Genomic DNA, 72,089 nt, shown 5'->3' with positions numbered 1-72,089 from the left:
ATCCCGTTTAGAACGCTTCCTCGAATGCCATCATATTGTGTGAAGGTAGAAACATGCATCTGGCGTAGAAGCCATAGAGGACTTCTTCGGAAGGTTGGCCACTGAGATCATAGCACAAACCTTTATTACCCTCGAGGAATGACATCCAAGGGGTGCCTGCTTTCTCTGGCTCACTGAACACTTTGATGCATGTGAGCAGCATTCGACAGATCTTATATAGCATAGCACATGAAAAATCGGGTAGACTTTTAAAGAATGAAATGGTTACCCTTTAAGGTTTTCACCATGTATTCTTCGCTGGTCCCTTTTCTGGAGCAGGTAGTCTGGGGTAGTTTAGCCAAGTTGGCCGCTTCTTGAGTAGTGCCTCATGTGCTATCCAGGTCCTTACTCTTGGTACAGAACATAAAGTCAGATCTTTTTGCAAGGCCGCAGGTGCTCTCTTGAACAAAATCAAGTATCTTGGGTTTTTGTTCAACCAGCTCAACCTCCACTTTGGGTGGTTTTTATCTGCGCCCTCGACTTGCATGTTTGTGTAAAGCCTTTCTTTAACCTGTAGCAACTCAAATTTTATCAGAGGGTAGGGTAGGGACTGTTGGTGCCATTGCACATTTATTTGATTGGGAGTGAGTTGTGTGACATTGACGGAGTGAAGTACTCTCAGCTCCCAATCCATTGCTGCCTTCCACTGCTCATCTACCTCTTGTGTAACTTTTTCTTTGAGTGCATCTTCTTCAGCCTTTGAAAGTTGGATCATGGGCACTGTGTCTTCTTCTGTAATTGGTACCTGAAAATCTTCCTTCCCACTCAGCTCTACTATGGATTGTGTCTCCATCCGAGAAAATGATACTGAGGGGATCTCTATCTGAGGCTGCTGCGAAGTGCCTGCCTCTTCTTGTGTTTCCGTCCTTCCCTCTCTCAGTAGCTGGTTGGATCTTTTGAGTTTAGCTATCTCCTTCAGCAGTTCATCTTCTCTTTTGACCCACATCAAGGCCAGGTCTCTGTGATGAGATTGCTCTAACTTTAGCTCTAGCTCGAGGTCTTTATTTTTATTTTCTAGTGCCTTGTAGACCTTGTCTGTTCCTTTGATCAAGGTGACAACTGGATTTTCTTGTATTTTCCGCAAGACTATCGCCTAATCATTGATTCTTTGTTCTGAGTACCATAGAGAGGCATTAGCTACATCTAGTTGTACCTATATTTTTTGAGCTGAGAGGGTGGTGGTGAGAAGTTCATTTGTAACTTCCGTCAGCTGATCATCCTTGGCCTTGCACGCATCTGACAATTTGGTAAGCAGCTCACCCAGCTCTTCCATTTCTTTTTGTTGCTTATCTCTAGAGAGCTGATGTTGTTCAGCTTCTGCTTCCAGTTCTTGCACTTGCTTTTGAAGATCGGTGATGACATTATGTCTGTCGTCTTACTCCCCTTGGAGTGCGTCGATCACTATCTCTAACTCTTTGGCTCTTGTGCTATGGCCAAGTGTTGCTGAGCAAAGTCTTTCAGTCATCTTTGACATTTGCTTAGCATATTCGTTAACCTACAGGATGACTTTGTCATTTGATTTCCAGTCTTCATGTTGTGCCAACTGGGTTGATGTTTTTGAAGCCTCTTGTGTGTCTTTTGGCTATGTCAGGATGGCTGGTTGCTGTTGTTTTTGTAGCTATGGCTGTTCTTATTTTGTGGAGGTAGAGGGTGGTGCCTCAGCCTTCTCTTGCTGTGCTGCGGTAGAGGGTGGTTCCTCTACCTTTTCCTCCTTTGGTTGCTCAAACTATGTGGTGTTGTCTTTTGTTGCACGACTTGCTGCCTTTTTGGTCTCTGGCTCCTTCTCTATTGGCTGCTCTTGAGCAGATCCAGTTGCTTGTTGTGTAGATTCATCTACCTTTTGCTGTTTAGGCTCTTGTGTAGCCTCAGTTGCCTTCTCTTGTTCAGGCTCAGCTTCTTTAGTTGGTTCATTTGTCGTGTCTTTAACTACCGGTGATGGCGGTGGGCTCGGCATGGGTTGATCTTGGTGTTCAAAGACAGGAGAAGAGATGCGGGGAGACACATCACCTTGTGCAGTGGTCTCCTCTCGCTTTTGTTCTTCTTCCTTTAGCTTTAAAGCTTCTGATTCTTGGTACATACGTTCCAGTGCTTCAGTGGGTTCTTCAGTCTCTTTCCTGGTGTGATGCTTGGTCCTTGGTTCCTTAAGTCCACTAGGCACCCATTTTTCGAGGTCCTTTCCTTGTGCTGGTCGGCTGTGCTGGTATGCATGTTTCTCTCTTTGAAACCGGGCTTGCTCTTCTTGGTCTGCTGGCATGGCTTTTCTCTTCATTTCCTCTCTTCGTGCTCTCTTTTCTTCATTATGTGAGCTTTCACTGTTGGGCCTTTCTGGCGAGCTTTCAACCAACTCTTCATCAATTTTGTAGGATCTCTTGGCTGATCTTGTAGCTCGAGGAGATGGTTTGAGATGACAGTATCCAAGTGTTTTGGTCTGGGGTAGATGGTAGGTTGTCGACCATGTCGATGGCATGGTATGCAATCCTTGTCAATACCTCTGGTGCACACAGGTAAGTAATCTTTCCTTCTTTCTTTGTGACTTTCAAAGTGGTCAAGACATATTGTGCGTGATCCACCGGTTGCCTGGTTGTTGACTTGAGGACTTGCGTGAAAGTGATGGCAACCGCATGATTTGGCGTGGTATACCTTGGTGGCCTTTTAGCCAGGAAGTGGAAGTGTTGGTGGTTTAACCTGGCTGGCTCTTCCACCTGCTTGTGAATTAGGTCTACGAAGGTGCTTGCGACGGTTTCTTTGGTGAAAGTATCTGCCGTTTTCCTGTCCCTTGCCCTCATCATCATTTCTTTTGTGGGAAGTTTAAGTTCTTCTGCCACTATTTCCTTGGTTATCACCACTTCAACTTTAATCCCCTGAGGGTCAGAAATTTGGGCAGTTCTATCTTCTTTAATCATGGCTAAAAGCTCGTAAGCTTTTTGGAAATGCACACCGCACGGCTCCTGTTCATAAAAATCTCTGAGTCCTAGCTTGCGGTTATCTTTTTTCATCTCAGGCTTCGCGGAAACATCATATACTTCTTTTGGTAGAAGTTGCAACTCTACCTGATGTACAGCCTCACTCTTGAATCTACCGCGGTGAACACTGTTGTGTGATGCTCCTCGAGCTGTTCTTTTGAAAGATAGGCTACCTTGGTGGCTTTGACTGAATCTGGATCCAATTGGTATGCGGGTAGCTTCTGCAACTTTTCTTTCTGGTTGAGCTTCTTCTTGGCCCTCTCTGCTGCTTGCATGGCTCCTGTGCAGTGAATGGAGTGTCAAAGCTAGCAGATTTGATGGATTTTTCTTTGAAATGTCCTTTAGTATGAAATGCTGACAATTTTGGTACAATTTACTTCAAATCAATTTTTGAACAAGCATAGATGCGTAAAAACATGCAAGGAACAAAATTTTAAAGTCCAAACAAAATTTTGCAACCAAAGTAAATAATCGCAATTATTTACAGCTGAGGATTTTTTTCAACATTTTGCAAACTTGGCATCACACGCTTGAAGTATATACTAAATACATGGTCTGACTGAAATATGGGCTCATGTGGATGCATAGGGTGAAAATGGTACTAGATTTTGGCTTTAGGTCTCTGAAACAGTAGATATAATGGAAATTTTATATTTTCAGCTCCAAATTGGTTTAAACTTGGCTAGTGGGCTTAACACATCATTTACTTTGGATGTATGATGGAAAAATATCAAAATTCCCCCACTTTGGCTATAAAGTAAATAATCGCGATTATTAACATTTCTACCAAAATCAACATTTTTTGGTACAAATTGGTTCTATGCATTGTATAGACCCTGTGTATGTGATATGAGGTGATTTCGATCAAGAAATGTGGTCCATAACTCAAAAATTGGCTTGCAAAGACTTTGCGTTTTCTAGCAATTTTCCAAGTTATAGGTGCTCATTTTGGCTCATACTTGATTTTTGGCATGTAATAGGTGTGTACACATGATAGGTGAGGTGATGATACAATTTCCAAGCAAAAATAGTGCAAAAGTAAATAATCTCGATAATTCACAATAGTCACAAATTTTTTGCAAAACTTAAAATTTTTGACGTAAACACATTCTATACACCTAAAAAAGTCCTAAATTGAATTTGGTCAATTGCCGGCATCACTTTGTGCTTTGTCGACTCTGAAATCACCGATTTTTGTGACTACACTGCCTGTTGAGTTGGCCAGTCAATTTTGAGGCATTGGACTTGTCTGCAACATAGTTGTGAAGCAACTCATCCAATCCTGGCTCATTTGGAGTCAGTTTGACTCCATAGTTGAATTTGATGCTTTGTAGCCTTCGAGCCGTTTTCTGCTTTTCGAGGGCTTTGCTTGATTGATTTCACTAATCATATACATTGTATATGAACCTCGTAGGCAAGATGTCCGTGGAGTAAGATCGGAATTCTGGCCAGCTATCAAAAACCTAACTTTTCTACTTGGGACCCCCTCGACCCTTGCCGAATGGTCAACTGATGATATAGAAAGGTTCTATTATGTTAGGGCATGCTACAGTTCAAATCGCATGTGATTTGGTCGAGCTGACAGGCCGCTATGGTCAGTTTTTGGTCGTAGGTCTTCGTGCACTGCTCGATTTCTAGGGGTTTTTCTAGGAGTTTAGACTAGCTACCGGCCGTACAAAATGGATCATTGATGAGTAAAGAACTTACCCCTCATGTCTTGTGTGAGATGGCACTGAAAACAGGCAACTGTAGACTCAGAAAAAGACGCACGAAAGAGGTTGATCTCTCTGCAAAGGCCACGAGTGGACATTAGGTGGTTTTAGCCTACCTTGGATATCTATACCCGGACTTCCCGAACCAATTTTCCTGAGATTCCCTCGTTAGTCCTACTAGGCCGTGAAATCTATGTTTGACTCAAAAATTTCCTTAATCGGATTTCTGTAGCTCATTCTGCAAGAATTTTGCAAAAGTAGGTTTGGCCGCCTAATTTAGGCTTCCCGCTTCCATCTTCTGATTTCATTAAAATTTTTTGTGCTTGTCCGCCTTGTCTTTCTGATCACCATCATGTCTTCAATTTTTTCATATGAGCTTCCTTGCTATTTATTATTAATTTTGGACCTGTATAAAAAAGTAAAGTGAAAATCCAATAATTAAGAAAATCCATTGAAAAACACAACTTTATTGTTTTTTGTTGGATTTTTGTATTTTTAAGTCTCATTATCAATAAAAATGATGAAAAATAACCCAAAAGGACTATTTTTTGATAGTATATACACTATTTACACTCATTGAGAAGATATTATCAGTAAATTTTTCCTTGATGATGAATTATAAGAGCATTATTTGGTAATTTTGCAAAAAATTCACAAGTTAACATCAAACTTTTTCCTCCCTCTTCATACATTGCCCTTAATTACTTATTACTTAGTGCCCTTCCACCCCTCCTAGATGGCCTACTCCGGGACAACTGTGTGCATGGGTTGAACAATCGTGTCTATGCATAGCCGTGGTTGGCACTACCATGCTTTGAAGATCAATGCAATTCAAATCACTATGCTGTGCAAGAGCTGGGTCTTGAGTAATTAACTCAAGGGTTTCAGATGTTGAGGCTTTCTGATGTTGAGGCTTTCTGATGTTGAGGCTTTCTGATGCTGTCTTCCAAAGAGTAAATCTTGTAGCTTATGTGCTCTCTGTTTGATTGTACCATCAAGATGCTTCAGCACGCTAATTGCTGGAGCTGTTGGTAGCACTTTTGATTGTTGTCAAGATTTTTCTCGTGATTGGTAGCTTGGTTTCCTTGTTGCTGTATGGTGTGGTGGAGTCTTTTGAGACTTAACTCGCAATTGCTTGATTGATCTTACTGTATGTGGAGAAGATAAGTGCTCTTTTTTCTTCCAAAACAATTTCATGTTAGGTTCCTTGCTTGGAGATGCTCGTCTCTGTGTTTTTACCCTTGGAACCTTCTTTTGTTTTGTCAGTGAAGTTTTGGGCACCTAGATTTGAAGCGGCTTATCCTTAAGCAGTGCTTTTGGTACCCAAATTTGCCTGACTCCTTGCATGCTACTTGTAGCATTTGCTTGTTGAGGGAATGGAGAAGATTGATTACTTTGTGGTTTGGTCTACTGATTGCTTCCTTTCCATTCCTCCTTGCTTGGTGCAATTGGAACAATGAGTTGCCTGCCTTTAGGTGATAGCTTAAGCTGATTTGTATCCTAATCTGGTACTACTTTGTATGCCCACATCTAGGAAATTCCAAGAATCATCGTGTCATTCACGTGTTCATCTTGTAAGCATACAAACTGATGAGGACATAAACATCCATGTACTATCACGTTCAAATTGACTACTCCCAATGTTGGGGTTGGGTTCTTGTTACATCCCTTGATTGTCACTATTCCTGCTGTCAATGCTTGACTTGTTGCCTTCTTGTACGTGGAATAACTGACTGCATTTAATCTAGCTCTTGTGCCGATTAAAGCATTGGTGCTATGATTGTTGAGCTATACTTTGATTCGCAGATCCATTCCGTCTAACCAGTCATCATCTATTGATACTTCATCTTTAGGTAATTCCCATTGTCGATCATCTATTTCCAGAGTGTTGATGGGAATTGGTATCTGTTGATTCTTGAGAGCAGCTTTTTGTTTGAGTACCCAAAGCCGAGATTCCTGTTGGGCTTCATCAATAACTTGATGTCGTATAATCCTCCTTTGCGTGGCTGCATGTTGGGGTATAAAGCCCGATATGGTCGCCGAGATAAGTGGGCGGGCCGCCAAGTATGTACACATATTCTTTTGTTAAAACCTAATAAGAACTCACTATGCTCTACACATTACAGTAGAGTGAGTTCACCATATCGTCGTGCTCTTCTTCTCGCACTCTCTCTGGCGTCACACTTCCGCTCGTACTCCTTCAACTGGTATCAGAGCTCAGATCGAGGCTCCGGGCAGCATTGCAGGAAGCTAGAGTCACCTGCTCAGATTGGAGTGAGATTTGACAAGCGAAGACATGGCCCCAAATCTTGTGGGTGAACCCGATGGGCTCGGTGCTCTCAGAATTTCATTCTGAGGTCATCTCGGCCACCGTTCGGCTTGACAAAGTTCTGCGCAGGCTATTTTCGACTACGTGGTCTCGGCGGGTGCAGATCCGACTCTGCAAATTTGGGGTTTCGGCCTATGACTGCAAGTGCTGAGGATATCTGCACTTCCAAAAAGCTGATTTGTGGCTGTCTACACAACGAAGGACGGCTCACAGTTCTTGGAGGCGTGTCACATATGACACGGGCGCACCTACACACAGACTGTAGGCGACATCCACTAGTTGATCAGGTAGCTTGTGTTTGCTGCTTGATATTCCAGATTTCATCTTGACATTGCAGGTACTTCCACATGGGATGTATTGTCAGAGATGATGTATGTCTATTGAGGGTTTGCTGGCTGTGAGTCACGCAGCAAACAACCGTCGCAACGGTTACAACATACAGTGGGAAATTTGTGGATGTATGACTTTGTGGGAAGTCTATGTACTGTCAGATTTACTGCAGCCTTTGTTGAGGGTCGAGTGAGGTTTTATTGAGCTGGGGGATTCTCGAATGTTGAGATCCTTTCGGTGATACAGGTCTTGGAGCGATCCCTCGAGCACCCTTAGATTGGCAGCTAGGATGTATTGACTGTGAGTTAGACAGTTGGGATTGCATCTTTGCTTTACTGCCATTGAGGCATTGTCGCAGTCTATGCTTACAGGACAGTGACAGGACTGTGAGAGACAATACAAGTGCAGGACAGGTTTACCCAAAGCTTAAAGTGTTAGAGAGACAGTGGTTTTTTGATCTATTTTTGGTCTGTTTTTGAGTACACCAGAACCATTTTACAAAGGAGACTCTGCCGAAATTTCTGCAGAATCTGAAGCTTTCTTGGTTCATTTGACAGGTTGATATTGGTTCAGAGGTCAGTTTACAGGGGAAACTCTGCCGTATTTTTCCCAGGAAAGTAAACTACTGTGAAGCGTAGTTATGGCTGGATCACAGGACACTGCTCTTTACAATATCAAGAAGCTGGATGGAACCAATTTCCCATTGTGGAAGAAGCAAATTTGGCACGTGTTGGTACAAAAGAAGCAGATAAAACCTATAAAGCTCAAGGGGATAAAATCAGAAGATATGGACGAAGATGAATGGAGCGAAATGGATGAATTGGCACTTTCTACCATTATGCTGACTTTGGCAGAAAGCGTTTACTTCAATGTAGCAGACGAGATGTCGGCTTATGAAGCATGGACAAAGCTGAGTGATCTTTACGAGAAGCAAAGTGCAGCTTCACAGGTATACTGGCTTAAGAAGCTTGTTGACTTGAAGATGAAAGAAGGGACACCTATGTCCAATCATCTGAATGAATTCAACACCATCTACAGTGAGTTGTCAGCTCAAGGTGTCAAGTTTGATAAACCTGTTAGAGCTATGTTCCTATTGATCACATTACCAGAAAGTTGGGACACTTTTTGCATAGCTTTGAGTAATTCTGCACCTCCAGATGGTTTGACCATAGCAGGTGTAGAAGGCAGTTTGCTTATTAAAGAAACCAACAGAAAGACAATGGACAAAGGCAAAGGAACAGCCTTAGTTGTCAGGGGAAGGACCAAAGAAAAGGACAAAGGTGGAAAGAGGAATCAGTCTCGTAGCAAGTCTCGCAGTGCTAAAGGCAAGAGTGACATAGAATGCTACCATTGTGGTAAGAAGGGTCACATGAAAAGAGACTGCAGAGAATGGAAAGCAGAAAAAGGAAAAGAGAAAGCTGAAGACCATGGTGAGAAGAACAAGTCCTCAGTGAAGATTCAAGAAATAAATGTGACAAACACTGTTGCAGAGGATGACAGTCTAGTGTCAGGAGACATCTACTTCTTGAAGAATACAATGGACTCAGCTCTTCTTACAGCATCTGATGGAAATGCACTGAGTGACTGGATTGACTCAGGGGCATCACTTCATGTGTCTCCAAACATGGAGTGGTTTACCTCTTATGTGACCACTAAAGATCATGTTCGGCTAGGCAATGGGCAGACATGTGAGATCTTAGGTGTTGGAGATGTTCAATTGAAGTTTCAGAATGGCTCTTCTTTCACGTTGAAGAATGTGAGACATGTTCCCGCAATTACAAAGAGCTTGATCAGCACAAGTTTACTTGATTATGCTGGCTACGTCACCACTTTTGGATAGAACATGTGGAAGATATCCAAGGGTTCTATGACAGTAGCACATGGAGTAAAGTCTGGAGGACTTTACATGATTTATGTATCAAATGTCTCTAAAAATGTAATCAATGTAACCGAGCAGCCGAAGGTTTCTTTGTGGCATAGCCAGCTAGGACATATGTCCAAGAAGGGAATGGAAATCTTGTCTCGTTCTGGTTATTTTCCTGGATTGTCATTTAATGATTTTGAATTCTGTGAACATTGTCTGTATGGTAAGCAAACACAGCAGCCACATAAGCATAGAAGCAGTAGAAGAGATACACAATTGGCACTTGTTCATAGTGATTTGTGTGGACCTATGCCTAACCTATCTCTAGGGGGAGCTTCTTACTTTATGACATTTATAGATGATTACTCAAGGAAAGTATGGGTTTACTTTCTCAAACACAAGGATGGAGCGTTTAGTGTTTTCAAAACGTTTGTGACACTTGTGGAGAATCAGACTGGCAAGAAGCTTAAATGCTTACGCACTAACAATGGTGGAGAGTATGTTTCAAAGGCCTTTCAGGACTTTTGTGAGTCAAAAGGTATAAAACGTGAACTTTCTGCTCCTTACAATCCTCCTCAAAATGGTGTTGCTGAGAGGATGAATAGAACCATACAAGAGAAGGTCAGAAGTATGTTGTCTAATGCACAACTGCCAAATGGGTTTTGGGCTGAAGCTGTATCAACAGCTGTTCATCTTATAAATAGATCTCCTAGCAAGGTTTTGCAGAAGGATTCAGTGGGAGAGATGGTATGGTCAGGCAAAATGCCCTCATACAAGTATCTCAGAGTCTTTGGCTGTGAGGCATATACTCATGTTCCAAAGGAATTTAGGAACAAACTTGAGCCAAAGAGTAGAAAGTGCATCTTTCTAGGCTATGGTAATTTTGGTGAGATGGGGTACAGACTTTGGGATCCCGAATCCAGAAAGGTTATCCGTAGCAATGATGTTCACTTTAATGAAGCCAAATATCATTCTAAACCAGAGAGGGTTGAGGAGATTAGAAGAGTTGTCTTTCAAGAAGATGGACCTGCACGTGAAAGACAAAATGTCAAGGCTCAAGAGGAGCAAGGACATGATAGAATGGAACCACAGGTTGTGGCTGAGCCTCAGCCACCTATTTTGCATAAATTGGGATGGATCTCACGACCTCCTGATCGTTTTGTTCCATCTATGAACTATGTCATGTTGACTGATTGCAATGAGCCTCCATGTTACAAGGAAGCAGTGCAAATGAAGGACTCCGGGAATTGGCAATTGGCAATTGGCCATGCAATCAGAGATGACAGCTCTGCATAAAAACCAGACATGGAAGCTAGTTAAATTACCACAGGGCAAAAAGGCTCTACCTTGTAAATGGGTTTACAGGTATAAGATCACCGCTCATGATAGTTAGCCAAAGTACAAATCAAGGCTTGTTGCCAAGGGCTTTAAGCAAGAACAAGGCATTGACTTTGATGAAGTCTTCTCTCCGGTGGTCAAGATGACTACATTGAGATGCTTTCTTGCATTGGTTGCCATATTAGATTTGGTGTTGTACCAAATGGATGTCAAGACAACGTTCTTGCATGGTGATTTAGATGTGGAAATCTACATGTAGCAGCCAGAAGGGTTTGTTGAGAAAGGCAAGGAAAATTTGGTATGCTAGTTGTTAAAGAGTCTTTATGGCTTAAAACAATCACCGAGGGCATGGTACCATAAGTTTCACAAGTTTATGCTTTCTCAAGGCTACAAACGTAGTGAGTTCGATCACTGTCTATATACAAAGAAGGCTAAGGATGGCAGTTGGCTGATCCTTATTTTGTATGTGGATGACATGTTGATTGCTAGGCAAGCACCTGGAAGAAATTTCAGCTTTGAAGTCAAAGATGGCAAAATCGTTTGACATGAAAGACATGGGTGAGGCAAGTCATATACTTGGTATGCGCATTGAGAGAGACAGATCAAAGAAATTGATTTGGTTATCTCAAACAGAGTATATTGACAAGGTTTTGCAACGTTTCAATATGGAGAAGGGAAAGGCATTGAGTGTTCCATTGCCACCATATGTGAAACTTAGCAAACAAGATTGTCCCGTGTTTGAGGAAGAACAGGCTGAAATGGATAAGATTCCATATGCGTCTGCAGTGGGTAGTTTGATGTATGCAATGACTGCTACTCGCCCAGACATTGCATTTGCAGTGGGAGTAGTAAGTCGATACATGTCAAACCAAGGCAAGAAACATTGGGAGGCAGTGAAAGGAATATTGAGATACCTGAAAGCTACAAAGAGTATGCGTATATGCTATGGGAGTCAGGAGCTAAGTGTAAAGGGTTTTACAGACTCAAATTATGAAGGTGACTTAGAGAACCGAAGGTCTACGTCAAGGTATGTCTTTACATTGGCTGGTGGAGCAGTATCATGGCGTTCTAGATTACAAGATTGTGTTACTCAATCTACTACAGAGGCTGAATATGTTGCAACATCAGAGGCATTCAAAGAATCAATTTGGCTTAATCGACTAGTAACAGATTTGGGAATCAAATAAGAGATGCCTGTGTTATATTGTGATAGTCAAAGTGCTATACAATTTGCTCGCAATCCAGTTTATCACTCAAAGAAAAAGCATGTGGATGTGAAGTATCATTTCATCAGGGAAATGCTCGAGGATAAGCAACTTCAGCTTGTCAAAGTTCACACCACAGAAAATCCTGCTGATCTACTTACAAAAGGACTTCCCTCAGAGAGCTTTGCGCATTTTCGCAAGTAGTTAGGTGTAGGGTAGTACATCACTTCTCTACATCTCTTGTATATTAGCTTGTATAGTAGCTTCTCTCTGGACTTTAAGTGGGAGTTTGTTGGGGTATAAAGCCCAATGTGGTCGCCCAGGTAAGTGGGCGGGCCGCTAGGCATGTACACATATTCTTTTGTTAAAACCTAATAAGAACTCAATATGCTCTACACATTACAGTAGAGCGAGTTCACCATATCGTCGTGCTCTTCTTCTCGCACTCTCTCTCGCGTGGCACTTCTGCTCGTACTCCTTCACTGCATGCATTCTTTCTAGAAATTCATTGGTTAGTGGCAAGTTGTATTTCTTTAAACAATATCCACTAATCCAATTAGACATTGGTTCACCATCTAGGGTGGACAATTTTATGGCTCCGCTTGGAGATACATCTTCAATGATAAACGGTCCGTTTTCCTTTTTCTTAAAATTGGGAATATGTTGCTTAAGGGAATAGACTAAAACTAAGTCCCCTTTCTTGAATATTTTTGTGATTAAGTGGGAATCAAAAAACTGTTTTTGTTTCTGCTTTTGTGCATAGATGTAAGCTACAACAGTTAGTCTTTGCTCATCTAGCTTTTCCAAACCTTCAAGTCTTTTTGACAATTCATGTCCAGTCCACTCAAGATTCCGTGCTACCCTTAATGTCGGCAATAGAAATTCTATTGGTAGTATGGCATCAAGACCATAAACAAGGTTAAAGGGTGTAGCATTTAAAGTTGTTTTGAATGAAACTCGATAAGCCCATAGAGTAGCATGGAGATTCATTTCCCAGTCTATCCTTCCTGAACTAACCACTTTAGTCAGCACCGAGCTAAGAAGTTTGTCTGTATGCTCGGCTTGTCCGTTTGCTTGTGGGTGATAGGGATGACCATAAACTCATTAAGCAAATACTCGATTACCTCATTGAGGAAATGAGTTCCGCGATCACCGAAAATTTCTATTGGCAGTCCAAATTTGGTTAATACATACTCATATAAGAATGCAGCAGTGGTTCTGGCATCATTATTTTGAGTTGCTTTAGCCTCGACCCACTTGGTCAAATAGTCCATAGCTACAAAAGTATATATTGAGCTTGGGTTATATAAGCAGGTGGATGTATTGGCCCAACAAAATCTATACCCCATTTTGCGAAAGCTCTAGCCCCCATCATTGGTCTTAAAGGCATGCTATCTAAACGTGTTGGCATTTTTGCTCGTTGATGACAAGCATCACACCTTTGAACATATTCTTTGGCATCTACAAAAAGTGTTGGCCACCATATGCCTGCCATCAAGATTGCTCTTGCGGTGGTCTCACTAGAAAAGTGACCTCTAGCTAATCCAGCATGTGCTTGTTCTATAATCGGAATATACTCGTCTTCATTTGCACAAAGACGCAAATGTTGATCTTTACCTCTCCGATACAATTGGTTCCCGATAAGAGCATAGTCTCTTGCTTTAGTTTCAATTGCTCTTTGACGGCGTTTACTCATATCCTCAGGAAATGTTTGGCTTGATAATCAAGTAAACAGATAGTTACTCCACTTAGGAACAGGTGACATTTGAAACAATGTTACATGAGGTATGGGTGTTTGCTTTTGACATTGAGGACAATCCTTTACAAAAGATTGAACGTCACTCCTCATAGTTGGCCAAAACACTCCAAGTCTCAAAATTCATTGCATAGTTTGGTCTTCCGCAAAGTGAAGTCCTACTATGGTAACATATGCTTGACTTAGGTAATGTTCTTTTTCTTCATAATTAATGCATAAGAGCAATATTCCATCTTGATTTCTTTTGTATAGCCTACCAGCTAGTTAATTGATACATACTCGATTGCTCCATTAATCCGATTTTAATAGGAAGTGGTATTTGTGAATCCACTTGAGCTATTATCATCAATGGCACCATGTTTTCCGACCATCGAGGTATCATTTCCACGGAGAACAAATAGGCATCTACTAGATCATCATCTACCCCTTTAGGTGATTCTCCTGTAAAAGTCCTTGACAAATGATTTGCTCGTTGATGTGTAGTGCCCTTTTTTACAATCACAGTGAAATCAAATTCCAAAAGAATGATGAACCATCTCACTATTCTTCCTGTGCTGCATGGCTTGTTGACCAAGTACAACAAATCTTGGTTGTCCACAAAGAACACAAACTTGTTGGCTAGTAGGTAATGTCTATACTTTTTAACGGCATAGATCATTCCTAATCCTTCCCTTTCGATGGTGGTGTAATTATTTTCTACCATGTTCAACTGTCTTTAGCATAAGAAATAGGAAAGTCAATTTTTCCGTCTCCTGGTTGAGTTAGTATACAACCAATAGCAAAATTGGAAGCATCTACATGTATGTGGAATATCTTATTCCAATCTGGTGCTTTCAATATTGGAGCTGAGGTGAGAGCTTGCTTAAGCTTCATGAAGGATTCTTCACATGCCTCGGTCCACTCAAAGTGTGTAATCAAGCTATACAGGGGTTTTGCAATTATAGTGTACATGTAGATGAACCATTGATAATATCCACAATGCCCCATGAAGGCTTGTACCCCCTTGACTGTTGTTGATCTAGGAAAATCAGCAATGATATGAATTTTTTCAATATCAGTAGCTATGCCAGTTTTAGACACTATATGTCCAAGAATTTTTCCTTGTTTACCCATGAATGTGCACTTTTCAGGATTTAAGAAAATCCTATAAAATCTATATTTTTTGAATACCTTCTTGAGGTGTTCAAAATGATCAGCCCGGATTGATGAATGTACGCACAGATCATCCATATATACTTCTAAGAATTTCCTAAGATATTCTTTAAAATCATGGCTCATCAACCTTTGAAATGTGGCTGGATTATTAGTTAACCCAAACGGCATAACTTGATAGGCAAAAATAACCCATTCTATTGCAAAAGCAGTTTTATGCTGGTCTTTTGGGTCAACCAAAAGTTGATTGTATCCTAAAAAGCCATCTAAGAACCTGTAAGCTTCTTTTCCTACAACTCATTTTAAAACATGCTCAGTGATTGGAAGAGGAAAGTTGTCTCTAATGGTAGCTGCATTCATATTTTTGAGATTAACACACACTCTCGGCTTTCTTTAGTTTTTCAATCTTTTCTTTTATCTTCCTGGAAAATGTTTCATTCTACGTGTATGGAGTTTGTCTACTTGGTTTTTCATCATCTCTCATGGGTATGGTATGTTGACAGATTTCTGGATCAACACCCTTGAGATCCTTGTAAGACCAAGCGAAGATATTTTGGTATTCCTTTAGCAAGCTTAGAAAAAGCTCTTCTTCCTCTTCTGTTAGGTCATTTGCAATGTAAGCAGGTCTAGGCTCTTCTCCTGGTTCAACCAAGTCTATCTTTTTAGCGTTTTGAGGCCCTTCGTAGTTCCCTAACAGGTTGTTTGACTATGACTTTTTTATCTTGGAGAGTATACTTTTTGTAATGGGATGGAACACTCATTACATCCTTACCATCCTCTTTTGTGGTTTCCATTTCTATCGTATATATCTCCTTTAGAGATTTTCTTGATATTTCTTTTTCCGCTCAACTCGGGTCATGAGTGGTTTCTTATCCTGTGGGTTTGCTTGAGTATCCCTTCCTTGTTTTTCTCGATGTTTTAGACATTTCTAAATTTTTATTTGAAGGATATCTGTCACAGTGATTTTGTCCTTGACACAATCATTTGCATCTATCTGCATCAGGAATTGTGTTCTACTGGAGACTGATGGCATAGGTTGTGTTTTCACGTTTCTGGTGTCTCTTTTTCGTCTATACCATTTTTGTCTTCTTGATTTCTGGTTTGGAAAGTCAAAAAAATTTTCCTCTCCTCGTTTCAAGAGTAGCTTAGCTCTCACATGTTCTTTTTCTGAACCCGAATCTTTTGAAGTAGCTGAGTGTTCATCTAACTCATGTGTTGCATGGTAGTAGAGGTCTGGAAAGATTTGTTGAGCTTTCATCAAGTCCTTGGGTTCCTCATCTTCATCATCAATGTTGAGGGTTGAAATCATTTGAATGGGAATTATGTCGTAGCCATCCTCATTGCAAAATTGAGTAGGCATAGACGTATTCACACATACATCCATGGTCGCTAAAATTTGAGTCCACTCGAATGGCTCAAACAAATGCTCTGAAAAGGGTTCAAGTACATAGGCTTCGTCTGTGCAGTCCCTTTCTAGAGTACATTCTTCTCGTTTTAAACTCCCATTTTTTGAAGCTTCACACATCCAAATAGGAGTGTCTTTGTTTAACCAAGATGGAAGCTTAGTTTCAGCTGAAGAGACTGAATCAAACTCTTGTATGGGTGTTTTCAAGACATCTCTATAAGTGTGATCTTTTAGATTTACCCTTGTTATAGCTCCCGCTTGATTCAAGTACAGACAATTGTTTTCCCAATCTTGGATAAGCTGTACCTGTCGCATGAAAGGTCTTCCCAATATGATTGCATAATTGGGTTTTTTCCCAAAGTCTACTATGGCAAAAGTGTGTTGGTATTCAATTCCACAGGAATTGACTATCACTTTTTCAAGCAGCCCTAATGGTTTCTCAATGTGTCTGTCAGCTAATTGCAATCTCATTTGAGTTTGTCTAATGGATGGTTTTCCCCAGGCGTCCCATACTGCTTTCATGGCTATGGCTATGCCTGCCTCACTATCCAGTATTGCCATGGTTTCAATGTCATTATATTTCACCGGAAGGGTGGTGTTTCCTTCTTCCCCTTCGTAATATTCTCCATCTTTGCTCATTGGAACAGATCGAATCTCTAGGTTGTCCATTGCGTTCTTTAATTTTCTCAAATTTTTTGAGATTAGCCCCGTTATCCCCACCTTCTCTAGGGTTTTTTGTAGATCATTCCATAAGTATGGTCTGAGTTTTAACAGTTCTCCCAAGGTAAGAGTGCATTGGATGGGTGTAGACATGATTGAATGAATGTTGTCTACTTCTAGAGCTCTTTTTACTTGAGTGGTATTACACACTATGCATTCATCTTCGTTATCTCGCAAGTAAGAAGGTAATGTTTTCAAGGTCAATGGTTTCGACATTCCTGAAGCTTCAGATCCGCAATCCCCATACAAGGATTGTATATTCATATTCATATCAGAAGGTAGGTTATCCAACCAAACTTCCTCTATAGGAGCTGACTTTAGAGTTAGGCACCCATCATTGATCTCTCTAACTTTTTTCCATAAGTGTCCTGGCCAGTCTTCCTCTACGAATGGAATTCCATCTAAGGCATCTTTGCTGTCCAGCACTATAAGTTTTGGTTCTTTTGTTTCAAGGTGGGGTTCTGCCACCACATTGGGTTTTTCTTTAGTGTCTCTTACCACAAGCTCCTCAGGTTTTGCGATACTTTCAAGCTTGGGTTTTTGTTTTTCTAGCATTTCTTGCGTGATTTTTACTAAATTTTGATAAGCTTCCAACTTAGCTACTTCCATGTCTGGAGAAGGATAGTTTTTCCATTTGTTTTCCATGTTTTGGCCTGCTTTAAATCCTTCTTGGTAGTCTTCCAAGGCAGTGTTAATAGGATAAATTTTTTTGAATGGATCCTCTAGATTTCATGGTTGTTTCCTTGATTTCACTTTCAGTTTCTTTCACCTTTTCTTGGAATAGCTTTTTTGCTTTCTCCTCAATTTCAACCCGTTGTTTGTGTTTTCTCATCTCATATCTTTTGCTTCTACTTCTTTTGATCCTTTGAGAGGAAAATTTTGTATTTTGCGAATCATCAGAGGAGTTGTGTTTCTTTTTCTTGGCCTGGGCTCTAGTGATTACCTTGATTGTAACAATCAGTTCACTCTCTGATGAGCTACTAGGCATCACTTGGACTACATTTACTACTGTTTTACCCTTGTTTAAAGAATTTCTAGGACAATCTTCCGGAAAGTGTCCTCCCTTTTTGCAACATTGTATGCAATAGGCTTCAACTGGCTTGAGGTTTTTGTCAGGCTCTGGACATTCATTTTTCCAATGATCATCTGCACCACAATTGTGACAGTTTTCCATTCTTGGCTCAATCATGGGTCTTACCATGGGAGGTATGACCCCTTGATTAGCTACATAATACATTGGTGCAAGCTCTGGTGGAGCATAAGTCACGGTTTTTTCCATCGGTGGTGGATGTGAATTATACCAATCTCGTTCTACCATCACTGTAGATGGACTAGGCTCCGCATAGGGTGTAACAGACATTGATGCTTGTTCATCTATGACTCCTTTGGAGTGCATGTAATTTAGAGGCACTACATTATGTCCTGGGTACGGAGGTTGTTGACCGAACACAGGTTGAGGTCTTTCCATACCCATTGGTGGCCTTTGAGCTTGGGCCATATTAGGCTGATATCTGTACATGGGTTGTCCTTGTGGCCTCATAGGCACGTACTGAACATTCCCATAATAATTTGGTCTGAAGTAGCACTCGTGGGTCTCATGGTTGGTCCATTTATCCTCAATTGCACACCATTTTTGTGGCCTGATTGGTTGTCCCTGTTGAGGTATCCCTTGTCCTGGTCCCCTCATATGTACTTTTTGCATGTCGTTCATCATGTCGTTCATCGTTTTGAGTATATCTTCTATGGTTGAAAGTGGTGCTATAGCAGTTGTTCCCACTTGTGCTGGTTTTGTGGTGGATGCTGTTTTCTTGCTTTGGTTATCCTTAGGGACATCTTCTTCGTTAAAAATATCACAATTGTCTCCTAAGTCAATAGAATCTAACACACACTCTTCTAGGGTTGTATGCTTTTTACTATAGAGTATAGCATGAAATTCTTTGTTTAGCAGTCCCTCTAGAAACAAGGATACGAGTCGTTCTTCTGCAGGTATCTCTAGCCCTGGGAATCTAGCAATGTATTGTTTCATTCGAGTTACACAATCCCTAACAGACTCACCATGTTTCTGTTTAAAGCTGTAAATTTGAGCTACCGTATTATGTTTGATCCCCATTTTAGAACAAGCAGCTACAAATCCTTGAGCTAATGTGTTCGAGTCCATGATTGACCTTGGTGGAATGTTTTGGAACCATGTCAATTATTTTTTCATCTAATGTCATTCCAAACCCCTCGAGTTGAGTATGGAAATCGAATATAAGTTCTTCTCTTAGCACTTGCTCAAAGCTTGCTAAGTGGTCGTACGGATCCCATGATCCACTGTATTTTTTGACCCATTTATGAAAATCAGCTGGTCTGATGCGTCTGTTTGGCTCAACTCCCTGTCTCCTGGTAGTTGGTCCTGTTCCGAGTCCTTCAAACCAGTCTGTTGGGAAATAGTGACTCATGTAGCCCTAGACTGGCCTTAGTGTCACCGGATTTTCTACATGATGAGTGGTTTATGGTTTCTTAACATTACTCTCAGGTGATCTCTCATGGTGTTCATCTCTTGGAATTGTTTCTGGTCCTTATCCCAATATCCAATCCCTTATGGAATACCCTTGGTATTTGGTTTGTTCTACCTCCTCAAGAGTCATCATAACAAATTTTTTGTTATAACAATCCCTAAACAGGTAGGTTGGTAGGTCTGTTGATCCCTTATCTTTGATCTTGAAGATATAGATGATCTTCATGGCCGTTAGTTGTCCTGATTTGGCATGCAAAGTACACAGAAGATCTTTTATGTTTCTATCCTCCCAACAATAGACTTCGATCCTAGGATTATTTGTACTAATCCGTTTCAAAGGCTTCAAATCTACTTGATCGTATCCCTTGAATTCTAAAGTTGGTGGTCCTTCTTTTACTGACATATCTGGGATTATGGTGTTTACTTATAACCCCCATTTGTCTATCACATCAGGGTTTTCAACTTGTACATACTGAGTTCCGTTTCTATCCATGTACATTTTTCCTTGTTTGTCTGTCCTAATCTCTTCTTCAAACTCAATACCATGGTCATCAATGCGAATAGCACACTCCTCGTTAGGGTCCAGGTATACCTGAGTAGGTTTACCATGGCGGTTAGTATTATCAAAAGAGAGTATATGCTTATAGCGCATTGTCGTTTTGGTTTTTGAGTGAGTCGAGTAAGAAGACATTTCAAATGTTGAATCTGAAAAAGTGTCTGAGACTTCTTCAAGGATTGTGTGCAAGGAATTGACTTGATTCACGCTTTCTTCGGTGGATACTCTACTGGAGGTTTCTCCGAGTATGCCTTGATTTCTTAGTACATGACCAGATCTAAGGTACATATAGACTTATGAAGCCTTGGATAGAGTACTTACCTTTGGATTGACTTGTTGTCAATTTCCACTTGATTCAATTGCAACTTTCTGTCCAGCTACTGATTCCTCGTCTGCAACCTGATTCCTGTACCAATTTGATCAAGTTAGCTATTCTTTCTATAAAGAAAGTAGAGTTTTTGCTAACTCTCATGATTGGTCTATGTGTATCACTTCAAATTGAGCTATGGGAGTCACTGACTTTCAGATTCTATTTTAGCAAAAAATCAAAGGTTTAATCTGCACCTTGGAAACTGAGTGAATTCGGATCCGATTGAACCCAAAATTTCCCGGTGTTTTGTATTATGCTAGTCTAATACTTTACAAGTTCAAAAGTCAAAGTTGGTGTCCCTGGGTAGCAGTAGTAAATAATCGTGATTATTTATTTTTGCTTGTTTTTTGCACTTTTTGGCTTGGTTTGGCAAGTATACAACCTGTTAAAGTCCCTGGACAAGTTTCAACAAGTTTGGACAAAATCTGATCAAGTTTATCAACTGTTTTGTGTCTGAAGACTCTGATTTTTCAAGAACTCTAGCTTAAGTCTCCGTTTTGTGATCCAAATTTCACCAAAATTGATTTGTGGGGTCTTCTTGATATGCTTGACCTTGGGGTATACTCAAATTTGCAAAATTTTCAAGTTTTGAAGCAGATGTAAATAATCACGATTATTTACTCCAACTAAATTTTTGCAAATTTTTATCCCAACTTTGACACAGATCTGTTAAGAACCTCAAGTTAAGGTCACTAGCCAAGTTGCATCAAGTTTGGACAATTTTTGATCAAATGGTTATCAATTTCTTGTTCGCAGACTAACTTTGCAAATTTGGTCACAATTTTCAATCCAGTGATCCAAATCTTACCAAATTTGGTTTGTGGGCTTATTACAACATGGTAAAACTAGTGGTATGCTGACTTGGTCAAAAAAGTTGAAAAATGAGGCAGATGTAAATAATCACAATTATTTACAACAACTGGCAACTTTTTGCATCGTTTTGGTCAATTGAGCATGTACACATGCTTATCACATCAATATAAGCCTATGAATCAAATTTCAACAAGTTTGGACAATGTTTTCCCAAATTTATACTCAACGTAGAAACTTTAGTTTCTACGCAATTTTTGGCCAGTTTGGTGATCCAAATCTTTTGTGCCTTTACAAGAAGTTCTTTGTACACATGCAATGAGTCAATGGTATGAACCTTGGTCAAATCTGAGCTAAAAGTTAATAATCGTGATTATTAAGTTTAGGCATGAAATGAACACTTTTTCTGGTGCCTTGTATCCTTGTTGAGAAACTAGAAAAATGAACTCATGTAGCTTAAACCTCACCTTCTAATGCTATCAAAGCACTAGCATATGCCTCTCTAGTCTAGCCTCATGAGCTTATTGTAGATATTTTAGCATGATAGAGTTGCCTCATGCAAGTGCTTGAGAATTAACCAAGGCCAGAGAATAATAGCTCTAGGATCAAATTTAAGTTTGAGCCTCAACTACATGTGCCAATGTAGAACGAGGGTTCAAAGCTAGCCTTATCTTTTCCTTGGCTACCAATGGCAACAGGCTCAAACTTAAGTTTTTCATGTCTATGCTAGTGTAGCACTATTGTGAAATTCTACCCGCATGACATTGTTGAGGCTACTACCAAGGGCATAGAATAACACCTTTAGGCTCAAACTTAAGCTCGCGCCTCAAATTTCTATGCTAGTATAACATAGCACTACTATACAAGGCTATCCTCCTGGATTCCTTGTAGCTACCAATGGCAAGAGCCTTGAATGCATGTGCTAGTGTAGCCCTACTATGCAAGGCCATAGCCTCATGACATCCTTGTGGCTATCAAGGACATGGAGATGAGCCTCATCGATATATGGTAGTTTAGCACTAGGGTGCAAGGCTAGCCTCGTGACATCCTTGTAGCTACCAAGGGAATAGAATAACACCTTTAGGCTCAAACTCAGTTTTGATCCTTGTTTGCATTTTCTATTGTAGCACTAGGGTGTAAGACTAGCCTCATGACATCCTTGTGGAAAACAATGGGAAGAGGCTTGAACTTAAGTACATACCTTGCCTCCATATATAAGCATAGCACTATTCTGCAAGTCTAGCTTCATGACATCCTTGTGGATACCAAAGGAAAAGAAAAACAATTTAAGGCTCGAACTTAACTTTGAGCCTCAACTGCATAAAATATTATAGGGAGTAAGGCTAACATCGTCCTTTTGAGATACTAATTCAAAGAGGCTCGAAATCAGAGTTCAATCCTCACTTGCATAGGCTAGTGTAGCACTAGAATGCAAGGCTAGCATGATGACACATTGTGGCTTCTATGGGCATAGAATAGCACCTTAGGCTTGAGCCTAATTTCAAGACCCATTTGCATATGCTAGTGTAGCACTAGGATGCAAGGCTCGCCTCATGACATCCTTGTGGCTACTAAGGGCAAAAAGCTCAAACTTAAGTTTAAGCCTTGCCTACATATGCCAGTATAGCACTACCATGAAAGTCTAGCATCATGAAATCCTTCTAGATACCAAGGGAATAGAACAACAACTTTAGGTTCAAACTTAAGTTTGAGCCTCAATTGCATAGGCTATTGTAGCACTAGTGTGTAACGCTAGCCTCATGACATCCTTGTGGCTACTTAGGGAAAGAGGCTTGAACCTAAGTTTGAACCTTGCCTACATATGCTAGTATAGCAAGTCTAGCTTAATGACATCCTTGTGTCTACTTAGGGAAAGAGGCTTGAACTTAAGTTAAAACCTTGCCTACATATGATAGTATAGAAATTCTAGCTTAATGACATCCTTGTGGATACCAAGTGAATAGAAAAAAACTTATAGCTTGACCTTTAATTTTGAGCCTCAACTACATATGCTATTGTAGCACTAGGATGTAAGGCTAGCCTCATGACATCTTTGTGGCTACCAATGCCAAGAGGCTGTAACTTAAGTTCGGTCCTCACTTGCATATACTAGAGTAGCACCAGCATGCAGGGATAGCTTGATGACATCTTTGTAGCTACCAAGGGTATAGAATAATACCTTTAGGCTTGATATTAAGTTCAAGCCTCAGTTGCATATTTTTTAGCACTAGGATGCAAGGCTTGCCTCATAACATCCTTGTGGCTACTAAGGGCAAGGCTTGCACTTAAGTTTGAGCCTCCCCTACGTATGCTAGCCTTATTCGCATATGCTATCGTAGCACTAGGGTGTAAGACTAGACTCATGAAATCCTTGTGGCCACTAAAGGCAAGAGGCTTGACCTTAAGTTTGAGCCTCGCCTAGATAGTGTCGCACTATCATGCAAGTCTAGCTTCATGAAGTCCTTTTAGGAGTCATGCAAGAATAGAAAAACACTTAGGCTTGAATTTAAGTCTAGCCTCATGACATCCTTCTGGTTACCAATGCCAAGAGGCTCAAACTTAAGTTTGATCCTCACTTGCATATTCGAGTGTATTCTAGCTTGCAAGGCTAGCTTGATGACATAATTTTGGCTACCAAGGGCATAGAATAACACCTTTAGGCTCAAGCTTAAGTTTGGGCCTCAAGTGCATGTGCTGAAAGATTAGCCTCATGACATCCTTGTGGCTACCAAGGGAGTAATATATCACTTTTAGGCTCAAACTTAAGTTTTAGCTTCCTCTCCATATGCTAATGTAGCTTTAGGGTGCACGCCTAGCCTCATGACATTCTTCTAGCTAGAAAAATAATAGAGCTTCACTTTTAGGCTCAAATTTAGTGTAGCACTAACTTGAAAGGCTACCCTCATGACATCCTTGTGGCTAGAAAGGGCACCGAACAACACCTTTTGTCTCAAACGTAAGTTCGAGCCTCACCTACACATGCTAGTGTATCTTTTAAAATGTACTACTTAACTTAAACCTGTGGTCCTTGTTTAGGTTCTAAAACTGTTTTTTTCCCCAAGAATGGAGGCTTCCAAGGTACCAATTATACCAGAGTAGGGTGCACAATTTTTCAAACATGATGTTCTTGGAATGTCCACTCAAGCCAAAACTACTGCTCCAAGAGTAAAGGTTGACAAGACTTTTGGATTAACAAAAGAAGGAGTGAAGTGGTTTATATGCAAACTACAAAGGTGACATCCATCTATATTTGTCACAAGATGATATGAAATATGAAGACATGGGGATTGTTGTAGGTGTCAAAGATAATGTGGGTGCAACAACAATGCCATGCTTTGCATGCAATGTGCTACCTATTAATGAGACCACAAAGGCAAACAAGTTTTTCTTATCAGTGGGAAATTTTCATGTAGCAAACATGAATGGTAGCCAACTAGGAAAAGAAAATTCTATTGTAAAATTAGGAATGAAGATATCTAGCTTTACTAATCAAGAAGACTCAGGTGTGGATTGTGTGGAAGACCTAAAGAAGGCAATGAAACATGCAAAGCGAGCCTTGAGCTTACCAAAGAAGCTTGTACCTACAAATCAACCAATAGGGGCACTATCTAAGAAAGTTGTGGAGAAGACATGGAAAGCCATAGCTAGGAGTGCACTTGCAGCATCAAGATGTGCTCGTGCAAGCTCTTCAACGCATGAATAAAATATCACTACCAACATTAATTTAGAGGAGCAAGAAGGTTCACAAGAGAAAGATGCAAAAGGACTCACAAGAAAAAGGAAGGCAAAGGATGATTCTACTCTTGAAGAAGATCGATAAAAACTAGCAAAGAGGAAGATGAAAAAGAGTGCAGAATAAGCATGTTAACCTGTCGCGCTGTCGTGCTGTGGAACGTTTATAGTGGGAACGGACATTAAACGATTTATCTTGTGACTTTTTGACGCATAAGTATACTTCATATAATACTCATATGCATAAATAAAAGCTTTCTACCATACCTTAGTATTTACCTTTGAAGTAATATAAATGTACATTACTATTAGAAAGTACTGCAAGAGAAGTATCAATGATTGTGCCTCTTTTTATCTGGGGGAAAAGCATTTGTATAATTATTCTAATATCTCAGCTATACCCTACCATATATAAATTATTTTCTTCTTTTCACATTTATCTAATAATATAACCCTTCAATAATGCATACCTTCTTGGATACATACAAGAGGGAAGGGCCTACTAGAGGACTTTATAAAAAGGAAGATCCAAAGCTTCTTGGACCATCCCAATTTGAAAATTACTACCTAAGGACGTGGAGAAAAGGCCAAAATTCATATTTATCTAATAATATAACCCTTCAATAATGCATACCTTCTTGGATACATACAAGAGGGAAGGGCCTACTAGAGGACTTTATAAAAAGGAAGATCCAAAGCTTCTTGGACCATCCCAATTTGAAAATTATGACCTAAGGACGTGGAGAAAAGGCCAAAACCAAGTCAAGCTCTTTTAGTAGGCCAATTTTGCCTTTTGAATCATGTCAATCCGAGTTACAGGTCAAAAGTTACAGGGAAACCAGTGAAAAACCCTCTCACAACTACATTGCAAGAAGAGATGGTAAACAAGTGAATCAAGTGAAAAGAGGTAATCTTGGTCTTTTTCCATAAAATAAGATATTTGGAGGATAAAAGACATAAGCATGTGAATGTGACACCTCAAAGATGCCTTGAAGGACAAGACACACAAGTTGGGACCCCCTGCTGGAGCCACACAGAAGATGCCTAGGTGGGGCCCACATACATCATGCACCCACATGGAGCCTCAATGACCAAAAATGCTGATTTTCATGATATTCTGAGTCCAAATATTTCCCATTTTGAGAAATATCCAAAGAACATTTGATTTGGGCTAACTCTTTAGCCTAATCAAGTGATTATGTAAAACATGGCTCCCTCACCTATAAAAGGGGCAACCTTCTCTTCATTGGGGTAAGTTATGAGTGAGTGAGAATAGCTCAATTCCATAGTGACACTCTCATATTAGTGCCAGAATTTCTCTTGAAGAAAGGCTGAAGTCTTGCCCCATCTTCTCTCTCCCCATTAAGGTGGTGGCAATTGCTCTCATGTAAGATATATGTTGCTAGTTTTACTTTCATTTGCATATCTAGTCCAATACTTGTCTCTAACTCTATCTCTATCTCTCATTATCTATCTTTAATACCACCACCACACTTAGATCTATCTCTAATTCTATCTTACTCCTCCTTTGATCTCTCTTGTTGTGTCCTAATTGTTTCATTGGAAGGTATTCAAGCAGCAACCTTGTCAATGTAATGAGTACAACCTTCTTGCGGGAAACAATTATGAGCACAAGGTTAGTAACCATATCTTCATCTTACACAAGCATCTCTCTCTCTCTCTCTCTCTCTCTCTCTCTCTCTTAAGGTTCTCATTCTCTTCCACAAACTCTAGAATCTCCTTGCTACAGGTACTTCTCTCCCCGTAGTATCCTTATTGCCTAAGGGCAACAATAGAGCTTGGGAGAGAAACTCTCCTCTTCTTCTCCTTTCACTTCTTTCACACCTTTATCTTTGAACATACTAAGTATATCATTGATGAATAACCATAATCCACATAGAGGTAATTTCTTTCAATTCCATTCAGTGCAATCTATTAGGGTCAAAATTTGGATTAGTCGAAAGATTCACTTTCAGCAACGCATAGTGTTTCTATTTGGTCCTGAAAGGCTCAACGAAATACTTCTCTCACGAGATCCCATCATACCACCTATTATTGACTATGAGTTCTCTTTTGATGTGAATGTGGTTATTTTATTATGAATCAAGAGGATTTGTACTCACAACTAATCCCAATCGCTAGACAAAACATATACATTATAACTTAAGCACAAAGCTACAGTTCCAAAGAGCAATCCGCAGCTTATTTGGACAACAAAGATTAAATATCATTAACTCATCCATTAACCCTTTTATCCTACCCATGATACGATATGATCGTAATCTCGATGTTTTCATTTTTGTTTTGTTCTGACTATCTTTCATGAGTTCTCTCCATCACGTGTGTGTTTGTAAGGAAAAGTGAGCGGCTTCTTTGGCTACATTTATTCTTTAGCTCTAGAAGCTATGTTATTTACATCTAAGCTCTTTCTCATAACCCTTGAGCTTCCTCACAAACTCTCACAGCAAGAGGCCCGGTGCCTTCCTGGCAAGACCGCCTACTTTTTAACATATTTTTGGTGAACCCGACGTGAACCTGCCAGGGTGAGAATTTGTGGGTAGCCATGGGTGATCATGTTGAGCAACAGGGTATGCATTTTGACCCATCAACAATGCTAATGTTTCAAGCATTTGCAATGTTCATGCAACAACAACATGCCACTGAAAGAAGGGAGATTTCAACAAAACGAAGGCCATACAAACGGTCGTCAATAGAATGGATCAATTCAATGGCAAAGATGTAACCAAGTACTTACGCGAGTATGTGAAGGAGATGGAGCTGCATCGCGTGTCAGAAGGTGAGATGATTCAAAGCTTTGAGCTAGTTGTTGCTCCAAAAATTAGGGAGCATGTTAGGGCAATTAAAGATGGGCATGGGAGAAATTGGGAAGAACTCAAAGTAGCTTTAAAGGAGGAATATTTCATGGAGGACTCGGAGAGAGTGACCAAAAGGACATTCTTAGAATGGGTAGTCAAGCCAAAGCAAGGACTATCAATAATAGAGCTACTTAGGGAATTTGAGCGGCGCTATGCACAACTCACAAGGATAGAAAGGGCCACACTAGATGCAGAGAAGACAGATCTTTTCTTACAAGCTGCAGGTAAAGAGTTTCAAGAAAATTTAGAGCTTCTTCTTGAAGATAAAGATGCTGAGCAAGGACTAAAGATCGACTGGAATGAGGTTGAAGGTGCTGTCTCACTGCTTGCCAAACGACAAAGAAGAAGGGACAAGATGGTTGTAAACACTACAAGTCCTTCCACCTCAACTTCTGACAAAATGGTAAAGCCTACTTTTATCGCTCCTAAGTTTGATGAGTCCATGCTAGATGAGCTTGTGAAGGGAATGCGTGACTTGAAGGTAAAGCTTGCAAAGCTTGAAGAAAAAGGCCAACCATCAGGGCCACTTCCTAGGCAAATACAACATCCCAAAGAAGGGTTTGTTAATAGATGTATTTGGTGTGATAGTACAGACCATGTAAGAAGGGATTGTGATGATTTTAGTGATGCTTTGTCAAAAGATGTTGTCTTTTTTAAGGATGGTAAAATCCACTTAAGAGAGACAGGTCTACCCTTGAGAACTAAATTTGGGAAGGGGGGAATGCAAACCTTAGTTGAAGATATGGCAACTAACTGTGCCAGCTCTTCAGTTGAGGCAGCTACTTATGGAGTAAAAATTGAGCACCTTAATGATGAAGAGGCAAGTGACCATCATGGTTAAATTTGGCCAAATGTCATGCAATTAGCTAAAAAGGGAAAGCTTACAAAAGAGATTCTACATGAAGCAGGTGATTGCATACGTCTAGAAACACGATGGAATGATCCAGTGGACTCATTGTCAGTGCATGCCTACATTACAAAATGCCAACAAAATGAGGCGATTGTAGAAGAGAAGCGCAGACGTGAGAATGCTGATGAAGTACCATCAAAAAGAGCTTCCAGAAGTGGGGGAAGAAGTGACTCAATGCCTTCCCAAACACCCTCAACACAAGGAGCGTCTCCACCTGAAGTACTCATGGAGGATCTACAACAGGAAAGAAGAAAGAGCCAACAAAAGGTAAGACAAAAGGCCCAACTTATAAACTACAATCTGATATTGAGGTTGCTACAGATTTAAAGAAAGTCTTGGAGGAAAGGATCTTGAATAGCACGATTGAGTTTACTCTGGGAGAAGTTCTTGGCATTGCAAAGCGAGAGGATGACTGCCTTCGTGGCAAGACCGCCTATTTTTTGACAGCGCTTTTTGTGCTAGTAAGCAGTTTCAAGTTAGCACATCTTCAAAAAGTTGGGCGTCCGGTAAAATTTTTACAAATAATATCAGAATTTGTCGGAGGTTGTACATTTGGATTCATTTTTTCAAGTGCTTTCTATTGATATATCATATGTCATAGATCTTGGAGATGTAGCTCAAGTTATTGTACTAGTTAGCATATGTCAAAATTGTGCTAGTTAGCATTGTCCGGGACATGAAAAAGCATGACAGGTTAACATGCTTTCAGTCTTGACAAAGAGCTGGTTTTTGAAGAGGAGTTGATGGAAATGGAAACTCCATCAGAAGATAACAAGAAGGCACCGACCTCCTTAGAAATCAAGAAGGGATTCTATCCCTTTGGGATTAATGAAGTCTTTAGCACGTAACAAGGTGTTTTAACTGCTCCATCAAACTATGTGTATAGAAGATTGAATAAAGATTGAGTCAATATTTTGACTTTAGACATCATTCAAGAACCAAAGCAAGAGGAGCTATTGCCAATTTTGATGCCTTGTGATCCTTCCAAAAAAAATCCTCTTGACAAACTTGCCAAAGAGGATGTTCACAATGTTGACTATCAATCAACACTCCATTAGTGCTGCAAAATGTTTGTAGGGTGAAAAAGTTGCAAAGGTTACCCCTCAATTGCATCAACAATTCAAATATAGACAATCAAAGATTCTTCTCAATTGCCCACCGAAGATCTCTCGCAAAATCTCCAAAGATGTGAATCTATCTGTTGAAAATTCAATACAAAAGGAGCCATTTCTTGACCAACTTATGCAAGCACGAGTGCAATGGCATGCGAATGGTTGTCCTATTAAGCCACTCAACCAAACCAAGAAGGACTTTGAGTCTTGGAAGGTACTTGTTTTATTCTTTGAGAACATGAATATAAGACTTTTATCAATATTTATTTGTAAATTAGAGTCTATCATAGGCTGAAGCATGCCCTTCATGTGCTCATTTAGAACTTAAAGTGAGATTTGAACTTAAGCTTCAGTGTCACTTGCATATGAGGATCTAGCACTAATAAGGAAGGCTCGAACTTAAGTTTGAGGCCCACTTACATATGCCCATGTATTTTGGACTTTGCATAGATGCATGTGAGCATATCAAGAAACAATTCAATCTAGCATGCCAGGTATGCATCTCAACCCCACAAGTAAGTGCCTTGTCAATTTTGATGTTGGAATTTTCAATTTTGTAGACCTTTGTTGAGACCACATAGCACACACTTCAAAAGGGATTTGTCAAGACTGACTTGCATTTGCCTCTATATGATGAGGAGATATGCAAGAATTGGGTCAAGGTTATAAAAACATATGATGGAGCCTTGACACCAAATACAAAGGGAGAAACAATTAACGAGGGTTCCAATGAAAATCCTAAATTTCTAACTATGAAGGGTGGTCAGATTTGACAAGCACCTGACACAAAAACGTTAGGATCTACATTGTTCAGGTGCATTATAGGCCTCGAGAGTAGAGAAGTTCTCGAACTAGAAAATGCAATCCTGGAAAAAACCATCTTGCTTAAGAAGGGCAAGCATACCCCTCATAGAATGGACATGAATGTAAGGTCTTTGTCACCCTTGGAGAGGGGATTCCCATGTAAAGGAATACATATCAGGAAATTCTAGCCATATACAAAAAGTTATTATTTTTGGTAGTTTTTCCACCTTTGATGAGTTAATGATAAATATATTGTTGTAAGAATTTTAAAAATAAAAATTTTACTTTATTGTCATTTTCGTCCAAAAATAAAAAGTCTTGAGGTGCTTACACCCACCTAGACGCGATCGTCTCGTTAAAATCTCCCCCGTCCTGAATTTCCATAAAAAGCTGTCTATATCAAAAACTACTAAATATAGTAGGTGTGTGCATCCAACACCTTAGTCTACAGTACTCAAGACCTTCTTTTATTAGCAAGTTTCAGAATTAAATTCAGATAAGCCAAGCTCACTCTAGACAATTAATTTTCATCCTAATGTTAATAAATTAATTCCTAAGTCCAAGGTATGCCTATGTATGCATGTGCATGGGCATGTATGTCCATGTATGACCGTAAATGAACCATATCCATGGAACCATGTCTTATGGTATGTTGACTCTAAGCATGGGTAAGTACATGAGGTGTATCAGTTAATTAGGTAAATGGGGACACCTCTAGTGGTTAGTGAGAGGCTTGTGACACCTCTACTTCTTCTTTTGGCAAGAAGGGGTGAGCAAGGGAGGTATGGGCAAGTCTTGGTCATCAACAAGCAACCCCAAAAGTCTATATAAGGGGCATTCCCACCCAATTTTACACACACACTATCCCAAAGATCTCTACAACAAAGTGCTATTGCCGGAGCTATAGTCCTTGGACAAGCGTATCTATGTCACCTAGCACAGACAAGGAGGCTTAATCAAAAGGGTAATTAATTTCAAGTTATGCTAATCCTATTGCTCCATAGCCTCTTTTCTCTAGAGGTCTTATGTCGAGCCTATCCTACTACTACTATGCTAGCTGGTTACAACAATTTATATTCCATAGTGTCTCTCAATGTGTGTGTGAATGTCAATAGCCTCTCATCTATTTATCACACCCTCCCTTGTTGGATTAAGGAGAATTATGAAACCTTAATCTCTCAAGAAGATTCAATTCTCTTGATTTATGCATAATAATGCATAGTAGAGTTAAATTACTCTCTTGATTGATGCATATAACTACATCTCGATGATGAACTATTTCGTTTTTACTCATGCATATTAGTGCATAGTAATGAAGGAATTGTTCTTTCTCCTTTATGCACTTAATTGTAGCATAATCAAGGTGAAATTAACCCCTTGGATTGCATAGAATTTAGTGCATATCTTTGAGAAATTGATCTACTTTTGTGCATTAATTTGATACATAATAAGGGAGAAATCGATCTCTTTGCACTAAAATTGATGCATGATTGGTAATCTTCTTTGTACATTAAAGTGATGCATGATTAGGGTCTCCTATTGCACTAATCAAATTGCACATAACCATGCATAGTAAAGTTGAATTTGATTCTCTTTTTGCCCTAGTATATGCATGGTTATAATCTTTCTTTGTACATTAAATTGATGTACCTAATTGATGCAAAAATATGACCTCATATTGCATATGGTAGATGCTTGTTATGGTAACCTTATGATGAGCTTACAAGACGATTATGCATTTTTGGTTATGGTAATCCTATAAAGTATTTATAAGGAGATTATAGTCTTTTCTTTCACTCATATTTAAGTGTCTAGATTAAGAAGAATTAACCTCTTCTTATGTATCATTAGATACATAAATAGGGAAAGAATTCTCCTTCTCTAATTCACTTAAGCCTAATTAGCATGTTGATTGATCTTCTCTAACCATAATCCTCTCTTGAAATACTTAGTTATGTGAAGTTATTTTTTCCTCTTTTCTATGAAAGTTTTATGCAAGTATGTGTGGTTATCCATAGCCCAAGTCAAGTCTCTACTTGAGGGAGGTTATGGCATGAATTACCATTTTAAGCTCTTGAGAGCTTGCACTTCCCTAGACGTAGAAGTTGTATCAAATAGCTCATGGTTATGTGTAAGATTATATTTACTCCTTCTCATAATACTTGTGAATGTTAATTACTCATTATTGGTGTGGAAAATGGTTCATTACACATAGCCTTTTTTTTCTTTAGACTTTTCTAATCGAAGTAGTGAGACATGGCCCCCAAGAGAACTCGCTTTGGTGGCGCGAATGACCGCGAACTGGTACTAGCAACACGGCTCCCAATGGCAAGGCACCCATGAGGGAGGAGGGTCTGATCATCTCACGAAGCAAGGGAGCAAGGATTGATGAGGTAGGCTCAAATTAATTTTTCTCATTTAATTAAGCATTTCATTACGTTAGCTAGTGAATGATTGAACCTTTCTAAAATGTGTTGGAAAAACCAATCATAACTACGGCATAAGCATCTTAATTGTATTGATAAATATGAACCTAAATAAAGTAGGAAATAAATGTTTGATAGTTAATTGATTGATCTAGGAAAGATTGTTTGCCTAGAGAAAATATTGCAACATAACTTCATTCTATTCCAATATTGAAGTTAGTCGAGAATCCCCTCTTGATCACTGGGGGGATAGCTCGTGGGGCTATCACATGAGCTAGCGTATTATGTTACGCAGAGTGACCAGTTAGGGGCTCAAATGTCCAAGACTTGCAGGTTACACGGTGGATACATGATTTTACCTGGAGGGTTACTCCAAAATGGGTGGGTCATGGGCTGGTTGTATGGGCGGCCAGTTGACAACGGATGGAGTGAACATCCGCAGGAGGAAGTTTCTACGACTCCAGAGTATTGGATTAATCAATGAATTTATGTTGTCAAGTATTTTTACTAGGAAAAGATCGTCTTGGTGCCGATTTGATAATGGTTGAAGGGATGGCTTAACAAACTTGTGATGGAAATCATAAAAAGGAACTTTGTGTATGAACAATCATGTTGTAGTAATCAGAAAACAAGCAAAAGACAAAGTGTGTTTGTGGGGTGGAAAGTGGGGACTCGCTCAGGTTGCCAGTCAAGGATGGGTGGTGTCGATTAGTCGAAAAACTCTGTGCTCCTCATTGATAGAAGAAGCAAAACTAGAGACTCATTGTGCCAAGAGTCGAGAAGTCCCAATTGTATGTGGCTCTAAAAATTATGGGGAAAATGGAATTTGGGGTTTCTCTCTTCTAGAAGGTGAGAATTAGGAACGTTAGAATATTGTGTTAGTTCATTCTTTCCTTGCGAGACAGGGGAAGGACCCCTTTTCAATGGCTCGGACTCAAGTTACTTGGTGATGAGAGTCTATCCATTAAAAATCTTGTCTATCTGACTATGTTTTTCTCAATCGATTAGGACCTAGCGACCTGTCTCACAGGTACCCTCCTTTTGCCAAATGGATATGGTGACAGGGTGGGGATCTCACACACGGTATCAGAGCCTAGGTTAGGAATCTAGAAAAATTGTTATTGTTTGAAAATTTGAATTTTTTTTTGGAGACTTATGATCGAGAACTTACCAGCATCGATGTTTCAAAAATATGCCAACGTTGAGTATCGCAAGCTCAAGACCTTTGAGATAATGTATTATGAGGCTTGTCATTCTTCAAATTTTGCTTTTTGATGCAACATGATGAAGATTTTGATGAAGGCTTTCTCTCCTCCATCAACAAGAATCCAAAGGGGATGGGAACTTGCAAAAGTGGCATCTTCTACATCAGTGCAAAGAATCTTGGATGCCTCTCCTTTGATCTAAAGAAGCTTCACTGGGGGGAAGAGCTCCGAGTTATCTAGATTTACTACTTCCTTGTTGGTACTGTTAGAGATGACTACAATGTTATCTCTGAAGATGGAATTGAGATGACCTTAAATGAGTGGGTTTTCAATCAAGTAGTCAAAGTGATCCCTATGTACAGGATCAAACCCATTTCTGTCCCTGATATTTCCCCCTGAAATAAGAGCCTTGTATTTTACTATCCTCTCAAGGATGTTTACAAATGCTACTACTCAGATGAAATAGTGGATTGTAAAAACTTATCCACAAATACCTATCGATTGTACCACTAAGTCCTTGGAAATCCAGCTCTAAGAATCATATAGCTTTTTAGCAGAGCTAATCTTTGTATACATCATAATAGAATAAAAAGATGCTCACCTAGCTTCTTGATGAGATCTTAACTTTGTAATATCTTGATATAAATAAATTTATGTCGACATCTTGAATTTAATAAAGATAATTTCTTTCCAAATTTTGTCTTGAGTTATGGAAGTTTAAAGCATGATATTGCATTACGTCTTAAATCAAACCATTGACAAACGTACTATTGTGTAGGTATTGTCAAATGATTTATACACAAGGCCGTACAGGAGAAAAAACTTCTCCTGAAACAAGCCAAACCACCCACATTCAAAGGCAAGGGAACCCATATCGAGCAAGATGCTAAAGCCTAGATTGAGGCAATGGAAGACTATTTTGAAGCTGCAAGGACCCAACATGTAAACCAAACTATGCTTGCAATGTTTCATCTTATTGGTGATGCAAAAATATGGTGGAAACAACATTGCAAGGACTTGGGTGTTTCAGGATCTTCTCAGTCTTGGGAGGATATTAAAGGAGCGGTTACAACACGATATCTTCCACCCGTTCATCAAGAGGACAAAATGAATGAGTTCTTTGCTCTAAAATAGCTATCCTTATCGGTGGCAGAGTACTACTCCAAATTTGTAACCTCGAAAAGATATGCCCCAAAAATATCCATTGAGCAACAGGTACCACAATTTTGTCAAGGATTGAATCATCCCTTGGATACCCGTCTTGAAGCAATGAGACCCACATCACCTCAGGAAGCTCTCTTAAGGACAACATCTTTAGCTAAAGAAATGATCGCGAATCAGGGGAGAGAAGACTTTAGAAATCAAAGGGGTAGGCCCAATAATTGGAGCCCTAGACCTGCTAACCAAACTTATCAACCTCACCCTGTAGCAGCCGCAACTTGAACAGCTCAACTTGAGCATCTTAAGATAGGAAACTATAGGAATAGGTGTCCGAGAAGAAGTGTAGCAACTACTACAAATTCAATTACTGTAGCACCAAATGGTAGAGGCCAACTTGTTCGTCGTGGAGGAAGGAACACAGGAAGAGGAAGTGGAAGAGGAGCGATGGCTGAAACTCATGCCATTATTGTGGAAGAGCCAACACAATAGGAGACCTAGATAATGAGAGAGTAATTTTGCACTCTTGAAGCTTAGGATCAGAAGCATCATTGAACACCTCATTGAATGGAAAGATTTCCTTGAAGAAGATGCACCATGGGAAGACAAAATAACTCTCCTTAAAGGTCATCTAAACTTACCTTTGAGATGAGGACATCTCAATTCTGCAAGTTGGGGAGAATGTAAGGTCTCGATCACCCTTGGAGAGGGGATTCCCATGTAAAGGAATACATATCAGGCCATTCTAGCCATATACAAAAAGTTACTATTTTTGGCAATTTTCCCACTGCTGATGAGCTAATGATAAATATATTGTTGTAAGATTTTTAAAAATAAAAATTTTACTTTTTTGTCATTTTCGTCCAAAAATGGAAAGTTTTGAGGTGCCTACATCCACCTAGATGCGATCGTCTCGTCAAAATCTACCCCCGTCCTTAATTTCCATAAAATAGCTATCTATCTCAAAAATTGCTAAATATAGCAGGTGTGTACATCCAACACCTTAGTCTATAGTCCTCAAGACCTTCTTTGAATAGCAACGAAGTGCTGTTGCCGGAGCTAGTCTTTGGAGGAACGTATCTACGTCACCTAGCACACAGAAGGAGGCTTAATCAAAGGGTAATTAATTTCAAGTTATGATAATCCTATTGCTCCATAGCCTCTTTTCTCTAGAGGTCTTATGTCAAGCCTATCCTACTACTACTCTATGCTAGCTGGTTACATCAATTTATATTCCACAGTGTCTCTCAATGTGTGTGTGAATGTCATTAGCCTCTCATCTATTGATCAAACCCTCCCTTGTTGAACTAAGGAGAATTATGAAAGCTTAATATCTCAAGGAGATTCAATTCTCTTGATTTATGCATGATAATGCATAGTAAAGTTAAATTGATCTCTTGATTGATGCATAGAAATACATCTCAGTGATGAAATGTTTCTTTTCACTCATGAATATTAGTCCATAATAATGAAGGAATTGTTCTTTTCTCCTTTATGCACTTAATTGTAGCATAATCAAGGTGAAATTAATCCCTTGGATTGCATATAATTTAGTGAATATCTTTGAGAAATTGATCTACTTTTATAATCTTTCTTTGTACATTAAATTGATGTACCTAATTGATGCAAGAATATGATCTCATATTGCATATGGTAGATGCTTGTTATGGTAACCTTATGATGAGCTTACAAGAGGATTATGCATGTTTGGTTATGGTAATCCTATAAAGTATTTATAAGGATATTATAGTCTTTTCTTTCACTCATAATTAAATGTCTAGATTAAGAAGAATTAACCTCTTCTTATGTATCATTAGATACATAAATAGGGAAAGAATTCTCTTTCTCTAATTCACTTAAGCCTAATTAGCATGTTGATTGATCTTCTCTAACCATAATCCTCTCTTGAAATACTTAGTTATGTGAAGTTATTTTTTCCTCTTTTCTATAAAAGTTTTATGCAAGTATGTGTGGTTATCTATAACCCAAGTCAAGTCTCTACTTGAGGCAGATTATGGCATGAATCACCATTTTAAGTTCTTGAGAGCTTGCACTCCCCTAGATGTAGAAGTTGTCTCAAATAGCTTATCGTTATGTGTAAGATTAGGTTTACTCCTTCTCATAATACTTGTGAATGTTACCCATTATTGGTGTGGAAAATGGTTTATCACACATAGCCTTTTGTTTCTTTGGACTTTTCTAGTCCAAGTAGTGAGACATGGCCCCCAAGAAAACTCGCTTTGGTGGCGCTAATGACCGCTAGACGGGTACTAGCAACACGGCTCCCAATGGCAAGGCACCCATGAGGGAGGAGGGTCCAACCATCTCATGAAGCAAGGGAGCAAGGATTTATGAAGTAGGCTCAAATTCATTTTGTTCATTTAATTAAGCATTGCATTACGTTAGCTAGTGAATGATTGAACCTTTCCAAAATGTGTTGGAAAAACCAATCGAAACTACGACATGAGCATTTGAATTGTAATGTTAAATTTGAACCTAAATAAAGTAGGAAAGAAATGTTTGATAATTAATTGATTGATATAGGAAAGTTTGTTTGCCTAGGGAAAATTTTGCAACATAACTTCATTCTAATCCAATATTGATGTTATTCAAGAACCCCCTCTCGATCACTGGGGGATAGCTCGTGGGGTTATTGCAGGAGCTAGCATATTTTGTTACAAGATGATGACCAGTTAGGGGCTCAAATGTCCACCACTTGCGGGTTATGCAGTGGATACATGATTTTACCCCGAGGGTTACTCCAAAATGGGTGGGTCATGAACTGATTGTATGGACAACGAGTTTACAGTGGATGGAGTGAACATCTACTGGAGGAAGATTCTACGACTCCAGAGTATTGGAATAGTCAATGAATTTATGTTGTCAAGTATTTTTAATAGGAAAAGATTGTCTTGGTGCTGATTTGATAACGGTTGAAGGGCTATCTTGACGAGCTTGTGATGGAAATCATAAAAAGGAACTTTGTGTATGCACAATCATGTGGTGTCAATTAGTGGAGAAACTCTCTGCTCCTCATTGATAGAAGAAGCAAAACTAGAGACTAATTGTGCCAAGAGTCGAGAAGTCCCAATTGTACGTGCCTCTAGAAATTATGGGGAAAAATGCATGTGGGGTTTCTCTCTTTTGGAAGGTGAGAATTAGGAACGTCAGAATATTGTGTTAGTTCATGCTTTCCCTGCGAGACAGGGCTAGGACCCCTTTTCAATGGCTCGGACTCAATTTACTTGGAGATGAGAGTTTGTTCATTAGAAATCTTGTCTATCTGACTATGCTTTTCTCAATCGATTAGGGCCTAGCGACCTATCAGGTACCCTCCTTTTGCCAAATGGATATGGTAACGGGGTGGGGACCTCACAATGGATGAGATGGCTTGGAAGTTAAAAACAATTCGTGTGTTGAAAGAAGCAATAATATCATTATTCTTTAATCTGACAAGGGAAAAGTTATTTTGGGATCAAGTTTGTGAGAAGTACAAGCTAGGAGAGCATGAGTACAATCAAATGAGGGGCTATATCTAGTACTATATCAAGGAATCCCTGAACAAAGCAAAGAAGACTCCACCATCATTTCCAAAAAGTGAAGTGAATTTCCTCAACCATCTTTATAGAGCTAAGTATGGGCATAATATCTCAAGACAAGTCTATTCCTTGGAGAATCAAGGGGGTGGGCTTTTATATGGAGAAGATCAAAGACTTTTTCAATACAGAGTATGTACCATTTCAATTGGTCGTCTTGGATCTTCATGGTACTAAAGGACAACTCTGTACATATTTTTTTTGCAAATTTGGCATTCAATCTAAACACATTGAATGCACAACACGAATATGTGCAAGTGTGTGTCATTGTTTTCATCAATATCGGAATGCTTGTTGAAGGGGTTTCTAGCCAGTGAACTAAGGTCCATATTGAATATGGAAATATCCAAGCACTAAGAGATGACTCATGGATAGATGGAACTATGGATGCTGCAATGGCTGCTCTTTTTGTTAGCAAGGTTGATAGGTTTGAGGCTATTGGCAAGGCTCATACAAAAAGAGTCTTTTTCTCAAGCTCTTGTGGCAAGGATGAAGAATTTATTGATAGAAGCTTCATTGATGGCCTTATCATAGGATTTTGTCCTAAGTAGAGCTATGCTTTAGAATTTTTTTCCAGTGGAGTTGTGTTGAAGCAAAGCTTGTCAAAGAAGAGAAGGGTTATTGCTCTATGTAAAGATGATTTTGAAGCAATGGAGTTAGAACTCTCAATGCTCTACTCTTTTGGAGAGAAATCTGTCCTTGCAGGAGTAGTGTGGTGCAAGTCCAGCATCACTTGGAAGACAAATAATGGAGCTGGATGATACAGAAAGAGAAGATCTTAGCAATCTTGACATCGTTGAGCAACAAAGCGGTGTAGAGGATGTTGATGGAAATGAAGAAAATGATAATGCAGACAACACGGATGATAGCAAAGTTCAAGAAGCTACAAATTTTGACCAGCAAGGGGAGGGGGGAGACGATGTTGGAGAAATTAGTCCAATTGTGGATGTTGAATGTGAAAAAGAAAATGTTGAAGATAATGAGGATCATGGTGCAGGCAATCATGATTCACAAGAGGATGATAAAGCCTCTCAAGACATTGTAGCTGAAGAAAAAGGTGAGAATGCTTCTTAGAGTATTTGTGATACTAGGAATAATGATGCATGCCATTATCATGTAACAACAAACTCCCAAAGTGTAAAAAGTTAGGAAAGTATTTTGAATTGTGGAGGAGCAGCCCACTACATAGTCTCTCCGACACATTCAATGCTATACATGCGGATATTGGAGCAACAATTTTCGCACATCTTTGCCCAACCAAACTGGTTCAAAGAAGGATTTTCTTCTATTCTCACTCTTATATTCTTCCTACTTCTACACAAGAGTTTGGAAATCTTGAACCCATCAAAGTATCTTCCTTATTAAGTATGGAGTGGCAACAACCAAATTTGTGGTCGGTAGCATCTTTGAAGCAAAAGATGGTAATAGATGTCCAAAACTCTTTGAAATACTCTAAAGCTTCTAGGTCTGTGGGCTTGAGTTGGTGTTTGCCCATTCATTGTTTCATGCACATTTTTAAAGAGTTTGGATTTGTGGAGACTACCACAATGCTTGTATGTAAAGACGTGCATTATGAAGAATTAGGAAGGCTTTTAGAAGAGGACTGGGGTTTTATGGAGGGCATGCACAATGGGGATATGTACAATTGTAAGATTGGAGCTTCAGGTATTGGGATGCGCTATTTAAAATCTTGCACCTCCTTGTACATACGATTTCACTATGATCGTTGGATGTGCAAGCTTGGAGTGTGGACTCCCTTACAAAGCATAGACGGCGCTATTGCAAGCTTTTACATTGCAATGAGGATGCCCAACGATGCTTTGGAGGCTGTCCAATTGAACAAGCATTGGACTCTCAATAATGTGCAAGAACATTTGGCTATTATGGGTTTTGAGGCCCTTCAACAAGTGCAATTTTGTTTGCAAGGTCACAAGGTGAAAATACTTTAACCACATTTTCAATACATCATAGCTTGGCGATCATTGGCTACTTATTTCAATGAATGGATACATATTGTAATGAATGCATGTAGATTGGGAAGAGAATGGAAGACAAATTGAACATTGAGGAGGATTGGGGCATGGATGTGGAACTATGCTATCGCTCTTATAGCTTTGTAACTCTTGCAATTTTGGAAACAATCCCCGATACTGATGTAGTCAACATGATTTTCTTTGGCAAATTATGACTTTGAATATAATTTTTCCGAAGCAAATCATGACTTTGAATATAATTTTTCACATTGAGATGAAAGTTCATTTTTGGTGAAAGTGCCTTCTTTAAAAAAGGGACCATTATAGAAGGGGGACTTCATAACTCATTCACACTTTTCACTTTCGCAACACTTGAGCTCCTCTACTCTTGGTCTGCACCCTAGGCTAGATACGAACACCTCCATAGCCTCTGCATCTGCACCCACATCCACCCGTTTGTCACGCTTCATTCTCTTCCTCAAGGACACCAGTTACAAAGGAAAGTTGGACCTCTTTACTCATCTCCTCGACCTTGACGCCACAATTTCCCTTCACATGGATGCATTTGCCGAGATTTCAGTGTTCATGGAGGAGCACATCATAAAATATTCCGTATCTATCTCCCCACATGCAAGGATCTGGGTGCCTTGCAATCTTTTGTGCTACATACACAAAGGAACCGCCCATTCTCCAAGCGGTTGAGATGGTTCCAAGAATTTACCACGGATGCATGCCATTTCTTAGACAAGCAAGCCGTAGGGGTGTCAACGCTCAATAAGAGCAAGTTGGCGGTGAATTACCTTTCTCGACTGGCAACATTCACCTTTTTTGTGAGCAAGGAACCTGATTTAGAGGAGCTCCACCTACCACACCTTCAGGTTGAGTCCTTTATCAAGGACACCAAGGAGCAGGAGGTTGTCCCCATGAACCTTGCAACGGAAGGACATACACTTTGGCTCGAGTGACCCAGGGGGCTCGAGGAGGTGGTTTAGAAATCCATTGTTGTGGCTGGCCCTAGTGACACTCCAACGCCACTACCATTGATGGATGAGGCTATCCCAGAGGTAGATCAGCCGCTTCTCCTCAGTGGTAGTGGATGGGGAGGAGTACATGAATTGGAGAAAGAATTTGGTCTACGCATGGATGAATGCTTGAGCGTGCTAAGAACCAATACCAAATTTCCCTTAGACAGTGCAACATATGACCTTGAAAGCAAGCTCTTGCCACTTGGGGAATCTGTTACTAAAACTATTGCACTTGTGTGTGCGAAGGTCCTAGCAGCATAGCAGTTGCATGTGGATGAGGAAGAGTTCCAGGCCACGCAAGCCAAGGTTGAGACCGCTAGGATGCCTACTCCACTATGTAACCCCCCCTCCGATGATCCAAAGCTCGTAGGTGCGGTGCAAGGGAGCATCAACTTGGATGGAAAGGGCAACAGGGAGGAGGACGACAAGGAGCAGGAGGTAAACTCTATCCTAATTTTCATGATTATTTTTTTTCACCCTTCATTGTCTTTTTTCTTAACCTTGACGGGTTTATGATAGGACGTCCTAGAGGTTGATGAGTTTGCATCAAGTATGAGTGGTAGGCGATGGACGGGTTTGGACCTCAATCTTCCCTTGCGCACTTCCTAGGACAACTCCCCCTGGAGATTATGCCATTGTAGAGCATAATGAATTTATTCCCCAAGGCCATTTTATGTCGTGGTCATTGAAATCTCTGAGCAAGGTTTTGTGTTTGTGCATCATTGCTCAAAGTGCACATCATATGTTCCTAGTGCGTAGATCCCTTGTATGCACATCATTTGGCACTGGCTTCCGTGGTAAAGTGCTTGCCCAGATAGGGATAAATGCTTCCGTAGGCTCAACTGACCCTAAGGCGATAATGCAATCCCTCTTGACTGGGGAGTTTCCTTACGTGCAAGAGAGGCACCAGGAAATGGTCAAGAAAATTATGAGCTCCTTAGATGTATGATGTAAAATTAACTTTTTATAAGTAATAAAATATACTTTGAACGGTCTCTCTATCTTGTATGCTATTTTCAATGTGATCTCTCAATCTTGTAAATTGCTGAAATTGGTGATGTGTTTCAATAAGCTATGTCTTATTTGCATAAATTAACAACATAGTAGAAGTGGGATGCACGTGATATCTGCTTTCAACTTACCTTAATTCTAGGGATAGTACAAAAAACATTTGAGTGAAAAGAAGTGGAATTTGTATAGTCATGTTGCATAAATATTTGCTTTCACTTAATCTAAACTTTTTTTGGTATCTTGGGGGGCAGACAAGGCCAGATAATGCAAAAACAAGGGTGGCCATAAGGGCACGTAGATGGCTCATTCAGAAGTTTTGGATGGTTGTCCTGTGTACCCTTGTGGCCACCCTTTTTTTTTGCATAATTAGGCTATTGTTGCACTCTAGGACCCTGGAAAAGGTGAGATGAACATCAGACTTAATTTGTCAAGAACATTATGCCTTCCTTCAACTCAACTTACTAGTTCCCTACATCAAAAGGCCAAATCACATTGGACAATATAAAAATCTAGTCTCATGCTGCATAAACATTTGGTTTCACTATAAATCAACATTTTTGGTAACCTAAGGTGCAAACAAAGCTAGAAAATGCAAAAAAAGGGTGGCCACAAGGGTACGCAGGTGAGCCATCCAACAAAGGCTCACACTTGAGATTTCTTACATTCACATGAGATGACTTGGGCTCATTCGAGATATATTACACTCACGTGAGATGACTTTTGGGTGGCTCACCTGCACGCCCTTGTGACCACCCTTTTTTTTGCATTTTCTAGCTTTGTTTGCCCCTTAGGTTACCAAAAATGTTGATATTTGATTTAAATTTAACTCTTCATGGCTAGAAGCACTTAGCTGAAAACACATAGATAATCTGAAAAGTCAAATGACTATGGAGACAATAGACACAACTCTTAATCATTTTGCTATTGCAAAGTCACCTAATTACAAAGAGAAGGGTGTGAAATACAAAAAGGGACGTGTAACTTCGGCTAATGCTCCAAGTCTCGTTGCAATTGGCATGCAAGCTACATATCCTTTGGCTATATTGTCACTATCTTTGCATGTATGGCACATAGGTTGGTATCTTCCAACACCAAAATGATGTGGGCCTCTGCAACTTCTTCAATAGCCTCCAACCCTATTGCTTGCATCCTATATTGATTTACATAGCTTTGAAGCACCTCCTTCACCGTGCAAGCAAAGGGGGCGCATTGAATTAAAAGCTCGGTAGTCTTCTGGTAGTGCCAAATTTCTACAAATGCCCTTGCTATTTTTTGACATCACTGAGGTTTTCTTGGGGGCACTTGCACATTTATTGGTTGGTGGCATTTAGGATTCTTGAAAACCTTTGATTTGCACTTGTTTACGTGCATTGGGGTTGGATCTGCAGCCTCTTCAGATTCATCCTCTTCCCTTGCCTCCCAATCTTGTGCTGTGGGTAGAGCTCCCTAGCCATGAGGCAATGTCTTCCCCCCAACGAGAACCCGGTGTGTGCGCAGTGTATCAACTCGCTGCCATGGTGGCTTTGTCTCTGATTTGGTATCTATATGGACCACCCAAACTCTAGATGGTCCTGCTTGCAAATTGTGGCGCGACGGCTCCTCCCTATCAGAATTTGGTGTTTATTGGGCTTGCTCTTCTTCCCAGCACTGGGCGTGTTGCTTTACTCTACGTCGAGGTGTTTGTTGTTGAGTAGGTGAAGACTCTTCTACCCTCAACGTCTCCTAGGCCCGCCGACTACCATGCCCACTGCTAGAAGAGTGCATGGAACGACAAGGTGTTCGTGGCCGTATTCTTGTGACTTTAAGGCCATGCCGGCTTCTCACATCCTTGGAGGGTGTTCTTGTGACTTTAAGGCCATGCTCTTTTGTGGTTTGTTTGGTGTGCACCATCGGGTATGGTAAGAGCTCACGTGTGCTTAAGAAATGAATGATTTATAAGAGCATGCAATATTTATAAGGGACCATTCTAAAAGGGCCTTGTTCACACTAATTTTGGAAAAAAACAATTATTTTTCAAATGGATGCACTAAGCTTAAAAAAAAAAACATGTCAAGAGGTGGACCTTGCCCTGTGTTCACGTGTAGTCACTGGTATAGAATCCACTTTGACCCTTTTCGCATGCTGCATTGGCACCATGCAACATGCTTGGCCGGGCCTTGCAACATTTGCCACTTGTTGCTGTGCTCTTGAAGACTCCATTTCCGCACTTCCCTAGCAATCTTGGATTGTCACGCACACTCCATTGTGAAAATGTTGTGCGAAAAAACCAGTTGAACATCTCCTCCAAATAATTGGATGGCACCATTCCACCACCATGTCAAGTATTTTTGAAGTACACCCCCCTTGCTCGATAATGGGACTTCTCCATGCCTTGAGTGCTAAAAATCTCAAGCGAACCATATTTGTGCATAAAAATATACCATGCGCAAACAAGATATGATGTTCACATGAGAAACCGATCCATATTATTTAATGAAAACAATCCCTTGTAATAAGTTCACCACATAACATGGCTTACCATGTAATGTGTGATGTTATTTTCACCCTAATAAAGGGTGAAGACCTTGGTGACATCCGCCAAGGCTTCTTGAAATGATTGGTGTTGTTCTTATGTTGTGCTGGTAAGGCCCATAAGATTGACCATTTTATCAAAATGTGCCCAAACTTGCTTGTGCTTGTTTGCAAGCTTGCCATTTGAATCATTGTTAGTAGTAGCTTTGCATAACTCCTTCAAAGTTCCCAAAGGTTACGTGCCTGCTGGTTGGAGCTGTTTTGAGCATCATATCGACCTGGCTTTCCTTGGGTTACTTTCTTGAAAAAGAGTTTGGCTTTTTTTCCATTCATTGACAGTTGTTGGGAAATTTCATGGGCCTCCCCTGTGTTTTTTGCAGCAAAAATAGACACATTTCCAGTGTGACAGCCAATGGAATTCAAGAGTGCATTCACCCTTTTGATCCCTTCTTGGGACTTTTCCAATGGCTTCATTGTGAAAGCATAGGCAATCTGGAGCTTCAATAGCCAACAAGAAATGCATATGAATGGGTGTAATGTACAAAAATGTACATTTGATATAGGAAATGGAAAGATTGGATTCCAAGCCTGGTCCTTTTGTGCACGGTCTAGGGCATTGAGCATGGGACATCTCAAAATAGACGCTTCCCATTCTCTGCCTTCATCTCTGACATCACAACAATCTAACCCTGTTCTCCATCCCCTTGCCATGGAAGCATTGAACCAGCCTTTGCAGAGCTCTTGTGTGATTTTTGTCTGCTAGGTTTGTACTCTCGAGTGAAAAATGGACAAGGCATGAGATAAGAAGCCCCTTGTTTGTAGCCAAGCAAACACTTTATGGTCTTCAAGTCCCCACCTAAGTTACACTCCACATCATAGCTACTAAAACCCTTAACCTCTAAATTCTCACCTGCAATTTGGGAGTGTATTAGTTCTGTGATCCATGGAGTTCTCTCAAAAATCCATGAAAGTACTCCATTGGTCTCTTTGGGCACCTCAATAGCACCCAACCACCAAATGTATTTCTCTGATTGCACACTAAAAGACGAGGTGGGAGATGGCTCGACTGAATCCCTTCGCTTGGTTTGCAAAAGGGCCTCATTCATTAGAGTGACACTTAGTTTCTCTAACCTTTGGCCTTTCACTATTTGACACTCATCAAGTTTCAACACAAAAGAGACCTTTGTGCCAAGCACTGCAAAATAAATAGTAGCAAGACCATATACTTAAAAGTGTATGATAAGAACATAGCCAAAAGAAAGAAGTATAGTGTGTCACCTTCTTCAGCTAGCTCGTAAAATCTAAGCATAGCTTTTTGAAGCCTTCTAAGGTCCACAAAAATATTGCTCCACATTGTGTAATGGAAGCCCTTTTGTGAAGGTCTTATGGAGTGTTTTTTACCTTCTCCCCTTGCCCTTTTTGTGCATGAAGCATAAAGCGAAGTTGGCATTGTGTCCTCAATGTGTAAGTATGCCCCAATGCGGAAGAACACACCTTTGTTTGTGGCCTTCTTGCAAGTTTGACCTTGTACGGAATGGAAAATAGGTTTTCCACAATGCCACGTTCTTTGAGGACATCCTTTAGGAGTTGAAAAATAGCCTAATAGGCTTTGGTGCTTATCCCTGCCTCATGAAAGCTTGTTGCACGTCATCTTCACTAACCATATTTCTCAATTTTCACATAAGGTCCTTGGTGAATGCATACTTAATGTGCTTACCTCCAGGTGATTGTAAGATAGAAATCACATCATGGGTATTGAGACAACTAGTGAGAAGGTTGACTCAATCATCTTTGCTTGTCCCACCGCATGCCTCTTGGATGAAGTTTCTAGCAATCAATAAGATAAATTTTAGAAAATAGTGTGAAGTAAGAATGTATCATGTAAATAAAGACCAAATCACCTTGTGGTTATCACTTGTTGTTTATGTGTTCCACCCGAATGTGCAAGGGTTTCAATGGATGAATACATACATTTGCGTTCCCTTGCACCAAGGGGTGTTTCTTTCAAATATGTGATGGTGTTGGAAAGATTCATAATGTGGGAATCCTTTTCATGCATTTGTTTTTGAAGAACCTCCCTCTCCAAAGAGGCAATACTATCTTGTAATAGTCCCAAAATCTAGCAGGTGATCATGGATTTCAATCCATGTTCCTCCAGGTCTGGACCCAAGACTTGGTCAGTTTGTAACTTGAAGTCTATGTGGCCTACATATCCACTTCTTTTTCGATTTGAAACCCTTTTGCCTTGTCAAAAGCAAAGTTTTGTAACTGTTTGCGGTTTTTGACTTACAGCTTGTTTTTGGGTGTTTTGGTCAACTTTTTGTTGTTTTCTGCTATGAAACTCTTCACATAAGTTGTTTTAAATGGTATCAACTTCTTACCCGTCAAATCTGAGTGTCAGATCTCTCAGGGGTCATGGATCACGATCCATGTTCCACTATATCTGGACATGAAATTTTGTTAGCTGTATATCTAGACCATGTACATATTAGATTTCACTTCTTTTTGAATTTGGATACCAAAAAGTCAAAAGGTCCCAATTTTAGTGTATTTCCAAGGTTCTTTGTCAATTTCCTTGATTTGGGTGAGTTTTTGTGTCAATTTTTCCACCAAAAGTGTATAGCTGGAGATTTGGAATCACCCTGGACCCAATGGTATTGATAGCCGTTTTTTCGGCTCTCTGTAATTGCCATAGTGAGTTATCTCACCCTATCAAATCACTCAAACACTGTGGTTACCCTCACCCTTTCACTGTATATAGGTGCGTGTGAGTTAGGGGACTTTTCCCATATCTTCTTACTGAAATAAAAAACCCTCAATTAGCTAGTCATTGGGCTAGTTGAGCCAAAAAAATAAAAAAAATAAAAAATATAAGTATATTATGGCCCATGCGTATGTAAATATTTCTTTGTATATAGGGCCTAAATAAAATATTTTTTCATAATTATTTTGGTATTTATTTAAATATTTCTACCTAGGTGTCTGTTATTTATGCTCTGTACATTGCCTCACCATTACCACAATTTTTCTTACCATTTTTCATACTCTTTATTCCATATAGAAATATTTTCATGTAAGCTTCTCTTATATTTGGTGTAACTCCACCCCAACAAAAATCCAAAAAAACTAGTTTTATTTATGTGTATATTTTTTCACTATTGTGATTTTTCCCTTCCTACATCTATTTTGTTTTTTTTTGAAAAAATTAGAACACCAAAAATATTTATCTTTTTATGGTAGCCTCATAATGAGAGAGATTTCTTTTGACCCCTTTATATTTTTTCCACTTATATTATTTATATTTGACATGTACATATTTTTTAGACCCCTCAATATTTGATTTTCTTAGTTGTACTATTCACTTATATCATGATCTCAACAATATCTTCAATTATAGACCTACCAAATAAGGTCAAGGGTAGGTGGCATGCTTACATGCACTATGGAGGGCTCACTCTTGGAGGTATTCAAAAGAATCATCCAAAGAAGGACCCCACAAGGACCTTGTGCAGTGGAAAAACACGGTCGGTTTTGCTGAATTTTTAAAGTTCACTTGCTCTCCAAATTTGAAAAGGTGATACAAACAAAAGTTGTAGCTCGTGGGCTGAACTTTTGCCTCAAATTTTTTCATATTTTTTGGAGCTACGAGCTGTGAGCTATGATTTTATTGGTGGACCCCAGTTTTCCCATGCTATGCAGCCACACTCTCTCTTCCACTTTATCATTTTCCTCTTTCACACACACTTCTCCACTCATCATCCCCACCTCTCTCACCACTCCTCTCTGCACCCTACTCACCTTCTCTTCAACCTTGAAGAATAAGAGAAACCATGGTGAACTCATACCTCCCACACACAATTCCATTCCAAAATTGACCACCTAGTCTCATTTTTCCTCCTCCAAATTACCCATATCTATCAAAAAAACCACAAAATTCAGCCTCTTCTCTTAAAAGACAGCATCATGGTGGTTGATTACTCAGCTTCAATTACCTTGTCTCTCAAGGAAGGTCAAGAGTGGAGAAAAAATGTACCGTCAAAGGTAGTGGACCGTCAACAAGCGTCAAAATTGGCCCTACTCAAGACACTTGGAGCATCAACCTTGTAAGAAATCCACCTTTTCTTACCTCTTAAGAGTTTTTCTTCCTTACTTGTATCCTACATGGATACTCCCATTGTAAATATCCAATTCCATTTGTAAATTAATACTAACTCTACTAACACTAACCCACTATGAAAAGTCCTATCACCTCCATTTCTCTCCTCTCTCTTTCCCCACCAACTTCTTGATAATTCCAAGCAAAAGAAATTAGATAAATTGCTGAAAATCTAACCCAACCATGGTTAGAGGAGTAACCCTAGCCTTCAAAATTGCTATAAAAGGAGGGTGTAGCTAGCACAAAAAGGGGGGAGAAGAAAGAGCACTATGCTATAGCTTGAGAAGCCAAGCTCAACCTCTTGAGAAGGAGCTCTTGAGTGGAATCTCATTGGCATTAGGCATATGTATGTGTTGGATTAGGGGTGATTAGCAAGGGAACTCTATGCCATTGTAAGAGAGAGGGATCATTAAATTGAGGGTAGGAAATCTATCATTTCTCCTACTAGTGTAAGCCCAACATTTGCTGAATCAAGGAGGGTGAATTTGGACTAAGCATGGATACCTTGTCTCCCTTCCAACGTGAAGTCATGGACAATAATGATGTGTAAGTGTCTTGGTGTTTTATTTAAGTTCTTGATAGCTTGTCTCCGGGTATTGCTATCAATTTATCCATAAATCCCACATGCTGTAAGAGGGCGACAGGGTGGAGAGGACTCCTCTGGCCTTAAGACAGTGATTGGGGTGGCTTTTTTCTTGTGATGTGTTGTGGTGTAATGTACTCAGGCTATGTTGAACAAATACTAATCTCACTTTGATTGGTCATGACAGATTTGTAAGAAGGCATTAGTGCAACAAGCACCCCCTTCCCCCTTCTCTCTCTTTCTTACATATATATATTTATGTTTGCTTGATCATTAACGATACACTTCAAAGCAGCCCGAGCACCATCTCCCTCTCTCTCTCTCTCTCTCTCTCTCTCTCTCTCTCTCTCTCTCGTGTTTTAGTGTGTGAGAGTGTTCCATTGGTGTTAGGGTTAGTGTAAATTCCTTGCTTGTTTGTGGGTTGCTCTAACGATTCTCCTCTTTTGCGTCCTAGTTCGCTCTTAAACTAGGTGGTGCCCCTAGTGTAGTTGGGATTTGGCTGGGGGTTTGTTGTTTTGGTTTGTGTTGTGTTGTGCCCCAGCCCCATTGAGCAGCACGGGAGCCTTGAAGGGTGTCTAGAGGTTGCTCTTCTTGTTGCCCGCCTCGGACCGCTTCGGTATCGGTGCCCTCACGGAGGAAAACAACTTGTGTATGTTTTTGTGTAGGATCAACTTTTAGCATAGTCAAGTAGTTTGCATGAATCACGAGAGTTTGTATGATCCTTTCATTCCCATTGCAAGGCAAAAGATACACATAATTGTTAGTACTAAGTTGCAATGTCAACGGGTAATTCGTAGGATTTTAGGTCCTCTTAGGTTAGCCGAGATAAACACTTCGGTAAATCCTTTTATTTTGCCTCTCATTAGGTACGATATTAGCATGGACGTCTATATTTTTGTGTTGTTTTAAGCATTAGGACATGCATAGGCCATGGATAATGGCCCAGGAATAGAGTTTTTTCCCTTTCATTTTACTCCACACATTAGAATAAACGTTGCAATTAGTAGAAAGATCCATTTTCAACAACGAATGGTGTTCATGTTTGGTGCCCAAAGAGTAGGAGAAATTCTTGCATCACCAAACCCTGTCATTCTACCTCTCATCAACTACCACACTTCTTTTGATGTACATGTGTTCATTTTATTTTAGAATGAAGTGCAGCCCGGCAAAATAGTGTGTATGTTTGTTTTTTCTTTGTCCAAGTTGTTACAAGAAACAAAAAACGATCATTTGTTCTAACAGGGAATGTGTGTGCAGTGAAAGTTCAATCCTTAGAGATCTAGCTCTATTACCAATTGAGTTGCAGGAGCAAGTAGTAAGGCGTCTCCCTCATAACAAGAGGGTGGTGAAGTTAAGACGAAAGGTCCTACGCGTGGATTCCATTTTCCTCTTGTTGTTGGGCACTAAGGAAGACCGCACATTCATCCAACTAGTGTGTGCCCTAAGATTGGTAAATAGAGTGAAATTTGGCGTTTGGCGAGTGCATTTCACCATTGAGGAAGACTCTTTAGGAAACTTGCGGCTAGAGTTCATGCTTCATAGACTCACATTTGGTGAATTTTTCCCTCATTTGCGTCTTATTAATAGTCTTCCTTTCGCTTTCAACAAAGGAGATAGGGAGCTATTCAGAGCTTGTTTTAATAAAGAGAGCATAGAGAAGATTGCAAATTTGTATAAATTCTCATCCTTCTCTACTTTCTATGACACTTTGTTCATAGAGACATTGTAAATCTCTTTATGCTTTTGAATGATTTAACCATAATCCTAAGGAGTTTTTGTCCAGGAATTTTGTAGCACAAGTGGAGTCTTTAAATCTTGCAAACTTGATTGGACTTGATGAGGATGTTCTTTATGAAATTGTGAGAAGGTTGCCTCACTCCGACTGTGTGGAACTCGAAGGAAAGGAGCTCCTAGTCAATTGCTACTTTCTCACGGCCTTCGACGAGCATGAAGATCTAGTTTTTATACAAACCGCTTGTGTATTGGGAATTGTAGAGCAAGTGCAATTTATCACTTGGGACGTGGTTGCTCTTTTGGATCCAGAAAATGAAGTTCTAGAGATTTCTGTTTATCGCCTTAGCTTTGAAGAATTTCAACCCTTCGTAGAGCTCATCAATAGTCTACCTTTTTGTTTTGATCAAACAAATCGAGACCTCATTGAAGCTTGGATAGCTGAAGAAGAAAACCTAGAGTGGTATTTTCTTACTTCTTCATTTGCAGGCGAGTGGTTCTAAATCTCTATTGTATCCCTTATTGTAACTCGTGTTGTAATCTTTCATAATAATGGAGAGCCAACGCCAAATGTCTGGATATCCTCTTTTGTTTGGAGAGCCTGGAGAGGATGCATAATTATTTTTAGCAAATTTCAAGATGTCTTGCCGTATCAAGAGGATAGTAACCGATCAAGAACGTGTAGAAATGTTTGAGGTGGTCCTTAGGAAAGATGCTAGTACTTGGTTTGACTCTTTGCCTAAGGAAGTTAAGGGGAATTACACAGAATTTTTGAATCGTTTTAAGAGATACTTCTTTGATCCCCAAAACACTCAAAAACTATGGCAAGACATTGTTTCTCATAAGCAAAAAGACTTAGATGACTACTACTTGTACAAGCAAGAGTTTCTACATCTTTGGGCTCTATGGATACGAAATGTTGCTAACCCTGGTGCATAAATTTTAAAGAAGGAGAGGTTCATAGCCGGACTCTTTCCTGACCTTAAGGTAAAAGTTGAGGCGGGTGCACCTACTACTTTTGATGCAGCTGAAACTAGGGCTGCTGAGAAGTATAGGAAACTCAAGTGTTTAAGGGGAGAGGTTCCAATAAAAGTTCTTAGACCCAAAGGTAAGTCACAAGCATCAACATCTAGGGAGCTTCTTGAGGTAACGGCTGAAATGATTGAGAAGTTAAATGAATCTTTAAGCAGCCTGTCAATTCACCTTGCACAAGATGTAGGTCCAAAGGGACAAACAAAGAAGTCAGAAGAGAGAGAGCCACGAACTAGGAGAGTCTTGCAATGTTGGAATTGCGGAGAGTCTGGACATGGGATGTATAATTGTCCTTGGCCCCGTGGAGAGCCAGGGAGACCTAACTTGAATTACCCAGTGATGAATGCAGGAGAAGGAGCTGGTCAACAACCAAGGCTTCTACAAAGGCCAAATGGACCAAGACCACCTCCACAAGGGATAGAAGGAGTTCCACCTTTGCCAGATCCAAATGTGCATGTGGTAGAGGTGACAAATTCAAATGAGGTTGACATGGAAGCCAATGGCATTAAGCGTGGCCGAGGAAAAGGTAAAGAGAAAGAAGGAGTCACATCACAGAGTGACCATGGACAAGGCAAGAAGGCAAAGGAAACCAAGAGGACTCGACGTCATATCAACCTCCAAGACTTCCCTCTTGGACATGGTATGGCTCCGTACAACTTGTTGGAAGACATGAGAGGTAAGGGTCCTGATATTTCATGGCCTCAATTTCTTGCATTATGTCCACAAGTTAGGAGGGATTTAACAAGGGCAGTTAGCACTAGGAGAAAGGTAAAAGAGAGTGTGCCTGTTGTAAAAATTGCACAAGATGAAATGAATGAGGACATTACACCAGTGCTAGACTGTTACATCAAAGGAAGATTGGTTAGGAAAGGTCTAGTGGATGGGGGTGCACAAATTTGCATCATGAGAGAGGGACTCATGCAAAGACTAGGCATGCACATCCATGAGACACCTGAAATCAAAGTCACGATGGCAAACAATAGCAAGGCTAGGTGTGTAGGCATTTGTAAAAATGTCTTTGTAGAGGCCTTTGGCATTAAGAAAGCGGTGGATTTTTATGTTATGTCGACCAAGGGAAGTGGTTATCCATTTATCCTAGGAAGACCATGGCTAATGAAAATGCAAGCTTTGCAGGATTGGGAGAGTGGGAAATTAATTTGCAGGAATGACAATCATAAGAAGGTTGTCTTTGACATGAAGGAGCAACGCCAAGAGGAGCTCCATGAAGAATCATCTCAAAGTGAGACGGAAGAAAGTTGGACCGATAGCACTTCAGAAGAAGAAAGTAGCGGCAGCATTACTGAAGAGGAGTCTTCCATCGAAGTCATGGGGGTAAGGTTTAAGCCAAGCAACCAAGAGACCTCTTGTCAAGGCTTGGAGGAGGTAGGTCCTCAAGAGAACGAAGGTGTTCAAGATGAAGGGATGTTGGAAGGTATGCTATCAACAACACTTACAAAGGATGAAAGAGAGGAGTTCAAATGTGTGCTAAGGAAGTTTCCTAGGCTTTTTGCTAAAGACTACACTGACGTGTGTGGGGTAGATGTTGCTCAACACAAGATTGAGTTAAAGCCTGAGGCCACACCTAAAGCTCATAAGCTACGAAGGCTAGGAGTTATAAAGGAGCAGGCTCTACTCAAGGAGGTAAGAAAGCTTCTAGCAGCAGGTTTCATTTATCCAGTGGAGAATTCAGAGTGGGTCTCTCCTGTTGTTGTCACTCCTAAGAAAAATGGCAAGTGGAGGGTGTGTGTGGATTACCGTCCCCTCAATGAGGCAACAAAAAGAGATCACTTTCCCCTCCCATTCCAGGATGAGATACTAAATGTGGTAGCTGGTCATGAGAAGTACACTGTGTGCGATGGTTACTCAGGCTACTTTCAAATAGGGATTGCATTGGAGGATCAATTGAAAACAACCTTTATCACTCCTTGGGGTTGTTATGCTTTTAGAGTCATGCCATTTGGTCTGACAAATGCTCCTGAAACATTCCAACGTTTCATGAATATGGTGTTTCAAGCATTCTTTGGAAAGTCAATTAGGGTGTTCATTGATGATTTCTGTATTTATAGCTCAAAATCATTGCATCTACAAAGGGTAGAAGAAGGTTTAAAGAAGCTCTACGACATGGGAGGTCAACTCAACCCCGACAAGTGCCATATAGGTGAGGATGAAGTAATCTTGCTGGGTCATAAAGTTTCTTACAAAGGCATTGAAGTGGATCCTTCAAAGGCAAAGGCTCTTATTGAGCTACCATCACCCAAGAGTCTTAAGGAGGTCATCTCATTCATTCAAAAGGTGAAGTATATGTCACGCTTCATTCACTTAGCCTCGGAGTTACTTCACCCTTTGCAAAAGTTGACACAACAAGTAGAATTTGCATGGTCTGATGAGCTTGAAGAGTACTTTTGTAACATTAAAGCCATTTTGTCAGAGCTACCAACACTCATGCCTCCTTGTTGGGAGTACACATTCTTTGTTAGCTCTAGTGCTGGGAAAGAAACAATTGGTGCAGTTTTGCTACAACAAGATCCCTATAGTACCAGGATGTGGCCCATCTACTTTGCTAGTAGGGTCATGAATGCTTTAGAGAGAGGCTACACAGAGGCAGAACTCATGATGCTTTCTCTCATGTTTGCGATAAGGAAGTTTAGATCCTACTTGCTCCCAAAACCTTTTGTAATCCTCACCGCATAGAATTTGTTCCCTTGGGTGTCATCTCAAATGAATCTTAGTACTAGGATCTCAAAGTGGATTATGGAGTTGCAAGAGTTTCAATACTCTTTCAAGGTAGAAGATAGTGTGCGTGCACAATTGGCAGGGATTCTCACTTATAGGGTGCATGAAAAGGAGATTAAGGTGCCTGAAGTAAAGACCCTACTATTGCCACCACCAAAAAGTATTCCTAATGCTTTTACCTTGTTCTTTGATGGAGCTTTTCGTCGAGCCACATGAAAAGCAGGGGGAGGGCTAGTGTTGCTCAACCCAAGTGGAGAGGTGGTCATGAAAGAGAAGTTCAATCTACCAAGTTCAGCTAGCAACAATGAAGCAGAATATGACACACTACTTCATGGTTTAAAAATATGCATTGGCCATGGTATACAACGTCTCATGGTAAAAGGGGATGCACTTCTCATTGTGAAGCAGATTTTAGGCATTTGGGCATGCAAAAATGAAAGAATAAGGGCCAAAGTTCATACCATCCGTAGGCTATTTGATCAATTTGAGGAGGTGCAATTATATCATATTCCTAGGAAACAAAATGAAGATGCTGATTTACTTGCACAACAAGCCGTTGCATGTGTAAAGAAAGAAGTGCAGGTCATCATGGTGGCGGCTGCTGTGAAGCAACCGAGGTACCAGGGATTGGAGTCATTGGCTCCCATCATTGGCTACATTTTGGAGGGTGAGTTTCCACCAGACTTCACAAAAGCTCAGAAGAGGAGACTCATGAAGAAGGCAAGCATGTATCTCTTCCTAGAAGGCTCCCTCTATCAAAGAGGGAAGGATAAAGTATGCAGAAGAGTACCAACTATCGCCGAAATTCCAGCCATTCTAAAAGGTTTTCATGAAGAGGCATGTGGTGGTCATTTTTTCCAAGAATTAACTGTGAAGAAGATTTTGCTTGCGGGGTATGTTTGGCCAAGTCTGCATGTGGATGTCCAACATTGGTGTAAAAGTTGTCACAATTGTCAGGTAAATGGGAATAGAAGATTGATTTATGGTCCAAGGCAAATTGTGCTTGCAAATGGACCCTTTGAAAAGTGGGGCATTGATGCTATGGGTCCTCTGCCTAGGACAAAAAATGGTAAACTCTACATTCTAGTGGCTGTAGACTATATGACTAGGTGGGTGGAAGCACAAAGTGTGGCAAAGGTAAATGAGAGGACAGTGAGCAAATTCGTCTACACTCACATTTGTTGTAGATTTGGCACACCTTTGGAGATTGTTTCTGATAATGGTCCAGGGTTTAGAAAGGGATTGCTCACAGAAGTCTGTGAAGAACTTCGCATTCTACATCGTCACAGTACACCCTACTATCCCAAATCAAATGGTCTGGTAGAAAAAGCTAATGGTGTCATTGCAGGCATCATTAGAAAGATGGTGAAAAACAAGACAAAGTTGTGGGATGACTTCTTGGATGGTGCCTTGTGGGCGTATCGAACCACATATAGGGAAGCCACGGAGTTCACACCATTTCACTTGGTCTATGGTCAAGAGGCTTTACAGCCAATTGAACTAAACATTCCAACAATGCGACTTCATGGCAAATCAGCACAAGATGATCAAGAAGCATGGATGGATCGACTTCTTACCTTAGCTGAGCTTGAGTGGAAAAGAGAAGCAGCATACGAGTGCTATAAGAGGAAAGCCACACAGACAAAGGAGAAGCTTGACAAGAAACTGAAGGACAAAGGCATCAATGAAGGAGATCTTGTGCTAAGGTATGACAATCGACTCGATAATCGTTTTGATGCCAAATTTAAAACAAGATGGCAGGGGCCAGACATAGTCAAGAAGGCTTTCAATTCAAGTTACTATCAACTTATGGACTTGAATGGGAAAGAGCACTCCAGGAAGGTAAACGGCTATCGCTTGAAGCCTTACTTGAGTCGCCTTCTACCAAAGGATCTACCAGAGCAAAAGGCAACTATCCCATGTAAGTATTGTTCCATGAAGCATGAGTGTAACACAAACCAAAATTCCAAGGGGCCAAACAATGAAGATCTTGCCAAGGACTCTGAAGCACTCTCTTTGGAAAAGATTCTTTATGATGGTACATGAATATACCATCATCCTGGGGGAGGGCTAATGATAGCCGGTTTTTCGGCTCTCTGTAATTGCCATAGTGAGTTATCTCACCCTATCAAATCACTCAAACACTGTGGTTACCCTCACCCTTTCACTGTATATAGGTGCGTGTGAGTTAGGGGACTTTTCCCATATCTCCTTACTGAAATAAAAAACCCTCAATTAGCTAGTCATTGGGCTAGTTGATCCAAAAAAATAAAAAATATAAGTATATTATGGCCCATGCGTATGTAAATATTTCTTTGTATATAGGGCCTAAATAAAATATTTTTTCATAATTATTTTGGTATTTATTTAAATATTTCTACCTAGGTGTGTGTTATTTATGCTCTGTACATTGCCTCACCATTTCCACAATTTTTCTTACCATTTTTCATACTCTTTATTCCATATAGAAATATTTTCATGTAAGCTTCTCTTATATTTGGTGTAACTCCACCCCAACAAAAATCCAAAAAAACTAGTTTTATTTATGTGTATATTTTTTCACTATTGTGATTTTTCCCTTCCTACATCTATTTTGTTTTTTTTTGAAAAAATTAGAACACCAAAAATATTTATCTTTTTATGGTAGCCTCATAATGAGAGAGATTTCTTTTGACCCCTTTATATTTTTTCCACTTATATTATTTATATTTGACATGTACATATTTTTTAGACCCCTCAATATTTGATTTTCTTAGTTGTACTATTCACTTATATCATGATCTCAACAATATCTTCAATTATAGACCTACCAAATAAGGTCAAGGGTAGGTGGCATGCTTATATGCACTATGGAGGGCTCACTCTTGGAGGTATTCAAAAGAATCATCCAAAGAAGGACCCCACAAGGACCTTGTGCAGTGGAAAAAAACGGTCGGTTTTGCTGAATTTTTAAAGTTCACTTGCTCTCCAAATTTGAAAAGGTGATACAAACAAAAGTTGTAGCTCGTGGGCTGAACTTTTGCCTCAAATTTTTTCATATTTTTTTGAGCTACGAGCTGTGAGCTATGATTTTATTAGTGGACCCCAGTTTTCCCATGCTATGCAGCCACACTCTCTCTTCCACTTTATCATTTTCCTCTTTCACACACACTTCTCCACTCATCATCCCCACCTCTCTCACCACTCCTCTCTGCACCCTACTCACCTTCTCCTCAACCTTGAAGAATAAGAGAAACCATGGTGAACTCATACCTCCCACACACAATTCCATTCCAAAATTGACCACCTAGTCTCATTTTTCCTCCTCCAAATTACCCATATCTATCAAAAAAACCACAAAATTCAGCCTCTTCACTTAAAAGACAGCATCATGGTGGTTGATTACTCAGCTTCAATTACCTTGTCTCTCAAGGAAGGTCAAGAGTGGAGAAAAAATGTACCGTCAAAGCTAGTGGACCGTCAACAAGCGTCAAAATTGGCCCTACTCAAGACACTTGGAGCATCAACCTTGTAAGAAATCCACCTTTTCTTACCTCTTAAGAGTTTTTCTTCCTTACTTGTATCCTACATGGATACTCCCATTGTAAATATCCAATTCCATTTGTAAATTAATACTAACTCTACTAACACTAACCCACTATGAAAAGTCCTATCACCTCCATTTCTCTCCTCTCTCTTTCCCCACCAACTTCTTGATAATTCCAAGCAAAAGAAATTAGATAAATTGCTGAAAATCTAACCCAACCATGGTTAGAGGAGTAACCCTAGCCTTCAAAATTGCTATAAAAGGAGGGTGTAGCTAGCACAAAAAGGGGGGAGAAGAAAGAGCACTATGCTATAGCTTGAGAAGCCAAGCTCAACCTCTTGAGAAGGAGCTCTTGAGTGGAATCTCATTGGCATTAGGCATATGTATGTGTTGGATTAGGGGTGATTAGCAAGGGAACTCTATGCCATTGTAAGAGAGAGGGATCATTAAATTGAGGGTAGGAAATCTATCATTTCTCCTACTAGTGTAAGCCCAACATTTGCTGAATCAAGGAGGGTGAATTTGGACTAAGCATGGATACCTTGTCCCCCTTCCAACGTGAAGTCATGGACAATAATGATGTGTAAGTGTCTTGGTGTTTTATTTAAGTTCTTGATAGCTTGTCTCCGGGTATTGTTATCAATTTATCCATAAATCCCACATGCTGTAAGAGGGCGACAGGGTGGAGAGGACTCCCCTGGCCTTAAGACAGTGATTGGGATGGCTTTTTTCTTGTGATGTGTTGTGGTGTAATGTACTCAGGATATGTTGAACAAATACTAATCTCACTTTGATTGGTCATGACAGGTTTGTAAGAAGGCATTAGTGCAACAAGCACCCCCTTCCCCCTTCTCTCTCTTTCTTACATATATATATTTATGTTTGCTTGATCATTAACGATACACTTCAAAGCAGCCCGAGCACCATCTCCCTCTCTCTCTCTCTCTCTCTCTCTCTCTCTCTCTCTCTCTCTCTCTCTCTCTCTCGTGTTTTAGTGTGTGAGAGTGTTCCATTGGTGTTAGGGTTAGTGTAAATTCCTTGCTTGTTTGTGGGTTGCTCTAACGATTCTCCTCTTTTGCGTCCTAGTTCGCTCTTAAACTAGGTGGTGCCCCTAGTGTAGTTGGGATTTGGTTGGGGGTTTGTTGTTTTGGTTTGTGTTGTGTTGTGCCCCAGCCCCATTGAGCAGCATGGGAGCCTTGAAGGGTGTCTAGAGGTTGCTCTTCTTGTTGCCCGCCCCGGACTGCTTCAGTATCAATTCCTGTAAAAAATGTTATAGGGATTCATGGATTGCGATCCATGTTCCGACACCAATCTGCATGGAACTTTCTAGATTCACTCTTAATGATTTGGTTACCTTTTTCACACTTCTTTTTGAGTTCTGATTAGCTTTGAAGTTTTGACCATCAATTTTTCATTATTTTAGAGTTTATGGTCATTTCATCCAAAACATGGTTCTCACCCTTTTGTTCTCTGGTCATTCAACCCAATTTTGATGGTGATAGTTCTACTTACCCTACTCCCGAGTATTGAAGTAAAACATGAAACAAAAACATACAAAATGATACAAATTGAAGTCAAAACGGAAAACGGTACACCATTTTGAAAGTAATGAGAAAATTGGAGAATGAAATGCTTTTGGCTATCTTACTCACAATCCTCTTTACCTCTTGAGAAGAGATCTAGCGAGTCCTTGACTCTTGGACTCTACAAAGCACTAAACCACGTGTTTAGCTGCTTGCATGCTTATGTGTAAATGAAGTGGAAGTCAAAATCAAAGTTTCTAAGTAAAATCTACAACTCGATCACTCACTACCTAAGGATCACTATCCCCGACAATGGAGCCAATGTTAGCAGGTCGCCACAAGCGAGGGACGTCTATAACATAGCTATTTGGCACTAACATAATGTTAATACTTAGCAGGTAAGCAACTAAAATGGGGCACGGAGACTCTTTGAGGGTGTCAACCTCAAGAAGTGGACCTATAGAATAACAACACATGCGAATCTATCACTCTTAGTTTTGGGATTCTACCTATGTCTTATGCCACCGCACTTAGTCATCACCTCTTTTGGCACTCAAATGGAATCCAAATGCTACAAAACTTTGGGATGATGTCCAAGACACTTAAGAGCACTAACCTACTGAGTTTGGTCGCATTTTGAGGAGGTACCGAAATCACGATCCATCATGAACTAGGGCCTGGAAACTATAATAGAACATACCAAAAAGGTCGCCCTAGGGTCAAGGAACACTCTCCCATGATCGAAATGACAAAAAACAGTCATTAATTCTCTCAAATTAGTAGATTTAGTTTATTAACGTGTAGTCACAAACACAGCGAGATCGACAATGAATGTACTTGAATGAAAGCTCATCGAACAAGGAACACAATGCAAGTTTTAGAATTGAAATGTCAATACCAAAGCTCAAGATATGAAAATTACAAGTTGCCAAAGAGTTTTTACTCTCACTCATACACTTAGTACTTCAAAACTTGCTAATGATAAGGTCTCCTTTTCCCACTTTACGACATAGGCTTCATACCTAGGGCTCTTTCGGCCAATGGCCGACTTTACAAGACTCGGACCTTTTGCAGACTTTACACATTTAACATCTTAGATCTTGCCCATTTATAATTAGGGACTACAAATAATTACAAGGCTTTTCGAAAACTAAATGAAGAGATATGGAAACTGGAGGCTCATGGAAGAAGGGGTCGACTCGAAGGGCGCCCTGATTGTCCGCACGCTTGCCAGAAAAGACAATGTTGATTCCAGGCGTTTAAAACCAAGAAATCTTGCAGAACTCTCTTACCGTCAAACTTCCCTTTGAGCTTGTTGCCGATGTCAAAACAACCACGGGACACTTTGCTAAATTGGCTCCGAGAATGTGAGGGCCTTATCCTAGCCCTTATGCAAGGCCAACACGTCTAAGCCACTGACTTAAAAGATGAAAAATAAAAAGAAAATAATAGAAAAAAATGTTCGAGAAAATTTGGGCTCAATTTAAGCACCAAAGTCTTGGGACTTGGGCTATGGAGCCATGGTGGTGCAGGCTTGCTACAACACACACACACACAGAGAGAGAGAGAGAGAGAGAGAGAGAGAGAGAGAGAGAGAGAGAGAGAGAGAGAGAGAGAGAGAGAGAGAGAGAGAGAGAGAGAGAGAGGTGATTCATGCTTGAAAAAACACAGAACACGTTGTTTGTCATAATTCGATAGTCTTTACAGAGTTTTAAAAGGTGACATCAACCACACCTTTACTCATGCAAACTCCACTAATCACTAAGGTTACCTGCATGCCACAAGACCATATTCCCATGGGCTAAGACATTACTACAAAAGGCTTGGATACTCAACAACCCCCCCTATCACGTAAATTTTTTGAGTGATCACGTAAATATTTAATCCTTGATTTTGTGCTCACAGTATTTTCTAGGTATGCATATTAGTCTATTTTATGGGTTGCAGTATGTTATCTTTGGTATTTTGCAGGGTCTTCCATGCATTCGTTTGTAGCTCTCTCTCTCTCTCTCTCTCTCTCTCTCTCTCTCTCTCTTAAAACTCTAATTTCATCTTATCCACCATCATTAATGCTCTCTCTTTGAGAGAAAGAAGGCCTGCAATATTTTGATATTAAAAAAAGTCTTAATCTTGATTTTTAAACTTGTACAATAGGATTACCAATAACCTTAGGGGTCTTCAATCTATCAATAGACCCTCTCCTTCTTCTAAATCATCTCTCATCTCTTAACTTGGATTCTTGATCTCTAATCCCTAATCTCACACATAAAACCCAACACTATATACATGGGGAGAGACTTAGGTGTAGTAACCACTTTGTGTGCTTCACACTTTGTGTAAGGGAAGCTTTGATGCTACACATTGCAAAAGGGAGAGAGTGTGAGTATATCTCAAACTACTATTGTACATGCTCTTCCATTATCAGCAATTGAGGTTTTGTGTCAGGCCAAGGGAAAACTTGGGGGGTCACGGACCTAGGCCAAGGCTTGAGTGCTAAGTTGGGTAGGGAACCCTAGAAGGGCAAGGCCTATATAAAGGGCGATAGGGAGCATGGTTCTCAAAGGCATTTTCCAGGGCCCTTTCAGTGGTATCAGATCCCTAGGCTATTCTAGGAAAAGAGGAGGGCATGGTCTTCCTTTGCATGTGCATACAAATCATGCACTAGGGAACCGTGGAGATGAAGTCGGGAGAACCGTGTGCAAAAACCCTTGGAGAAAGGAGGTAAGCAAGGTCGACCTACATAGAACAGATGAAGTTTGAGCTTGTTGGGAGTGCAAGGTGTTGATCGGTGTTGCTCATCATAGGCACGAGGCTCGATAGAGCTCGTAGCTCGTGTTGCATCATCATCTCCTTCGACGCAGGTTACTACATGCTACCATAGCCACAAACTTGAGATTTTATTTTAATCCTTCACACACAAGTGCCCACGGGCCTTCCTATTTGTGCCATAGGGCTAACAAGGGAGGGTGCCCTTAGTCCCCCCTCCCCCCCTTTTTCTCCTTGACGGCCTATCAACACCACTTTTTCACCTCGTGGTCGGTTTCGACATCGATAACTACATCCAAATATTTTGCAATCTCAGAATCTATAGAGATTTTAGAACTTCTTCCTTTGGTTTTGGAGAATGCAACCTATTGAATACAGGATTTTTGACCTTTATTTTGTGCCTCAAGACTCAATTGAAGCAGGTAAGCAAACGATACCAGATTAGGCACTAATCAATGTGGTATTGCCAAATCAAAGTGATTATTCTTGGTGAGTTCTCTGTGAGGGCCATGCCAGGGACCATCTGATACGCCATCTCCAAATGGATACACCACGTTTTGTGACATCCCTCCCGCTTGAGACCGACACCAAGATAGGACTCCTTTTGCTCTTTGATGCCAACTCAAGGGGTGATAACATTAACTTTTCTCTTACAGAAACATTAACCCAAAAATATCTTTCCTTGTCCCTTTGAAATTTTGAGTCAAAGTCATCAGATGAAATGTGAACTCAACTTTCTAGGGTCAACTGGGGGGGTGTTCTCTAGTTCACCCTTGGTTCAAGGTCACTAATGCTTTTTTCTCGGTTATGGCCAAGCACAACTGTCCAAACGTTCTCCTAAGATGAGTGTATCTAATAACTACACAAAGCCCTTGTTCCCAAGTTTGATCCCCACTCCGTAAATCGGCATCTCTTCCCCATTTTTTGACTTAACTTAATGGACAACATTAAATTGGGTTCAACTTTTTGGCCAACAAATTAACCCTCCAAAATCCACCCTTGAGGTCAACGTCAAGGTGACAGGGGAAGATCCGTAGGGACAAGGCATAATTAGGAAGATGGACATCACAATGCAAGAAAAGGTTATGATATTTTTCCTTCTCAACTTAGACATCATGCAAAAGTGGCTAGAGAGGTACGAAGGGGAAAAGCAACAACGTTTGACCGCCTTCAATTCAAGCGCAACCATGCAACTAGAAACCTTCCTTTTCTAGACCATCTTCAGAAATTGCCTGACTTTCCAACTGGGCAGTGGTTAGATGTGACACTCTCAGAGGCAAAGAGGAGTGAAGTGTTGATTACTGAAGCGGAAGAGGAGATGTCAAGGGGTTGCAATTGGCATGTACATTTCACAACTTCCTTTTCGAGCTCTACATGAAAATTGGTTTGCTTTAATAACTTTTAGTATGTTTCAATTTTGTGGCTGCAGTATCACAAATATGGATCTTTGTGGTTGCATGGGAAGCACTTCAGAGTGCAATGGATCAATGAACAAAGGGTCACTTTTGACAGTGGTGCTAGGGAAAGCTTCATCCAAGAAAGTAGGAGTAGTGCTAGGGATGAGAATACAGAGACTAGTCAGCTTGAATACTTTGGCTACATCCAAGACATCTTGAAGATTAGCTTTAGAAAGTTTGATATGTTTATCTTTAATGTCAAGTGGTTCAAAGTTATTACCAGTGTCCCTAATGAAACTGTGCACAAAGACAAGAGTGGATTGATTCAAGTGAACTCTAGGCGGGTGTGGACAGATGTGCGGGATACATTCGTACTTTCGCAACATTGTGAACAAGTTGTCTTCATACACGATCCACTATGGACATAAAATGATGAGAATGATTTGTCTAAACCCTTCTAGCTCTATGTCGTTCAAGTTGCTCCACTTAGCAAGCAAGTGTGTGAAGGATTGGATGTTGAGCTCAAAGAGGTGATTCACGAAGAAAGTGCAGGACCGACTCCAACATTAAATTTAGATTTTGAGGTGGATGTCAACATTGAGCAATTGTCTGAACCTAGAGATGAGGTGTCAAATAGTGAAGCTGATCCGGAGAGCGACAAAGAAGTAGAGTTCGATGACGAAGATGTAGAAGTACAGATTGAGATAGACATATTTGGTGCATCAGATCTCATAGAGGATGATAGATTAACTAATGACTTTTGCTAGGAAACCTTTTGCATGGCTCTTTTTATTAGTCTACAACACACTTTAGATTTTGGTCATTTATGTAGTAGTTTCGTTGATTTGTTTCATTTGTGTAGCAGTTTTGTTCATTTGTTTTATTTGTATTGATTAAGCATTTCTTACGTAAACTAACGTATTTTGTGGGTTTTGTTTGTGTATGATTAGCCATGGCCGATGACGATGAGCCCTACTCTCCTAGTTTTAGATTTCCAGTCACTCTGGCCGGCATGTCACCCGAGCAGATGGGCTCGTTTTTGTCTCAGTTCACACCTGAGAAGATCGCCATGGCACAACACCTTTGGGATGTAAGTGCAGGTACCTCTAGACCTACTACGGCTAACCCTACTCCCGGGACTAGTGTGGTCCCTACACCAAGCGGCCCCACACCTCAATCTAGTGTGCCCCCTACGCCGAGGACTCGTGTGCCCTCTACACCGATGGGTGGTTCATCCTCAAGACGATGTCGTCGTCATTCTCGAGGTGGTGGTTGCTATGGTAGTGGTTCTACCGATGCGTCCACACCACCGAGAGAGCACCCACCACTCTCTTCAGTAGATAGTTCACCGATGGGCACACCAAGTACACTGGGGATCACACGAGCATGATACTAGCAAGGTGTACAGGAGCAGGGATGGGGATGTTGTGGCAGATAGGGTGGGAAAGGAAATGCAACAGAGGATTTGACATCTCTTTATGATTCAATTTGGTCATACTGTGACGGAGATTTGTGAAAATATCGATCTTGAGAGAAAGAAATACATTGTTGATGCCATTCAGAGAGAGTAAAGGTTGGCAGAGGGGTACGACCAAGTTTTGAACGCCTAGATTTTGAGCTCGGCAAGGTCCACAATTTCACACCGGCAGTCAGAGGCCATAGATAGGTTCAATGACGGCGATCCCAAGCCGGCATGGTTGGACGCAGAGGAGTGGATTGGGATTGCATGAGAGACACAAGACAACCCCAATAGATTTTAGCAGAAGAGAGATGCAGCCAGAGCACGTTTGGAGTCTACTGGAGCGTCACATCTTGGGAGTGGAGTCTAAGATACGCTTCGACATGAGTTTGTAAGTATTATACGTATGCTTTAAATTATTGATAGTATATATGTTATTTGAAGATTTATCTAATGATTAAACCATAACTTTACAGGAACTTGCTGTGAAGCGCCTTCTGACACACCTAGAGGAGAAGTATGGGTACAAGCATGGACTTGTGGCCCATTTGACCCAGCTCTGTAGGAGGATGGAGAGACGTCGATTGGGAGGCATTAAATGAGGGCTTCTCACTCAGTGACCTCTTGCATACGTACAGTTTTGTAGTACTTATGTTTATGGTTTATGGTTATGTTTATGGTATGGTTAAGGTTTGGCAATCAACTTATGTTTATGGTTTATGGTTATGGTTATGTTTATGGTTGTGCAAGGTTATGGTTATGGTTTTGCTATGGTTATGGTTATGGTTATGGTTATGGTTGTGCAAGGTTATGGTTATGGTTATGGTTTTGGTTCAGGTGATGGTTATGGTTTTGCTATGATGGTATAGCAATCGTGCTATGGTTATGGTTTTGCTATGGTTATGGTTATGATTATGGTTGTGCAAGGTTATGGTTATGGTTTTGGTTCAAGTGATGGTTATGGTTTTTCTATGATGGTATAGCAATCATGTGATGGTTATGGTTATGGTTATGCCAAGCCTGCACCCATTGACACATCCGCAGAGAAGAGAACGCTTGCCTTGACCTACCCTATACGGATTCAAGGCCTCTTGGAGGCCTCTCCATCTGTCGGTTCTTCCTCGGGGCCACCAGAAGGGACCAGCACTCGGGATGCCATCCCTGAGGTAGAGATTACCCGTTTCTCCTCCATTGTGGTGGGTGGGGAGGAGTTTGTGTTTTTACATGATCTGGAGAAATCCTTTGAGCTTCGCATGGATGAGTGTTTTGCCATCCTCGATGCCCATGGAAAGTTTGAAATTGATACCACCACCTCCCATGACGACGATCTCCTACTACCCATGGGGAATACTCTGGCGGACATAGTGGCAATCGCACAAGCCGAGGTGGAAATGGCCAAGCAGTCCAAGGTCTCTGAGGAGGAGTTTGTGGCCGTGCAAGCCATGTGTTTTGCTAAATGCACAAGAGTGGATTCACCATCACCTGCTACAACACCTGTTTTGCTTGATCCAAAGGGGAAGTCAAGTGTGGATCTTTACTTGCATGCGGATGCTGATGAGGAGGATCGTAGACAAGAGTTATAGATGCTCACTTAAATTTGATTGTTACAATTGATTTTGTTAATGTTATAACTAATTTTTTGCCATATTTCTCACAAATCCTATGTTTTGTAGGATGTTTTGGAGGTTGACGCCTGGGTGCAACGGTCAAGGGGGATGAGGGCGGCATTTGGACCTCAAGCGGCACTTGCTCACTACCTTGGCACACTTTTGAAGGGTGACGTGGTGTTTGTGTATGCTGACTACTCCCCCAATGGACGCTACAACATTTTTGCCCTCCGTTCACTCTCCAAGGCCTTGTGCTTAACAATCCTTGCCCAATTGGCCAACCTTGTAGTGCTTGTAAAGAAAGATTTTTCGATATCCACTTTCGGTGTCAACTTTTGTGGGCGCCTCAACGTCCATGTCGGCATGAACCAAGCTGTAGGGGTTAATGACACCCAAGAAATTACAACCACTTTGCTTAACAGGGAGCCACCCCAAAAGGCCAAGCACCAAAAAAATGTAATTCGAAAGATCCTAAAGAAAAAGCTGGATATCATGTAAAGCGTTGATTTGATTAATGAAGCTATTTTTTGGTGTCTATGCCTCTCTCTTACTTGCAAGCTTTTGAATTTGTTATATGTTTGGCTTCCAATGTGTTTATGAGAAGCACCCGTGCTTAGTGAATCAATGTGTTTATGAGAAGCACCCGTACTTAGTGAATCATGCAGTTTTTGATACATGCTGGGTTGGAAAGCATGTTGGCCAGCCAACTTGCATTAAATCATGGGGAAAGTTACTAATATGCCTACAAAAGGGCTTGGGAGGCCCCAAAATGGGCTGCCACACAAAGGCGCACATCTGGGTCTTCCATAAGTATATGGAAGGGGCAAATGCGCGCCCTTGTGGCAGCCCATTCAAATGTGCGCCCTTGTGGCAGCCCATTTTGGAGCATCTAAAGCCCTTTAAAAGGCTTATCCATACCTTTCCCCATGAATTAAGACAAAATGGCTAACCAACATTCACTCCAACCATAGATCCTTTCATAACCAAGCTGCTGTACAAGCCCATATAAATTTCAGTTGCAAAACCAAAACTAATTACATGTATGCTTCAAAAAATATATGCTACATTGACTTAGTGGGGCATGCACTTCCTGATGCATCCAATCTATTTGAAGCATTGAAGCAAGGGAAATATCCTGAATGCAGGGCAAAACATCCTGGAAAGATTTGGAAAGACCTTGTCAGGCCCTAAGAATGGCTACCACAAGGGTGCGCATTTGGTCCCTTCATCTGCCTGTGGAAGCATCAAATGCGCGCCCTCGTGGCAGCCATTTTGGGGGCATTCCAAGCCCTTTCCAAGGCTTTCCAGAAACTTTACCATGCATTCAAGATATTTGGGTTGCATCAGTGCTTCACATAGCTTAGATGTATCAGGAACTGCATGCTTGACTTAGCCGAGGTGCTTAACGTAGGCAAGTTTTCCTAATGCCAAGCTTTAAGCTACATACATACAAAAGAAGGTAGACAAAACATGGACCACTGCTACATCGCATGGTGCATAATTAAAGTAATACAATGCACAAAGAGTGGATTATACAATCAAAAGACGCTTATATTCAAATTTTTTCCAATGTTGGAAGTTTCCTAAATACAAAAATGGTTTGATGACTAATTACAAGCTAATGCTCATGGCGCAAACGGCGAGCAAGCTGCATATCCTTGGGCATAATCGTTACACGCTTTCCATGGATGGCACATACGTTCGCATTCTCAAATATGCTAGTTAGATATTGCTCTGCTGCCTCTTGGACTGCCTCTATGGCCACGACGCCCATCCAAAACTCAGTGTTGTACATTTGCAAAACCTCCCTGCAAAGCCTTGAAAAAGGGGCCCTCCGAATCAAGAGCTCGGTGCTCTTCTGATAGTGGCAAATCTCCGCAAATGCACGGCTATGATTTCGCACCTTCTGAGGTTGACGGGGAGGTGCATTTTTTACATGAGTTGGGGCAGCTTGCTTCCTCTTCTTGTAGACAACGCTCTTTCTCTTTTTGACCACACAAGCACCTTATCACTTCATATTCCAATTCCACCCACTCTTCATCTGATTCATGCTCTTCACTATTTTGTGGATGTGATGGTGTGGGTCCACTCCCTTTAGGGAGTTTCTTACCCCCAATAGACATGTGAGCAGCAATCGTTTGTATTTTGACGCCAACCCATGGGGGATCATCATCCGTTTACGTCTCTTTGGAGCCTTCTGACCACTGTTTGTGGTTATTTCTTTCTTTGCCTTGGTCGCTCTCATCCATTGTGTTGCCCTTAGAATTGTTGGAGTCCGATGAATAGACAACAAGGCGATGCTTCCTTCTCTCTTTTCCTGCTGTAGAGGAGTGACCATGTTGATTTGAAGCTCTAGCTTCTTCTGTGTGGAGCTCACCTTGAACTTGTGAAGTTCCAGCTTCTTTTGTTGTAGTAGCTAGGATTCGTTGGCCATCCGGGCCCTCTGGATATTCAATCGTTGCCATTTGTTTTGTTCTTGCCATGGTAGCACCTAGTATGGAAAATGACAAAATGTGCGCCTTCAACCTTTAAATAGGGGTTTTTGGGATTTAGGCCCTTTCACACTATGTGGCCAATTAAGTGAAAAACTCAAATAAACCAATTGAATTTAACAAGTAAACTTGGATCATGTGGACCGCTGATGCGACACCCAAACGCTGCCATTTCAATCCTTAGTTGTACGCCAAACCTCATGGCCCAGGACCGGTCACGAGCGTTTCCACTTCTCGGATGCTGTAGTACGGGAGGCCTTGCGTAACTGCTTTGCTAACATCGACTCTCTTGCCTTCTCAATAGTGTGAGTTCTCCCAAAGGTATGCCTAAAAAACCAATTAAAGATCTCTTGGAGGTAGTTAGAGTGTGAACCACCACCACCATGCTGAGTATTCTTGAAGTAGACTCCTTTTGCTCGATAGTGGGACTTCTCCATGCCTTGTGTACTCCATGTATCAAGCAAACCATAGCGGTCCATGTAGTATGCACCATGCGCATAGAGAATGTGCTAAAATAACCAAAAAGGAGATAAGCCAGTAGAAAAGTTGCATTTTCAAACATTGCATATCTATTAAGTCCGTTAAAACAAACCATGTAGTGTGTAATCTTGCTTTCAGACCATCCATCCTTAGCGGCCTTTATGAACTCATAAAGCACCTTCTTGAACTCCTCTCGCTGCTCAGCAGTGGTGCTTGAAAGATTCATCAATTGCACAACCTTTTGAAAGGATGACCATACTAGCTTGCATTGGTTAGCAACCTCCACATTGGATCTTTTACGTCGTGCATGAACACAAATCTTTCCACAACTCCCACCGCTTATCACTTGCTAGATCGACACTTGCCTTGTGTACCTGCATTGGAGACTTTGACATCTTCTTGAAAAATCGACGTGCCTCGGCTACATTCATGGAAACCTTCTGTGCCACCTCATATGTCTTCTCCCTACAAGTCTTTGCTACAATGTTCACCCTTGATCGATGACATCCAATCTCATTAAGGAGCGTCTCCACCCCTTGCAAGGAGTCTTTTGACCTTTGAAGGGGCTTCATTGTGAAAGAATAATCAATGTGATGCTTTAGAATCCTATCAAATATTTGCATAAACGTATGCAGTGTACAAAAGTGAACATTGTTGAGGGAGTAGGCAATTATGGGATTCCACCGAGGACCTTTGCTATCCCTATTGGGCACCTCTAGCATATCACATGAAAGAACCGAAGTTTGCCACTCCCTATTTATATGATCATCATTATCTTCGTCCTAACCTTCCACTTGAGTTGCTCGACTTGTCTTGTGCCCTTTCACACAGAATGTGCAGCGAAGTAAAGAATTTGCACCTTGTTTGCATCCAAACATGCACTTTATGGTCTTTAGATCACCATCTAAATGCCATTGTACATCAAACTCCCCACGCCCTGGAACCATGAGCTTCTCACCATTTATTTGAGCTTTAATGACCTCTATGACCCATAGGATTCTGCTAAAAGTCCATGCAAGGACTTCATGTGTCTCTTTTGGAACTTCAATTGCACCAAGTCACCATATATCCTTCTTTGACTGCACACTAAAAGAGGGCTTTGTTTCTTCACTCAAACTACAAGATTGCTTGGCATAAGCTAGGGCTTAATTCATAAGCGTTGTCGAGAAATTTGCGGTCTTGCCAGGAAAGCACTGGGCTTATGGCTGTGAGAGTT

At 40.5% G+C, this 72,089-nt stretch overlaps 1 protein-coding gene across 1 annotated transcript; it reads left to right on the top strand.

The window, feature by feature from the left end:
• The first annotated feature begins 39,615 nt into the window (after positions 1-39,615).
• Positions 39,616-68,399, top strand: LOC147450282 (uncharacterized). The gene is made up of 3 exons (XM_086520443.1): positions 39,616-39,925; positions 67,429-67,869; positions 67,966-68,399. The coding sequence occupies exons 1-3, from the start codon at positions 39,616-39,618 to the stop codon at positions 68,397-68,399; spliced, it is 1,185 nt and encodes a 394-aa protein (XP_086376569.1).
• Positions 68,400-72,089: the final 3,690 nt, after the last annotated feature.

The sequence above is a fragment of the Adiantum capillus-veneris genome, chromosome 9, assembly GCF_014529385.1.
Source record: "Adiantum capillus-veneris isolate H3 chromosome 9, ASM1452938v2, whole genome shotgun sequence".
Classification (NCBI taxonomy): domain Eukaryota; kingdom Viridiplantae; phylum Streptophyta; class Polypodiopsida; order Polypodiales; family Pteridaceae; genus Adiantum; species Adiantum capillus-veneris.
This window is presented reverse-complemented; position numbering and strand designations above follow the sequence as displayed.

What these genes read in the sequence shown, in the direction of transcription:
- LOC147450282 (XM_086520443.1), top strand. Translation starts at nt 39,616, where the DNA reads ATGGAGCTGGATGATACAGAAAGAGAAGATCTTAGCAATCTTGACATC. An exon ending in CATTGTAGCTGAAGAAAAAG is followed by an intron (nt 39,926 to 67,428) that starts GTGAGAATGCTT and finishes CGGGGCCACCAG; the next exon opens with AAGGGACCAGCACTCGGGAT. An exon ending in TGAGGAGGATCGTAGACAAG is followed by an intron (nt 67,870 to 67,965) that starts AGTTATAGATGC and finishes CCTATGTTTTGT; the next exon opens with AGGATGTTTTGGAGGTTGAC.